At 35.3% G+C, this 72,089-nt stretch overlaps 1 protein-coding gene, 1 long non-coding RNA gene and 1 pseudogene across 2 annotated transcripts; 2 read left to right on the forward strand and 1 right to left on the reverse strand.

The window, feature by feature from the left end:
- Positions 1–16,727: 16,727 nt before the first annotated feature.
- Positions 16,728–17,491, reverse strand: LOC126266366 (uncharacterized). Its single transcript, XR_007548771.1, has 3 exons — positions 17,388–17,491; positions 16,885–17,099; positions 16,728–16,832 (listed from the first exon to the last, which is right to left on the reverse strand). It is a non-coding gene; the product is annotated as an uncharacterized LOC126266366 (long non-coding RNA).
- A 2,139-nt stretch (positions 17,492–19,630) lies between these two features.
- On the forward strand, positions 19,631–41,855 carry LOC126266420 (uncharacterized). Its single transcript, XM_049970318.1, has 11 exons — positions 19,631–19,725; positions 22,117–22,295; positions 23,403–23,489; positions 23,613–23,702; positions 23,781–23,891; positions 24,536–24,616; positions 24,675–24,776; positions 25,220–25,303; positions 25,385–25,492; positions 41,637–41,690; positions 41,745–41,855. The coding sequence occupies exons 6-11, from the start codon at positions 24,566–24,568 to the stop codon at positions 41,853–41,855; spliced, it is 510 nt and encodes a 169-aa protein (XP_049826275.1). The 5' UTR covers positions 19,631–19,725; positions 22,117–22,295; positions 23,403–23,489; positions 23,613–23,702; positions 23,781–23,891; positions 24,536–24,565.
- Positions 41,856–41,998: 143 nt separating this feature from the next.
- LOC126266342 (ATP-dependent RNA helicase vasa-like) lies at positions 41,999–48,323 on the forward strand (annotated as a pseudogene).
- Positions 48,324–72,089: the final 23,766 nt, after the last annotated feature.

The following is a 72,089-nucleotide window of genomic DNA, read 5'->3' on the forward strand; positions in this document are numbered from 1 at the left end:
CAAGTCGAGGAGGGCCAACTGCCTTGCGAAGATTGTGGCCGAAATTTTGTGTCGAGTAGGGCGCTCGCAACACACCAAAGACACGCTCACCCGGTTACTAGAAATAGGATCCGGGAGGCACAGTTAAGGGAAACAGAGAACCCGCGTCCACAACCGAATCCGAGACCAAATTCGGTGTGGACACAACAAGAGGTGGCTTTACTGAGACAGCTAGAGGTGCAGATGGCACACGAGAAATTTATTAATAAGGCGCTATAGCACGGGTTCTCACCACAAAAACCCGGGCTTGTCCGGGTTGATGAGTCCGGGGAACTGATTCCAGAACCAGCTCCTTGGCCGGCACCAATGCTGGAAGTAGAGATCCCAGCGGAGGTGTTGCGCGAACCGTTCAGGTGGGACGTGGACGGAATAGGAGCCCTGGGTGACTTCGTGAAACCTGGGACTCCCTACATTGCTCCTTAACTGCCCGCCACCAAGCATATGACCGGGAGCTCGACAGTGCGCTTAGTGAGTTCATTCCAATAAATGGGTAAGTTCTCCAGTCCAAAGTGGATGAATTGCACTCTGGCCTCCTTATACTGATAACAGCAAGAGACGGACGGTCGGAGCGCAAAGCTAGGCGCACTCGGAAGCATGGCGGGTCCACAAGCCGGGCACGTCGGCGATACGTATACGCCCGGACACGAGATCTCTACAACAAAAATCCAAGACTTTTGGCTAAATATATCCGCGAAGAGCAGAAATAAAGGATCTGTACGATAGATTATGGGGAACAAAGCCGATGGTACAGTTTCCAGATGCCCTCGACCAGGGTCCTCAATGGACTTCCCCCGGTGTCTGTTTTCCTCATTTTACGAAGAAAGAGGTTCATAGACAGGTCGCCTGCCAAAAAGCGGACGCGTCTGCGGGTATCGACGGCATTAAGAGTGGAGGTGTCAAGAACCCGCAGTGCAAGTACCTATTGTGCAAGTATTTCAACTTATATTACTAGGTGGAAAACAACCATCGACATGGAAACTCAACAGAACAACACTCATCTTAAAGGATGGGAAAGACCCGCAACAGGCTGAAAATTATAGGTCTATCTATCAAAGGCCTCTGATACTGTTCCCCACCAGATCATTGGTCATGGACTGTCAGGAAAAGGGGTTCCACCTGCAGTGGTGCGTATGATGGAAGAGAACTACAAAAATGTTCGCACACAGATTAATATGAGCGAAGATATGGTCAAAGTTGACCTTCAGCGAGGAGTGAAACAGGGCGATCCACTCTCGCCGTTTATATTCAATACACTTTTATAACCATTACTTATTAAGTTGGAGGCCGTGCCTGGATATCTTATAGACAGGACTCAGCACCTCAGGCACAGGATCTCTTAATAGAAACGGAATCCTACCTGCAGAAAATGGGAATGACTATATCGATCTCAAAGTGTGCTGCTTTTGTGATCGTATCGACGAAAGATTCATATTTTATAAGGGATCCTCAAATAAAGTGAAGGAAGATGGCTTGATTCCTTGTTTGCAGACGCGGGATCAAGTCTACGATATCTAGGAGCCAACATCTCTCCTTGGGACGAGATATACGGAGCGTTACAGCGGGCTACACGACTCCCATTGAAGCCCATGCAGAAGATCAACCTACTGTCTCAGTACCAAATCCCTCACTACCTTTATCGGTTAGTTATGACATGGCGAATTCAGAGACACGACGATATTGTCGACTTCGTTATGTCGGAAATTCCCAAGAGGGACCCTGCGGCGACAATCATCAAGGAGCCTACGCTGGACTTCGAGAATACGACGCTCAAACCGGACCTAATAGTTAAAACTGGGTATCGGGTTTTTGTGGTCGATGTAACAGTCCGCCACGAGGACTACCCAGGTCTACATTAGAGGCATTGCGCCACATAACAATATTCAGAGAGTCGTTAGGGTTGACCATTTCCCTAATGGCCCACCGAGCCTCGATTGAAATTTACCACAGCTTTATGAATTACGATGGAGCTGTGCCTCAACGTCGAGAATACCGTGACAGGTGACTAACGGACTGGCCGCAGCCGTCAACATTACGTCCCTGTAGTATGTATTATTTATTTATTATATGTGGGAGATTTTAGTTTTATTTTATTTTTACACCTCGTCGCCCGTATACAGCGACAAGGCTTTTATTTTTATTTTATATTTTCGTTCAGCTGTGGTCGGAATTTTTCCACTAAGCCGAGGGCCACCTCCGTGGTTTCTCGTGTCAACGGACGGACTTTGTCCGGACGGCTAAGTGCCAATGGAGCCCCCTCACATACCCAAATGACAGAGGAATTGTTAGATAGTGGGAACTCATAACACAAAAATCATTCAGTGCAAGTGTGGGATTCTAGTCAGCCGGGCCTGGTTGTGGGATAGACCGCGAGACCGTAGAAATGCGATCTGATGGTCTGTTCCACAGCCGGGTCCGGAAAGTAGTTTAAGCGTTGTTAAAAGGGAAGCCGTTGCATAGATACCGCGGGCGAGTGTAACAGGAGCACCGTCTGCGTTGCCGGACTCCCTCATTTGTTTTCCGTACATCCGATGAAGATGAAAGTACGCCGCAAGGCGTAAATCAATAGCCAAATGCCTCAATATTTAAAAAAAAATTGAGATGAAGGAGAGACACCATAAACAGAAGATGGAGGCTCTGGGAAATATTGTGGGTGCCATCAGCGTCAAAGCACAGGCCTTAACCCAAACGGCCCAGGCGTTGTCGCAGACTGCTGTGGCATTAGAATACATGGCGGAAGCCATAAACAAATTAACACAGTCTCGTTAACTATTTGTTTTTGTTATTATTTTTGTTAAAATTTATATTAGGAATTCTCTTTTTTTATTTTATTAATTAAATTTTGTTATATAAGCATATAGCATAGTAAACAACACATATAAAGAAAATTTTAATAACAGTTTTTCAAATCAAAACTATAAAAATGCACAAGATTTATATAATAAAAATAAAACATTTTTAATAGACTTAATAATTAACAATAAAAACCACATTTAAATAAATTTATAAAAATTCTTTTTACCAAATTTTAATTAATGACATAAAAATACAAAGTTAATTGGCATAAATCTGCCCCTGGTCAGGATATTTCAATTTCTAAAGACAAAGCTGTATCATCCTTACATTGTGTGATCATATTTAACACCATTTTATACAACAATGTTCACTCATCATCATGGCAAACTCTTCGAACCATTCTCGTCCCCAAAGATGTGATAGGTTCTCATATCTATATTAGTTTAAACAAAATTACTAGTAGGAAATTTCATATACACAGCGGTGTTAAGAAAGGTGACCCTTTAAGCCCTTTATTGTTTAAGTTGGTGATCGACGAAATTTTGTGTATTCTTACACAAATTCTTCTACAAATCATTGTAGTGTAATGGCTTTTGCTGATAATCTAGTCATATTAGAAAATAACCATCAATATTCCATTGATTTTAGATGACGTAATCACATATAACCAAAATTGCTCTATGCCTTCAGAATATTAAAATTGACAAGTAGAATCTGAAAAATTATGACATTAATTAGAATTTTCACCAAAAAAGCTCTACACCTCCCAAATTCATACTTCTAATTCTTTCCTAAATTCTAGTATATGTACCGATAGTCTTGGCTTATTTGATTATCCCTTGTCTATCCCCTTATTATTTAAAAAAACGCATCAATAACGTGTTTTCCAATTCCAACCAGTGACCCTGTTCTAAATTCTTTGTCTTCTAGTGTAACCTATACAAATTTTTTAAAAAAGTTTTCGCATGATCCTAATAATTTAACTCCCCGGGATCTATGAAGAAGCCGTCTTGATGATGGGCCAATGACTGCTGGAATTTCATCAGCCGCAGATGATAATTCCAGTAGATCTTGGATTTATAATAGCCCTAAAGGTTGGTCTAGAAGCGACTATGTTCATTCATTACATCTAAGAGCGAATATGCTACCCTGTAAAGGCTCTAATCCACCTAACATACGTTCATGTCGGGCAGATTGCTCTAGAGTTGAATCACTTTCTCACATTTTCCAAAAATGACCCATTGTCCATTACGATCGCATTAAATGCCATAACGAAATAGATAATACTATTGGAAAATAATGCAGAAGGAAATGGACAATAGAAATTGAACCTCATGTACGGCATAAAGACGGCCAATTATTTAAATCCGATCTATTTATCTATCTTGACGATAATAGATCCTTGATAATTGACATCCAGGTCTCCTAGAAGAATGGGACTAATTCTCTTGAGTATGCTTGGAAGAACAAATACAAAATTTACAATTGTTCAAAGTTTCAGTAAAATGGCTGGGAAAATCTTTTGTATTTTGCCCCTTTATAATTGGAGCTAGGGGCAGTTGGCCAAGGTGTAACGCTCCCCTTGAAGATGTGATTAACATTCCTACTAATATCAAAAGGAATTGTGTTAATTTTGTACTCAAGTGGGGCTCGTCTATCCTTAATTCATTTATAAAGTTTGTTTGGAGAGATAATCCACTTTTGAAATGATTATCTGTCTCCCGCCCCTAACTTAATGTTTCTTATAAAACATGTAATCACTAATGATGTGAAGTCTTAATAAAGATTATTACAAGCGAGGAGTCAAACGGTGAAATCGATTTCGAGCGATATAGGGCGAAAATAGGTGTCAAATTTATTGGACCTTTTCTTTTCAGAGCGATCCTCTTGCTTAATCCGCTTGAGGAGTTTGACTGCAGCCTGATCGGTTCTGTGTTTTATAACAGAGAGTCGGTAATGTGTAGACCACTTTTCTCTACACGGCTAAGAACCAGGTGTGCGATGGCGTCTTCGAACAGCAAAAGCGCCCTCTCAAGAGACACACGGTGTTGCGTAAGTGCGGGGATCGTACCAAATGCCAATTTTGTCCCGCATAATTCGGCAATTTCAAGAGGGTCCGTAATCACGATTGGTGAGCTCATACAAGAGAATTTACTGCCAGTATTCAATCTTTAAACCACAACGAGAAGCAGAGATCTTCGAAATACTGGCACGGATGGAGGCGTCTTGTCCTAAGGGCGCCAACGTAAAAGACATGGCAGCTGCTACCAGACTTACCGTAGACCAGGTAAAACGCCGGAGGAGGAAGACCGAATATGCTGGCGACCTGGCAATAGCCGTCGCCAGTGTTAGCAGCACCAACACAGGGTCAACCACCATCTCTTCCTCCTTCTACCGGTGCTAAGATCCGGATTCTCAGCGACATAGTGGTTACGTACGATTCTCGTACCGCAGCCTCACCGGCGTCCGCGTGCGACCAACGTAATTCCCTCTGCCCGGGATACGGCAAAAGGTGGAGAACGGGCGAGTCACCCACCATCACTGTTGAACTCAAAAAGGCACGCTCAGCCGTCGAACCGAGCGTGAACCTGGCTGATCCACGGTCAGGGGCATCAATTCCTGTTTGCTCAGGTAAGAGACGAAGATCTGTCCTTACCAGCGACGAGTCCGATTCTGAAAGTGAGACCGCTCAACGTCGAGCTAAAGTCACCCACACGACAACCATGTCTTTACCTCTGGCCGGACCTTCATGGCAGGACAGTCAAGAGACTGCTCCTCATCGGACCTCTCGACCCCTGGTACATGTACCAGAAACCGTCCTGGTCGCGAGACGGAGTCTATCCCTGATAGCCCTCTCGAAAATCGGGCCCTCGCCTATCCCCCGTACGACGGGCCTACGCCAGCATTCGAGGAGTATATGGTAGAGACCCGTACACTTTTGAACACCAAAGGCCAGACGGAGGTCCGCAAGATTGCTGACTTGGCTCTCTTCGGCTCCAGTCACGCCCTCACGGTCGCTATTGACCGTTGGCTGGAGTCGATTCGATCTAAGAAGACACGGAATAATAAGGGAAGAGAACCGTAGGGACCCGCCACTATAACCAGCATAAGGGCGGGCAAGGTCAGCGTGCCGCGGAATATAAAAAGGTCCAGGAAATGTTTTGCGACAGTCGAACTAGCCTGGCTGACACAATCCTCAGTGGGAAGGGGATTTGTGAGCCGGAGGATCTTCCCTCGCTTGATGCAGTGGAGGCACTTTCTGGCGAAATTCTAGAGACACCCTCGCCTGACGATAACGATGAAATTACAGATCAGCATGATGAACTGTACACCTTCCGGCCGATTACGGTCGACGACATCGGCCTGAAGACCTGGCACGTAACGGCACTCGGCCCTGACGGGATTACCGTACCCGATGTCAAAAAGGTACCCCCGCTGGTACTGAGCGTAATCTTCAACTCTGTCCTGGGCAGGAATATCCAGCCAGACAGCTGGAAATCTACCAGGACTGTTCTGGTGCCCAAGGACGGTGACAGGAGGCAGGCCACCAATTGGCGGCCCATTACCATCGGGTCCGCAGTGCAACGCCTGCTCCACAGAATTCTCCACACTAGGTTGCGCAGTGAGACTCAGCTGAACTTGAATCAGCGTGGTTTTGTGGAGACGGATGGTACACTGGCCAACACTATGTTGTTGGACCATTACCTCGGGGCCCAGGTCGAGCGCGGCTGCGCTTACAACGTGGTTTCGCTCGACCTGCGTAAGGCTTTCGACTCCGTCTCCCTCACCTCCATACAACGAGCAGTTAGACGCATCGGCATTGATCAACGGACATCTGTCTACGTTATGTCTAGCCTGTGCGGCGCCACCACATCCATCAAGGTGGGTCGTGCTATAACTAGGCAAATAGTTAACTTTAACTTAGTATTGGATGAGTTACTTTGTCACATAAACGCGAAGTATCGGGGAGGTACCGTAAATACACCGAGTAATACACGGGTAGCCCTTATGGGATTTGCTGATGATCTCGTTGTCCTGTCTGACAGGCAATTCGATGTTCCGCTGATGCTGGCGGACATCGAGGCATTCTTCAGAAGCCGGGGGATGGTTGTGAACCCCGCAGAGTGTGGCCCTGTCAGGGACCACTTTCGCGGGTGATAAGCGGCCCCTCCCGGTGGAGAAGTCTATATTTTCCATCTATGGCTCGAAAATTCCTGCCGTGAACGTGCTCTCTACGTTCAAATATCTTGGGCATCAGTTTGGTGCTACTGGCATCCAGAAGCCGTCCGTACCTAACCTGAGGGTATGGTTGTGTCGGGTCGAACGTACACCTCTTAAACCGGACCAGAAGATGTGCATTATGTGCACCTATCTGGTTCCAAAATTACTATATGGGCTCCAAAACACTCGAACCACAAGTGTAACCCTGAAAGAAGCGGACCGTCTTGTGCGGGGTTCGGTAAAACGGATCCTTCACCTGCCGGTTCACACCCCTAATTGCTTCATCCATTCCAAGCCTAGGGACGGGGGCCTGGGTATCCTCGAGCTGCGTCGGTCCATACCACACGTCCTGTGTGGACGTATCACGAAGCTATTAAACACCTCCGAGGACCCGGCAATTATATCGACTCTCCAGACCCTTCGTGTGTTGGGAATACTTCGACGGCTTCAAAAACTAGGTATAAACATCCCTCCAGACCAGGTTCATCGCCAACCGTTAATCTAGGCGTCTATAGATCGCATCTCGGAAACAGGGAGGCGTCTTCACAAAATCCCTTCGTGAACACACAGACGAATAGAAAAAGAGAAAATTCAGGGGGTGACGCCATAAGGACGCCGTAAAAAAAGGAGGAGACGGATACCACGGGAACAGAGTGGGAGAAAGATGACCATGACCGAAGAATGGACGTCATACATCGGGAAAAGAGGGAACTCGAAGCCATAGAGAAAAAGCTAACACCGAAGAGACCAAACATGGAGTAACAGATGTAACTGAGACAGACAAAACACCGCAAACATCAGAAGGGACGCAAATATAACGTAGAATAAGCTTAGGCGGGACCAGACTGGGGGGGGAGAAAGAAGGGTGGAAAACCTCAGGGACGAACTAATCGTAAAAATCGAGGAAGGCGACTGTCTGAAAATTAAAAAAATTATTTTCCATCTTTTGAGGTTCCGAGTACAGTCGTCGTGAATGTAGTTGACGCTTCGATGAATAGGGAGACGGTAAAAGATGGGGTGGTGTCTGATGTGGCACCCAAGATATGCGACATCCGGTTGGAAGGGGTTCGTCGGACGAAAACTGGGGTGGAAATCGAGACCGTCACGAAGGCGGAGATGTATAGGCTACGAGCTATCCCTGCGTTTAAGGAGGCCGGCCTCAATGTCGGAGTTCATATCGGAGTTACGTGTGAAGAATTTGGCTGGCATGAGTGAGGCGTGACTTTCGGAGGTGAGGATAGTAAAGAGGATTGTAAATAAGAATGATGCAAGTTTAGGGATGAAGATGATTGAACTCGACTCGGCGTCATCCAAGTCAAAAGAGTAATCATTCGATAAGGAGTAGAATGTGTCCATTGTATGATAGAGAAGTGTTGAGGTTGAGAAGCAGAACCTCAGGTGGAAAAATGGTTAACAAGATTTGAACTTTAAAGAGGCAATGGTCAGGTAGAAAGGTATATGAAAACGATAATGTACCTGATTTATACAGAAACAAATTTGATGTCAGAAGTAGCGAGTAATATTTGGAAAATTCAATAACGACTGAACAACACTATTCAAAAATCAGTTAGGAGGTCTACACTTCTAATTCAATGTCTGTAAAGAACCGTGAGTTAGACCGCCAAAGAATGGCAAAACTCCACAAAACAGAATTTAAGTATTAACGGAAATTGTAATAATGCTTCGAGACTCGAAGCTGCATATTAATAAGTCTGTGGGAATACCCACACAGCAAATGTTTTCTACATCTGGATTTCAAAGGCTCACTAGATGTTGACGGATTTTATTTGAAATGTCCGCGGATCAAATGTCATAGATTTAGGTTTCGAATACCGAGAAAGGCCCACCAGACGTGGGAATACCATCTGTGTAGATATACGTTTACAATATTAGGTGCATCTTCTGGGAAGGCTCACCAGAGGTAAATGTGCCAGGGCGCGGTGAGCTTTTGTTGTTGTGGTTTCAGATTTAGTAATTTTATTAGCGTTGACTGGTTCTCCTTTTGATCTTGGTTGGGTTGTTAAATATATGAAGTGAAGGTGGACAAAGTAAAGTTTCAAATTGTAAAGGAACTACTGCAACTTCAGTTAATGAAACACATCGATGACAATGATGACAAGAAAAATACAAAAAGTGAAAATTGCAATAACAACCAAACACCCTATAGCACAGAAGGAAGCACAGGAGTACAAATTGTAATACCTATAGTCACATACTAATATCAAGTCAATTTGAAATGATGAAATGATTTAAGAAACAACACAGCCAACAAACCACGTGGTTTTTAATAAATGCTTAAAATAATTGTCAAATTAACAAATCCAATGTTTGTAGAGAAGCAGGTTATAAACCTTATTTTTGACAATAATGAATACCTATAATATACTCCCTAATATCTAAATTTTAATATAATTTACATAACATAAATCGAAATTTATACTTGTTTCTTAAAATATTACCTATTTTAAGAAACATACATGATTACTTATTATTTTAATTTTTAAATTTAAGCGAGTAATTTTCAGTATCTGGTACACAGATACTAATAGTTCATTCACATAAACTTTGGTGCAGTTGAAGTGTATTTGTGTGTGTAGTACAGAAAGTTGGTGTTCGGGACCTAGCTTTTAACTTTTACCCTAAACGCTACCACGATCTTCCAACATCCAAATGCAACTGTTGTATTCTGCACAAGTACATTAGGCACTGTGTCCGTACATGTTTATTTAATGTTATTTATTTACTTACAATTTTCTTTATAATCTGTGTGTGACTTAAAAAAAATATGATGATTACACAAGCCTGTATAATACCAATGAAACATTTAGAAATTACCGCTACCACCGCAGTACAAATACACCACCACTGTTCCGATCTTATGTGAATGAAGTTTAATATATTCTTCCTGATACTGGCCGTACTTGGTTAATTCTTGTGATAATGGCTGTAGAAAATCCATACTGAACCCTTTATATTTTAGAGCAGCTTGTCATAACACCTAAAATATAAAAATTATAATAACGTGAATAATGAAATTGTCACATTGAACCATCTTTCTTTAACTGAAATATTTAAAATTGGAATAATAACAAAGTAATTACAAGTGATTTTGATAAATAAATAAAAATATATCTTAGTTAATTGTGCGTTGAATAAATAAGGATCAAGACAAAATATTTGTTTAACATATAGCTGAAATTATATAAACCTTAATTGGCAAGAGATTAAGAATGATATACAATGAATTTGTTCCATATACTTTGTATAATTTCTCAAATTTGATCTAAAAAATACCTTAGTATAATAGTATTTTTCTTTTTTTTTAAAGTACAAATATAAATATTTTTGTATAAAACTGTCCAACAAATATCTGTATTCTAGTACGTTCAAGTTAGAAAATTTTGATCAAACAATTATAATCAAAAGATGTTTTATTATTTCAGGATAAATTGTATTACGTTTATGAGTTTGAAAAAATCAAAATTTTCTAAATGTGTTTTGTCTATTAAAATTTTATTTCAAAACTGTATCTGAGAAATTATATTAAGTTATGATTCGTATGTAAATATGTGTAATAATTAAATTTTTAGTTAAATAAAACTTTTATATTTTTATGTATATTTTACACAGACTGTTTCAAAACTTAGGTGACTGCTGCTATAAATTTCCTCAGGTGAGTGCCAACCATAATATGAAAACTGAACTAAGCACAAATATTTTATTCACGAAATTTACACCTTCTAAGTGTATATAACATATTTATACCATTTTTTTCACCTCGTCATCGAAAATCATGAATTCCAAGGACAAACGATTGCGGGTCAATATTATTTGGGGGGTCCTGAACCGATTACTGAAGAAAATTATCTGTTTTACACCGAGAATATCGGGAGCCCCTATTGCATAACAGCGAATCAACTCATCCAGAATAGTGAAGGAGTTTTTGTATAAAAAGGGTCTTGTTGTTCCACAACATCCACCATATTTGCTAGATTTACCACCAGAAGACTTCTGACTATAGAATAAATTCGGTGACACGGATCCTAGAAAAGGCCCCAAAGAGTGACTTCAACTTGTTTTGAATCGTTTTACAGACGATTCCAATCTTGTATAAATGATGAAAAGTACTCTTGGAATAACATTAAATAAAAATTACGATTTGTTTACACGTTTCGCTTATCTGACTTCAGTCACCTGATTTTTGAGACCGACTGTGTTTACATTACATGTACTTTAGACTAATCAAACTCAAAAGTATCTATTCTACTGACCTTTGGTTTCACTTCTTTCACATCAGATTCTCTTTGATCACTCATATGTCATGGGAAAATTAAAACATTCTGGAACCCCCTTTGTTCCGTCGTCCATAACTAAAATAAAAAATAAGGTTGAATATATACGAAATATTAAAGTACAATAGAGTAAGTCTTTTTAATTTTAAAAATGTATGTTTTTCTGTAATTTTTTTCTTCAAATAACAATAACTATTAAGATCAGTATAAAATTTTGTCTAGTACATAATTTTTTGATTGTATTTTCACAAATAGTTAAATAGAAATCTCACTTTGGAATCTACATTTTACTTTATTATAAATAGAAAACGGTGACCAAATAATCTTCAATATATTTAATAATCATTTTAAATATTTTAAATAGTAAACGTTTATTAATATAATAAATTTTAAAGTAAAACACTTATTTAGTAAAAATTAAAAAAAAAAATAATTTACAAAAAATTCGTTACAATATTCACGTATGTCAATAAAAACGTTTTTCCAATATTTTCGAAAAGTTATTGAAGCTAATTTATTGTTATTCAAAACATTAGTGAATGGGTTAATTTAAAATAACTTATAAATATTTGACAAAAAGTACTGATTGCAAAATATTGTTTTTCATTTATTCTTCTAAAAGTAATTAGTTTTAAGAGGATATGTAACAAATGACAGAAATTTTAATTAAATTGTTTCCAGTAAATTATATTCGTGTTATCATGGTATGTAATTATCAAATTTTTAGTCACAAAATTATTTACTTTCAAGTAATCTTTGAAACTTTTGTACGTTTTTTATCAACATTAAAATATTTCTGGCAAAACCAATTTAACTTAAAGAAATTGTTCAGTTTTATAGTCCAAATTGGTTTCACTTTTCGTAAATTCCAATTTGATCAACAAAATAAAATCTAGTTATTATTTGTATTGCATTAAAATCTTTAATTAAGAATACAACAGGTCAATCGGTAAATCCCCAAAGGTCGTTTATATAAATTGTGTAGGCTCCTCTGTGTTCAACGTGCAATTTGAAATTACATTAACAAAATTAAGCATTAGAATGTCAAAATGAAAGTATATTAACAAAAGATATGGTCAAAAGTTCTATTAAAGAAGGCTAATCCAATTCCAATGTCATCTGTAATGTATATAATACAAATCTTAGTATTAATCACAAAAGAAAAAAGTCTGAAAAACATATTAAACATTTGAAAAGCCAAGCAGATTAGTAAACGTTTTATACATAGCAAGATGTTTCCCGTATCTCCACACCCTGTTCTCTGTATGTGTTATTACTTTAAAAGAATTTTGTGAATTTATTGACACCAACAAACCAAGATGTGATTTCCACAAGGGAATTGTAGTCATCGAATCGAGACCAACCAGTTGCTTTCGAGTAAAAGCCATTCAAATCCAATTTTTTGTAGCTCAAAGATGGGATGCGTACAATGGGAGTTGGATTTCAGAAACGAATTAAGCTGTTAGATGAGTCGGTAAAATCAAAGTCATTTTGAAAGACTCGTTAAAACAGGTAAAAGGGGGTAATTTATTTTATACAAGATACCGATGATATTGGACTACACAACTTTGGTTAAATGATTCATTTTAATATCACTAACTCGCCCTTCAACTAATGTGACGTATCACACACACCCTGTTTTACCGTTACTTAAATTTATGGTTCAGAACTAATTAAATCAACCTAATTATGTTCCTTATCTATCTTTCCCAACATTGTTGATAAACTAATCTAATAGTTTTTCTATGAGAAACCGTACTCTAAATAGAAGTGTATTTGGTCTAAAAAACCTTAAAGCAATTCAATATACATTAATTTAAATATGAATCAATTTCTAACATTATTAAACCTCTTATAAGTCATAAAATTTATCAATAATAAAATTTAAAAAATACATTACTTCAAACTATTCTGCGAGGAATATTCAAAGAATAATATATATTATTTATAATTTGATTAATTTAACTTTTACTTTAAACAAACCTTGACAATTATAACTTTTTATCAGCGTGCATTTTTAATTAATATTCTGAACCAAAGAATTAAATTACAATATATGGAGAGGTATAATGACAAATAAATCCAGTTTCACTACAATATAGAAAGAAAATATATTAGACTACATGTCCAACATTTATTTATCCATATATTAATAAAAAAAAATTTTTACGATAAAATAGTGAGCAGTCAATTACAACCATAAACTTCAACACACTCAGTATGATAATAAGTAAAATTAATTTATAGTAAATGTGAAACTAACCTTTTATATTTACGTTTCTAATTCATTTCATTTTCTTTCTTCATAAAACAAAATCCTGTTATCAAAATAATTGTATATAATAGGTAAGTTAACTCGTGCTAACGAAACGTCAGAAAATAATTCCAACAAATGTTGACCTAAAAACATGAACAAACATAGGTTGTAATTGCTCTTTTAAAACACACAGTCGATATGATAATATGCAAAATTAGTTTATAGTACATGTAAAACAAACCTTTATTAGTTACATTTCCGATTAATTTCATTTCCTTTCTTTGTAAAATGTCATGCCAGTTTAATTTTTTATTTGTTCTAAGAACTTACAACTTAATGAAGAAGCATCTTGGTTTCTTAGGCCAAGCAAAAAATCAGTATTGGTTATTTAATATATTAATATTGTTATGCCATTAAAAGCACTATTATAATCATATACATGGTTATTATGAATAACTGCAAAGAATAACGGAACAACTCAAAACGCCATTTTATCTCTACTGATGAACACACCACCACTATGACATCGAAGAGTTGCGCGTTGCAAACTGGATGGACCATAATATTGCTAACAATATAATGTTAACCACTATTTAAAATATTATTTAAATCTTGCAATTTTGTATTAAAAATAATTTGATTTTACCAAAAGATGAAAATGAAGATGATCATGTGGATGATGGTATATATCTTTTAAAATAACTTTTAACAAGTTTTAAACAATTAATTTTCAGGCTTATTTGACAATTTATCAGAAGTAGGAGCAATAAATCCTGAATTGGCAGCTGGTAAAGCAATCCGTAACCGTTTAATCACAGCTCGATTTCAAACTAGTTAAAGAGCATCGCTGAGTCAAGTGTTTTGAACTAAAAGGTAAAATAAAAATGTTTATAAGAAACTTGACTTTTGAGTTGCACCCCAAGGATTTCAAAAATATTAAATGTAAATAAAATAATAAACTATGCTTATATAATAAAATTTAATCAATAATATAAAAAATATGAAATTCCGAAAATAAATTTTAACAAAAATAGTAACAAAAACAAATGGTCATCGATACTGCGCTAATTTATTTATGGCTTCCGCCATGTGGTTCAGTACCACAGCAGTCTATGACAACGCCTGGGCCGTTTGGATTAAGGCCTGTGCATTTGACGCTGAGGATGCATTCAAGGCACCCACAATATTCCCCAAAGCCTCCATCTTTTGTTGATGATGTCTCTCCTTCATCTTTATTTTTTTTTAAATATTGAGCATGTTTTTCGTATGCATCATATGTGGAACTTTTTTGCTTTTTACTCCTTAAACGTTGTAAGGGCTGGCGCGGCACGTCCGGAGCTGACGAACGCCCCGACACGTCAGGAAAAAGCGGGGGGGTCCGACGTACCCGGAGGAAATTCTAATTTGACGACTGGGAGGGGGATATTTGCCACTCCTTCTACCGCAGAGGACTTAATCAGACCGGCAATGTCTGCCTCAAGCCGGTTAAGGCCGCAAATTTTCCCCTGCCCCCTCCCGTTTTTGAAAGTTCCTTTCTCTGTATGGTGAGTTTAGATTTAGTTCTTGCTGTTATGTCGGACCACGTCTGTCTTTTCGGGCCCCGTCATCCCGTTAAGAATAGCTGTGGCTTTTCCCTAAAATACAAACATTATTATAATTTGATATGTGATGGTAGGTTACGCTAGTCTCATACACAAATTCATTTTAGAGAAAAAATCGATATCAGTTTGAAGGTTCAATTTCGGTTCAATAGATGCAGTAATTTCAATTGAGACTTTACCAATACCGTATCAACTTTAAAAATTCCAGCTCTAAAAAATGTATTCCAAATGATCTTGCAACAACATATTTGCCTACAAATAGTTAAAGAATCATAAAGCATAATCAATAATAATTAATCTCATCTCACGTGATACGCATGCGTTTTCTCGGAAGCAGTTCCAGACCAAACGTGATCCATAAGTTCGCCTTGTCCGCTGAAGAAAACGAACGGTCTGAGCTGCGTTCCAAGAACTGAACATGAAACTGGAAAGACCGCCAGAAAATATACCAAGCTGTAGAAACACAAAACCCTCAAAGTAAGGAAGGGTAAAAAGTTAAATTGTTACTTGCGGTGAAAATTTCTTGAAAAAAGCCATCTTTGTCCATCATGACACCTTTGCGATTCCGTTTTTCAATTCTTGGTGCATTACACGAGGGTGTTTTCATGAAGTTTCTGGTTAGAGCAGTCGACATTCCTCTTGACGACAACGTAGAGTAGTTGTTCAGTTTGTTGTCGCTTCAGATGATTCTCATCAATTTCTCTTTAAGCTCAAGATTCTCATCGGCCAACAAGAGTTTGCAGTGCATATTGTTTGATTTAAAATTCAGGATGTTTAGAATATAAATATTCCAACAACTTTTTAATCATTTCATTTGAGGGATTGGACAAAAGAATAATATCAGTTGAAATTGTTCTGGAACTTGTTTCGTGTTTCTTGTCCAACCGAAAGGTTATTTTGCGGCTTTCAGAACAAATTTATTCCAAAAAGATTTGTCTAATGCTCTAATCGCTTTTCAACTTCCATATTTAATATAATTTAATAGAGTTGAGATGGTTCTTCCGGACCTTAAATTATTTAGAGCATGGAAGAATTAGAACGTCCATAATCTAAATTATTTAATAGTTTCTTCCACATCATGGAGAACCTAAAAATGACAATATATAATTGTATAATTTTATTTATATTACACATTTTTTTCTCACTTTAGATTTAGAAGCCAAAATGAGAATGAAGCGAACATTTGATGGTTCTCCTTAAAAGTCATCGATTTTATAATATTGTTCATAAGATCCAAATTATATTCCGTATATCCAAATGAATTTATCACTGGTTCTAAAATTGAGTCAGGATTGTAAATGTAGGATTAATCTAGAGATATACAGACTTGTTTGGTCAAATTTGAGATGTTGAGAAATATTTTGCAGTACATTCACCTGAAGCGTCAGTCTCACGCATTTCCACATCCAATATCTGAAACAAAGCAATATTTGTAACAAAATTTTCAATATAAAAAGAAAGAATTACATGGAACAAACCAGCAACTCCTTTTTTAAGATTGACTACTGACGTTGCCTCAGCATAGAGATAAGGTTTATTGGACAACTTCTCCAACTTGGAAGCGTGTGGTACAAAACCATCTGGTGCACGTACTTTCCTTTACTTAATATTAAGATTTGGATCTTTAATCTAAAAGTTAAATATTTGAAGAAACATATAAACATATTTAAGGAGTACATACTTATATCTGTAATGTCTTGATGTTGTCGTTGCTCCAGAGTGTCGTAACAACCACGTCACCATCTACGAAAAACCCAACATTCTTGCTATTACCATCCTTTTCGATCAGCAGAACCGAGGAGTGTGGTTTGTAGCTCAAAGCTTCCCTAGTTTCAACTTCGGAGTTATCGGCTTGATTGGTGAGGGAGAATCTTCATTGTGCAGCAAGTTACTAATCTATGACAAAAACAACAACGGATATCTGTACGTGAGAAAAACTATTTTACGAATCCTATTGTTTTTAAATAAACAAAAATAACAATAAAATGATTGCAAACTTCGATATGCTGAAAACAGAATCTGACAGTGAATTAAAATTAAACGTACACGTTTTACATATTTCACCGACAACGCTTGGAAAGACTTAAACTAAGCAAATATACTCCACATCTAAATAAGCAGAACAAACACAGATATTAGTATAAAATGAATCATTATTAACAAGAAATATGTAAAAATCCTTACCTAGATTTTGATTAAGTAATCGCACCACCTGAACGCTTGTACGGAGAGCGAAATACTACCATTCAGCAAACGGACTTTCTGTGAACTGATTATTTTCGTAAGACACGTTGAGCACCTTTGGACTCGGCAACTCGGAACGCAACTGCTGTGGATCCAGATGCTTATATCAACCGCCAAGTAAACAAGTGTGCTTATATCATTATATAAAACTGGAAATATGAAATACAATTTGAAATTAATATATAAATCACGAATTTCACATATTTCTTATTCACACATATTTTTATTATTGAAAATAATTTTAGAATGTAACATTTCTATTAATCAGACCTATTTTCAAAATCTGATTTTAAACCCAACCACTGCTGTCGCCAGGCTGTCTAATTAGAGCTTATCGATACCGTGACCAAGACTCCGGGTCAGGACTTCAAACCAATAGGGGACCGAAAATCTAGCGCCCAATCTTAGCTTAACCAAGTAAAATATTATAACAGTTTTCGAAGGTTCGGGCAGTGTGAAAATAAAACTGACACTAACTTAAACTAAAACTCTATTTACACTATATACAGTTTATATACACGGTACTAATATTTATTTTCAACCCTTGTAGTTATTTATGTCTAACGCTCATGGCTGTCAGTCTTAGTCAGACTGTCTGACCGACTCTTGTGGCTATTTATGTCTAACGCTCATGGCTGCCAGTCTGAGACAGACTGTCTGACTCATCTGGTTATTTATGTCTAACGCTCATGGCTACCAGTTTGAGTCAGACTGTCTGACTGACTGTTGTGGATATTTATGTCTAACGCTCATGGCTGTCAGTATGAGTCAGACTGTCTGACTGACCCTTGTGGTTATTTATGTCTAACGCTAATGGCTGTCAGTCTGAGTCAGACTGTCTGATTGACTCTTGTGGTTATTTATGTCTAACGCTCATGGCTGTCAATCTGAGTCAGACTGACTGACTCTTGTGGTTATTTATGTCTAACGCTCATGGCTGTCAGAAAAACTATTTTACGAAATCAAATTGTTTGTAAATAAACAAGAATAACAATAAAAATACCATTCAGCAAACTGACTTTCTGTGAACTGGTTATTTCGTTAAACACGTTCGGCACCTTTGGACTCGGCAATTCGGAACACAACTGTTCTTATAGCATTACATAAACTTGGAAATATGAAATTCAGTGCGAATCCCCAACAATGTTGTTGATATATAATTTGAAATCTATACATCTATACATATAAATAAAATTGGAGTGTCTGCTTGTAATATTGAAATAACCGTTTTTTACTACATGTATGTGAATATAAATACGGTACATACACCAAAATAACATTTTTTATAATTTTTGTCTCTCTGTCTGTCTGTCTCTTCCGGCTAATCTCTGAAATGGCTGGACCGATTTTGACGGGACTTTTATTGGCAGATAACTGATGTAATAAGGAGTAACTTAGGCTACTTTTATTTTAGAAAAATTCTTTTATTTTAGAAAAATAAAGTAATGTTGCAATGTCCAAGTACTGTCCAGTACCACGCGCAGCTCACGCGCATGCCACCACTGGCCCAGTGGCACTGGGCCGTCACGTCGGGCGCATCCCACCACTTCTCCCACCAACGATTGATTGATAGTTTGATTTGATTGATAGGTATCTTTTATAATTCCACCGATCCGTTCTTCTTATCTTATCTTAATTCAAACTATTTTGTTACATTTTTACTGCTTTCCTGAATCTGAACAAGATAGGGAAAGTCGTCTTACAAATTGTAGATTACGGATGTCCATGTCTAGGTCGAATGAAAGTAGTTCTGAGAGGAATGAACGATCACGATTAGATAGAACGCATCATTCATTGTTAAGGGCACAAGCATCTTTGGAATCTCGAGATCACCGTCTAGAAAACGATCGTATTCAACACTCTATCGGACGAAGTCGCGAGTACAGCTAGTAAACAATATATCAGTTTTACAATGTGTAACATTCTGTTGTTTCCATTTGGAACTATTCACTTGTCCTTCCATGATAGACCCTGTTGCCTAAGTAACATGGACAATCATATTTTGTTTGTAATCAAGTAACCAGTAAACAATACGTGTTAATCTAGGCATCGGGATAAATACAAATTAAGAAATGTATATAGGTGGCAGTTGTTATTTTAGGTAGTTAGGCAACAAAGATAATAATAATAAGCCGTATACAATTTTACGCATCGATTAGATCAGTGTTGAATAACAAGTTTTAGATCCCTTACTTTAGAGTAATTACTTTATGGTTGCACATTTTTTATACCTCCAACGTTGCGGCCCTTGACGTTTTAATGCGTTCCTGATTTCAAGGTACGTAATTACAAGTATTTTTTTAAATGGGGTAGAAGATATTTAGAATTTTAATATTATAAAAGAAAAAGGTATAGGTATATTATTTTGCGTATGAACCGAGTACCTAAATAGGGTAGATCTAATCTCAAGGTACTGAGTACCAGGACCACGATAAGCTGGATCAATCCTGATTTTTATTTTGGGACAAAGGGGAAAATCTTATAAAAGACTAAAATCCCTCTCCGGATACCGATCCAAAGATCATGATCAAATGTCAGACACAAGAAAACTCATGTAGGAAAGACAAGACGTATAAAGTACGATAAGTTTGATACATCTGAATCCTGAAAGACATCATGAACAATAGAGACAGTAAGTCTCAGACGGGTCAAAAGCTTTTCCTACTGTTTGCGAGGCATACATAGGTTAACTGAACCAGAAGACGCAAGTAAGGCAAAGACATCAGCTCCCTGTCAAATGGTTCAGAAAGAACAAGACCAATCGAGAAAGATCGGAGATCTTCCTGAGAATGGATTGGAATTGCGGTTAAATGCATTAGCTTCCCACTGCCACTGGTTTGTGGAGTGGTAGTGAGCCCCAGGACCACGACAAGGTGGATCCATCTTGGGGGAGACCGACGTTAAGGAATATAGATACCATTCTCAGAACAGTGGTGGGGTTATGGTGGAGTGATGTTGGTTCATAATTTATTTTTTTGAACGACAGAACACTTCCCCATCGAACAAGGCAGGTAAAGGATTTCCTAGACACATTTCCTGACCTTAATCCGGTTGAGTATGTTGGGGATATGTTGAAGAGGAAAATAGAGGCTCACCACCACCAATAAGAAATTCAGGTTAGCGGCGATTGATATGTGGGACTGATTAGACCAAAATTACGTTCATACACTAGTAGGAAGCGTGATATATTTGGGAATTGAGGCGTGCCTCTAAGCAATGAGATACTCCTAATATCAACACCAACGAAGTTCTTGGACATTGGAGTTTGTTTTATTTCTGATAATACGCAGAACACCTAATAATTATATTCAAATTAATTTGAATTTGAAATTATTCACGCCATTTTTGACAAATGTCAAATACACGAATATATAAAGCTGACTGAATAAATTAAACACTAAAAATCAATTTTTCATCCAGTGTTGTTCCATTTTTAGTAGGAGGTTGGTACTTCTTGGGTGTTCTCTGTGTCATACCATTTCAAACAACATATCAATTTTAGAAAACCAGTGTAACTTCGAGAACATTCGGCTGTTTCAATTTGGTTCTATTTAATTCTCTTCCCATGGGGCTACGTATCGAATGATGGAGCTACTATTCTGAAATCTAGTAATTTTCTCTAACTAAAAACAATAGAAACTCCCTGATCATCTCTGAAATTTGGAGAATTTCTATTACCAATTTATAAAATTAAAAAAAAAAATATTTGTCACCAGTCTGCACCCCAAGACAGGCAAAGGTCGTGCCTTTTCGACGATGCCGAACATCTATGATTGGCTGTTGCCCCTCCACATATCAATTTTAGAAAATGAATGTAACTTCGGGAACATTTGGTCCTGTTCACTAACTCCCTCCCCCCATGAGTACGATTCGTTCTTTTTGGTTTCAACTGTTGAACAGATTAGACGTGTCTACAACGGTAAATAAATTCTTGAAAATTTATATTTATTATATTTCTTGTTAAAATTTTGCCATTGGAATAATATCTGTATTTGTTTTATTTGTTAAATGTCGAGATTTTCTCTTTAATTATTAATCTTTCGGATCATTGTCCGCCATGTTGTTTCTTTTGTTAGAAACAATGTGAACTAAAACAATTTTTCTGTCTGTTGTGTTTTTAGTCATATAATTATTTTATTAATTTATTTATGGTATTGTGTCATAATTTTAGTTGACTATTTTTAAATTATTATGTGAAATCATCCTGTTGTTCAGACTTATATGGTTTCTTATTCGATGAACAATAATTAATTTTATTTAATTTGTTTAGTCAATATTAAGTCCTACTCAATCAGAATGATGTACTACTACATTTCGTAATTATTTTCGTATCACACACAACAACGTGGCCATTTCTTCATTCATTTGTAAATTCTAAAGATAGATAGGGTTGGTATCATTACATTAAGCCGTCCAGCTGCTACCCTTAACTCTCAGTATAGACTCCCCCGTTGCTCAAACAACGACCTGTCATATACCAAAATTTACATTAAATTCACCAACAAACCTCCGGTCGGAACGGGTCAACAAGTTCGGGCAAGCTGAACCTGCGATGCTCCTTAATTCATCCCTTGATTCATGTCACATTTACCAACAATTGAAAGGAAAGATGGGAGGGGCTTTTTTTGATTTCTCGAAGCCTGCTAATTTTATATCCCCGCAATTTCAGATTTGACTGAGTCAATATAAGCGAGGACTGGGTTGACGATCCGTCTTCAGAGTTTCATCCTGTTGAAGGTGGCACTAGGTTTACTGGACCAACTTACGGTAATAAGTCGAAGGATACTGATGTTTCCAATACAAGGAACGCCAGTACTACACGATCAGGAAAATCACACCAAACTTCAGGTATATCGAATTAATTCTCCACTATTAACTAGATTATGTTACTTGTTATAGGTTCCTATTGTTCAGATATTATTTATAAACTAGCTGAACTCGCGACTTCGTCCGATAGCTTGTTGAATACGATCGTTTCCTAGACTGTGATCTCGAGATTCCAAAGATTTTTGGGCCCTTAACAATGAATGACGCGTTCTATTTAATTGTAATCGTTCATTCCTCACAGAATTACTCTCATTCGACCTAGACATGGACATCCGTAATCTACAATTTGTAAGACGGCTTCATTTTCACGTCGCAATCTTTGGCTTTTGGCCTTTCTCATGTTTTTAGAGAGATTTCACTTTCGTTTAGGCATAACTAATTATTAGAAAAAAAAACAACTATCTACGTTACTAACTAAACAAAATAACCTATAAATAATTTATCAATTTCAATGTAAATCTGAATATTGAACACAAATGTACTTTCCACCCTTGGGCCATCTCGTCGGGCGCCTCCCACCACTTCTCCCACCAACAATTGATTGAAAGTTTGATTTGATTGATGGGTATCTTTTATAATTCCACCGATCTGTACTTCTTATCTTATCTTATCTTAATTCAAAATATTTTGTTACATTTTTAATGCTTTCCTTTTTTACTTTTAAGTAATAATTATAAATTAAGTACATTTGTGTTCAATATTCAGATTTACATTGAAATTGATAAATTATTTATAGGTTATTTTATCTAGTTAGTAACGTAGATAGTTGTTTTTTTTTCTAATATTTAGTTATGCCTAAAAAAAGTGAAATCTCTCTAAAAACATGAGAAAGTCCAGAAGCCAAAGATTGCGACGTGAAAATGAATCTGAACAAGATAGGGAAAGTCGTCTTACAAATTGTAGATTACGGATGTCCATGTCTAGGTCGAATGAGAGTAATTCTGTGAGGAATAAACGATTACAATTAAATAGAAAGCGTCATTCATTGTTAAGGGTTCAAGAATCTTTGGAATCTCCAAATCACCGTCTAGAAAACGTTCGTATTCAACACGCTATCGGACGAAGTCGCGAGTATAATAAAAAAATAAATACTAATATAAAATACTTTAATTAAATTGTAATTTGTAGATGACAAATGGGGAAGTGGTGACAATAATAATAATAATGGAAATAGAGGAAATGTTGAAAGTAATAGTAGCGGTAGAGACTTTAGAGGTAAACAAAATTATTACATTATTAAAATTAAAAACACTTTAATTAATGTAAAGTAACCTATAATAACATTGTACATTAATTGTTAATTTATGAAATAAACGTTAACTAAATTATAATTTTAAGATGTCAAATGGGAAAGTGGCGATAATAATTATGATAATAAAGGATATAGATGAAATGTTGAATGGGGTACGAGTGTCAAAAACAGAAGAGGTAAACAAAATGATTATGTTATTAAAATACCCCTGACATGGTTTAAAACGAATTCTATAAATTAATTTGTTTTCAAAGTTGGAAGAGGACGAGGATTTAGTCGAGATGTTGACAGTCATCACAAACCTAACAACATTAACAATAGATGGGGAGAAAATCACCAAGAAGGCGCAATAGGCGATAGAGGAGGTAAAATCGTTTTGATAATGTATTATGTTAACGTTTGTGGTGTTTTGCAATGAATAATTATTCGATTTTCATTGGTTTTAATGTCATGGAATAGTAGAAAAATAATAAATATAACTAATTGTTTTAGCATTAATACATAATTCACTTTGCTTCATCAATCAAGAAAAATATTTAAATTTAAACATAATAAAAATATAATATAATACAATAAAATCAATTGATTAATCATTTTGAATGTTGTTTATTACTAATAAATACACAATGAAACTACAGAAAAAATATATACATACATATTTAAGGACTCGTGAGATTAAATTGAAATTATTTATTACCTTTCGAACAAGTTTTACAAATATGAAAATAAATATAGTTATCCTTATATCTTCAATCATTCTTAAGAATCCTTAAATAAACTCGATACTGTAACAACGCTTTAAAAGGCAATTTTACTGTTGTTAATTAATTATTTAAATAATACGTATTGTACAACATTAAGTATAAAATCAAATTAATAATCATTACTAACATTTTTTTTGTGTATATGTAATATATATCTAATATATACCCAAGATGATTTTGAAATATATTTCATATTTGGTTTTAAAATAGCCTAAGTAGTACATTAACTAAATTGTAATTTCCAGATAACAAGTGGGAAACTGGCGACGGCAATAATGGAAACAAGGAAAACATTGAATGGGGAAACAGTGGCAATGGCAGAGGAAGTAAATAAAATTATTACATTATTTAAAACAAATTTTATAAATTAAGTTGTTTTTATAGACCGAAGAGGCCGTAGTTATAGTCGAGGTGGTGGCAACAGATTTAATAATGATGAAACGTGGGTTGAAAATGGCGAGGAAGGCTCAAAAGGCAGAAGAGGAGGTAAAAGTTTTTTTTCTGTTTGAAATGAATCAGTATTACTTTTTGCTCCTGTTCTATCTGTGTATTAGTATTAGGAAAAAATTTAACTACTTATTACACTGTCCATAAAGTCATTACTATAATTCTCTTACTTTCTATTAGTGAAAATAATTAATGAATGATTAAACATTACATGAATATACATTAATAAATCTATAAAAGTTATAGTATTTTTAAAGATAATTATTAGCATTAGTAGTTTAGTGAAATATTTCATGACCTGATATTTTAAGCTTCTAATGGTTCGATATTTTTAATATTTATTTATGTCATATTTTTTGATAATAAATTAATATATAAACGACATTTATATTAGTAAGATTAATAAAATGTTAAAAATAATGTAACTTATGTAATTGTATTGAAGAAAAAGTTGATGACTTATACTAAATTGTAATTTGTAGATGACATGTGGTAAAATGGCGACAATAATAATAAAGGAAATAGAGGAAATGTTGAAAGGAATGGCAGCGGTACAGACAGAAGAGGTAAACAAACATATTACATTATTAAAATACATCTGACATTAATTAAAACAAATTCTTTAAATTAACTTGTTTTCAAAGTAGGAAGAGGACGATGTTTTGGTCGAGATGTTGACAGTCGCCACAAATTTAATAACAGTAACAAAGGATGGGGAGAAAATGACCAAGAAGGCGAAAGAGGCGAAAGAGAAGGTAAAATAGTTTTGATAACGTATTAAGTTAACGTTTGTGGTGTTACTTTACAATGAATAATTATTCAATTTTCATTGGTTTTGGTGTTATGGAACCGAAGAAAAATAATAAATATAACTAATTATTTTAACATTAATGCATAAGGAACTTAAATAACTTTCACTTTGCATCAATCATGAAAAATATGAAATTTAAAAATTCATTCATCAATTAATTTATCATTTTTACTATTACTAATTACTAATTAAACACAATAAAACTACAGAGAAAGAATATACATAAATATTTAAGGCCTAATAAAAATTAAATTGAAGTCTTACACATATAAAAATAAATATAATTATCCTCACAGAACACCCAAGAAGTACCAACCTCTTACTAAAAATGGGAAAGAACACTGGACGATAAATTGATTTATAGTGTTTAAATTATTCAATAGATGTCGCCTTTATAGTTTTCTATATTTGACATTTGACAAAATTGGCGGGAATAGTTTTAAATTCAAAGTAATTGGTATATTATAAGGTGAATTGTGAGAAATAAAACAAGCTATGGAATTAAAACATTTTTATTACAAATTATTTATTGTACATTATAAAAATACATCAGTCTTATGTATACTACATACTATATATAAAAAAAATAAATAAATAAATACAAATACAACACAATAAATTTCTTCAACAACAATAACAAACAACATAAAAATAAATAATTCGAATTAGAATTCATTTTAGAATTCAAATTAGACAATAAATTTTCAAAAATATTAAAATTAAGATCCCTGAAAGTGGGAGGAATATGAGAATGAAAAAATAATGGTGGTGTCGGTGTTGTTGTGGGTTACGACAATTTACTCCGTAATAAATACTACACTGATTTTATAAATCATTTACTAGTATTAATTAATATGAACAAAAACTAAAATATACTTTTCTTACTACCTCGGTCGAAAATACGTATTTTGCTCCCCGGTTCCACGACAGAAAATAGTATTTTTCTGTCGTGGAACCGGGGAGCAAAATACGTACTTTCGACCGAGGTAGTAAGAAAAATAGTATACACTACACGGGAAAAAAGTTTGAGATTCCTGCCCTGCGCACCATATTGCCCGAGGCGTAGCCGAGGTAGTAAGAAAAATAGTATACACTACTCCCTTGTAGTATATAATACTATTATGTCACTGGAAAGTTGGCGCGCGAATTGCTAAGTGGTTAAATTCACCAAAATATGAAATGTTGAAATATTTCTTCTTCATAATCTAAATTTCACTTTTCTCGTAGATTTATGTGGATCATTGGTGTTTATTTGGTTTGCAACATAGTTATGTTCCGTAGATATGATGTCCTCTTTAAGTAAATAGGCGGGTTTTAGCCGATCTTTTGAGATATTGCACTTCTTCGATTTAATATCCACTGTATAGTATTTCTCTTGTCTTTTTAATACTTGGAATGGTCCATCAAAAGGTTGTTCTAATGGCTTCTGAACAGTATCTCTTCTAACAAAGACGTGTGTACAATTTTCTAAATCTTGTGGAACAAAAATTTTGGTTTGAGCACGTTCCGTTTGCATTGGACTTAACATACTCATATTTTCTTTAAGCTTTGTGACAAAGGTTTCAGGAGCTGCTGTGGTAGATGTTGGATTTAAAAATTCTCCTGGTAGCATTATTGTTGATCCATAAACTAGTTCTGCTGGTGATATTTGGTAGTCCTTTCGTATTAGGGCTCTCAAACCTAATAAAATGGTGGGCAAAACTTCTGTCCATTTTTGAGTATTGTGGCACTTAATAGAATTTTTTAGCGTTCTATGCCATCGTTCTATCTTACCGTTTGTTTGTGGATGATATGGACTTGTTCTAACTCTTTTCGATCCAATTAGACAAGATAAGGCTTGAAATAGCTGACTTTCAAATTGCCTATCTGTTATGATCTTTGAAGGGCAACCAAATCTGCTGATCCAGCCTGCATAAAATTTTTCAGCTACAGTTTCCGCAGTTATATCAACCATGGGAATTGCCTCGGTCCAACAAGTATATCTGTCTATGCATGTGAGACAATAACTGTAACCGTTTCAGTTTAAGTCCTGTTGAATCTGATTCTAGAAGTCTTTGTAATTCTTGATCTAGAGTTTGGTGATGACCGAATTTCTCTAATTGTACAGTATTTGTTAAATCTATCGAATTAATTCTGCTTAACGTATCAGCAACAATGTTTGATTTTCCTTTTATGTGTATTATTTCTGTGCTGAATTGTCCTATAAAATCAAGTTGACGTGCCTGTCTAGGTGATGCTTTATCCATTTTTTGTTGAAAAGCATATGTTAAGGGTTTATGATCTGTGCATATCGTGAAATTTCGGCCTTCAAGCATATGACGAAATTGTTTAATTGTAGCGAAAATAGCTAGCAGTTCACGATCGTACGTACTATATTTGGCTTCAGTAGTTGAAAGTTTGCGAGAAAAGAAACTTAATGGTTTCCAAACGCCTTCTTCATATTGTTCAATTACGGCTCCTATGGCATAGTCAGATGCGTCAGTAGTTAAGGAAACTGCAGCGTTAGTCTTTGGATGTACTAACTGCATAGCATTGGTTAGTTCTTGTTTAACTTTCTCAAATGCTTCAACTGTTCCATCTGTCCAATTTACCTTTGTTTTGTCGTTTTTAGGACTGTTTTTCAGGTAATTATTTAAGATTGCTTGTGTTTTTGCTGTATTTGGCATAAATCTCCTATAGAAATTTATGACGCCAAGAAATCTACGCAATTCATTTTTTGTGCTTGGTTTCTTAAAGTTTCTGATTATCGCTACTTTCTCTGGTAATGGAGAGGTTCCTTGTTTACTTATTTCATAGCCAAGATATTGCACTTTTTCTTCTCCAAAGCAGCATTTTGCCGGATTTATCTGTAATCCGTATTCTGTTAATCTTTTAAAGAGTGTATGTAGGTGTTTTATGTTCTTCAATACTGTTTGAAGCTATCAAAATATCATCGATATATGGAAAACAGAAAGGTAAATCTCTTAGAATATTGTTAATATACCTCTGGAAAGTCTGAGCAGCGTTGCTTAGTCTGAATGGCATTTTTAGAAATTCAAATAATCCATGGGAATTTGGTGATAAGCTCGTGTCAAGTCTATTGTTGAAAATATGACTGATCCATCTAACATACATGCAAAGTCATGAATCTGCGGTATAGGGTAACGATCTTGTTTGGTAACTGCATTTAGACGTCTATAATCACCAACTGGTCGCCATGAACCATCTTTCTTCTTCACCATGTGAAGTGGGCTTGACCAATCACTATTAGATAAGCGACATATACCTTGTTTGACCATATATTCAAATTCCTGTTTAACTGTTTTTAATCGGTCTGGTGCTAATCGTCTGCATTTTGCTTCGAGTGGTGTACGAACGGTCTCGATTTCGTGTTGTGTTCTGTTTGCTTTACTGTTTTTGCATCTGTTTGGGTTTGTGATTTCGGGGTACTCCTTAATTATATCACAAAACTTTTGCTCAGGATGCAATGTGAATATTGAAACTTGGTTAATATTGTTTGTCTGATCCTAAAATTGGTATATCGACATCTGCTATGCAGAAATTCCAATCAAAATCTCTGCGTAAGCCTAGACTCACTGTAAGTCTTTTATAACCATAAGTTTTTATTGTAGTACCGTTTGCGGCATACAAAACTAACGTTGTTGGTGGCGTGCGACAGTGACTCTTAGGTAGAATAGATATATCTAAACCAGAATCTATTAAAAACTTTTGTTTGGTTGTGGGATCTAATACTACAAGTCTGCGACTAATATTCGCCACGCCGTCCGTCGCGTTAATGGACGTGGACTTTAGTTTTCCGTATCTGGATTTTTATAATTGCATGGTGCAACGCAGCATAATTTACTATCCCTTTTTCTACTTCTAGAACGTGAACGTGGTCTATTGTCCAGTTGTATTTTTATTTCCTGTACTTCTTTTATAAGGTTTTGAAGGATTTCTTCAGTGGTGCTGTTTGTTGTGCCTGTTTGCTTTTGTATAGCATATGTACTAGGTCTTTCAATATCTACAATTTTATCAGCCATTATGTATAATTTTTCCATAGTATCGTCACTTGTCGTTAGTATTGATTGCACATGAATGGATAATCTTTGGAACCACAGCGTTTTGACGAGGTCGTGAGGTACAGCCGTTCCGGCTAAACTTTTCATTTGTGTTAAAAGTTCGGATGGTTTTCTTTCCCCTAACTCGATATCGGACAATAACTTTTTTGTCTTCTTTTCTTGTGATTCGCTAAAAACAGATATTAGTTTTTCTTTTAAATTTGTATATTTCTCACTAGGTGGTGGGTTGATAACTTCGTCAGTGATTTGTTGCAATATGTGTGTATCTATGGCGCTCAATACGTGATGATATTTAGTCGAGTCTGTTGTTATTCCAGCCAATGCGTATTGTGACTCGATTTGCAAGAACCATATTCTTGGATATTTCTTCCAAAAAGGTGGAGTTTTAATGCTGACTCGTTCAACTCGTGCTCCCGTTGTGGTAGCTGGGGTATCCCTTTGTTCGTTCTCCATGGTCCACGTGTTTGTACCAATGTTAATGTAAGCTTCTTGATAATTTGCGTGTTGGATGGGGTCACCAATTTGTCGGGATTGTTGTGGGTTACGACAATTTACTCCGTGATAAATACTACACTGATTTTATAAATCATTTACTAGTATTAATTAATATGAACAAAAACTAAAATATACTTTATGTCACTGGAAAGTTGGCGCGCGAATTGCTAAGTGGTTAAATTCGTTGAGCATTGTTACCAACCTTATTTATTCTTCATAGAAAACCTAAGAAGTACCAACCCAATATTATAAACAAGAAACATTACTGGACACGATCTCGGGATGCGGCGATGTTGCCATTTTGAAGGCGGTGTTGCCATTTCTTACAGACTACAGATATCTTTGTTGTCCTTCTGTCACTTTCTATTTAAAATTTATATTAAATGAGTATAGGTTAGGTTTTTCTGATATATATAAAAATAAAACAATTATATATTTTGTATAATTTTATTATATATTCATGATAAAAACAAACAAATTAAAAAATATATATATTATATAAATATAATATAATATAAATTTTATAATAATATAATATAATCATCATATCACTTCGACACTCATCCAAACTAAAACTGTAATATGATAAATATAACTAATGTAACTGCTGTAAAAGTAACTTTCTGTATTTTGCAATAACTAAGCAGGAAGCATGAAATGAATTAATACCAATGAATCTGTACTTCAAATTCAATTAATGAAAATAAACGAATATTTGACTTTACGGTTTATAAAATAGTGGTTATATTAAAAGTTTCTTGCCAGAAATATATTTTCTTAAAGCAAAATCATCATCTGACCGTCTTCTATAACCTAAAATCTATCAAGTTATAGCGTTCATGACTCACTATTCTGAAATCTAGTAAATTATTTTCTCTAACTAAAGACACTAGATATTCCCTGGTCATCCCGACAATTTTGGGGAATTTTTACTACCAATTTATAAAATCAAGTATTATAAATCCCTAACTCATCCCGAGACAAAAAGGTCGTGCCTTTCCGGCGATTCCGAACGTCCATGATCGGCTGTTGCCCCTCCGTCCCTATTCGCTTGGCCCCCCCCTGTTATTCTTTGCGTTGGCAACTTCTGAAAATTAAATTAACTAAAACTGTACAGTGGCAAAGGAACTGTTTTAGGTTTAAGGCGACGAATTTTTCTTGTTATAGTGAAATCTGATGGAGAGAAATGGTCTTCACAGACATGACATGTTTTGATAGAAAGATTAATATTTCAAAATAATAAAGTGAACGCTATACTAAATTTAATTTAGAACTGGAAGGTGGCTTAAAAAACAATTTATTTTTAAAATTAGGATTATGAACATCACTATATGTATTGAAACATAATATAATATATATTGAAATACATTTTGACACAGTAACCAGACAGAGATTGAGGTTGAGAACTCATGGCTGAATTTTATAAAATTATAAAATAAAATCTAATAAAAATTCTATAGTTTAATAAAACTACCTAATTCAAATTGATCGAACCCTTCCCAATCTAGCTGGAACCTAGAATATCCACTTTTAATAATATATATTGTTACGAAAACTTGACGGATCGGCGGTCCGTTACTAATTTGCGCCATCTCGACGTCGGAGGGGTTGATCAGGGAGACCGCACAGAATCCGTGAGGGAGCCGGAGGGTAGAACGGACAGTACCGTACGCGTAATCCGAGAGAGGGCGGAGGTACCACCCACACAAGAGGGCGCGTTGGCGTGGGACGCGGACCGGGAGGGACGCGCCACTTTTACCCTGACCGTTGCTTTGTTCGATTGACACCCTGTTCACAAATAAACCCTTGTTGACTTGTATCATTTTATCATTTCAACAAACCCTCGTTTTAACATATCAGAAGTGGGATACACCCGCAGAATTGTGAAACGTAGTTGTGAGTGAGTTGTGTGAAAAAGTTGTACCGAACCACCGAATACAAAATGGCGTCGAGGAAACAAACGAAAAGAACTAGTGAGCGTCAGGCTGCAAGCACCCCGTCTGAACTAACGAACGTGCCGAACGTCCACGTAGAAGGGGTCGGAGAGCTAGAAATGAGGCGAGAACTGTTGAACCAGGTCGAGGATCGGCGGATTCACCACCAAATCGAGCAGCGAGTCCGGGAAGAGACTCAACGTCAAGTCGGTCCCTTGGAGAGACGAATTGAAGAACTCGAAGAACGGATTCTAAATGCAATTCAAGGTACGAATCGAGTAGTATCGCATAGTGAAATGTCCAGTTCAAGCGCAGAAATGCGCCAAGAATCAAGGGACGCCAGTCCTCCACCCGTCACCAACAATGGCGGCCCAAGCCGGTTCAATGTCATGATTGCTGCGAAAGTTGTGCCGATCTTTGATCCGGACAGCGAAGATGGCGGCTCTTGTCGTGACGCCCGGGAATGGTTCTCATATGTAGACCAGGTAGGACGTATCCATGGCTGGAGTGATGAAGAGAAAGTGTTGCTAATACATATGCAGCTGCAAGGTGTGGCAAAAAGGTGGTTCCGTAACCAGGTGGATCGTGTCCTAAGTTGGCAGGACTGGAAAGCCGCCATATTGGATGCTTTTCCGAGGACGACGGAGTTCCATTCACAGTTGCTTGCTGTCTCTGCCCGTAAGAAGAAACCGGAAGAGACGTATATGGAATACTTCCGCGACGTGGTCAGCTTGTGTCAGTCCATAGGGATTGATAATAAACAAACGGTGTCGTGCCTAATTGGAGGACTGCCCGCACATCTCCAACCAAATGCGGACACCGTGGTCTGGAAAACCCCGACGAAACTTTACAACAGGTTCCTGTCAAAATTAGATGCCAGGACCACGGAAGGCAGTTCGACTTCTCACGAAAGGCCGTCGCCGCGCTCCCGTCCACACCCGTCGCCGCGACGCCATCAACAAAACCGGAGCCATCCCTTCCAGGGGCCGAGTACGCGTCTATCGTTCCATGAACAAGGCCGCCGCAGAGACAAGAGGACGACTGACGATGTTGAACCAAGGCGACTATCGGGGTCGGATCTCAAACGTTGTTTTAACTGCCAGGAAGTAGGTCACATAAGTCGCAACTGCCCACGATCCAGAACCAATGATGTCTGTCGCCTTTGCAAGGAACGGGGACATTACGCGGAGAGGTGTCCTAAGAGGAGAGACGTTAAACCGCGATTCGATTTACAGTGAATCAACGTCCTCCAAATGTCTGTGCCTGGCTATCGCAAATGGGGCGTTACACCAGAAGGGAACGGGTTATCCGTGTACTTGGACACTGGTAGCGAGTGTAACGTAATCTCGCCAGAATGCGTGAAGAGAATCGGACTTCAAACTAAACCTGTACAAGCGACACTGTCCGGTTTCGGGGGCGGCAGGACAGACGCCAACAGGCAGACCCAGCTAGTAGTAACTGTCGACCGATGCCAGTTGACGGTGGATGCAGTTATTGCGTCCATACATCTTCCGAACTTAGATTTGCTGATCGGTCAACCCGTGCTGAACGATGGGCATACCCATATGGAGGTGAAAGGCCAAGAAGTAACCTTGTCCTGTTCCACGGACCAGGAGGCGCAGGCAGAAATGGACGTCCAACTGGAGCGGGAACTTCACCTTGGACCAGGTGCCACCCGGATGGCATTGGTTCGCTTGCTTGGACGCCACCAAGGAGAGACCACGATTCCTGCCAGGATCTTGGATGATCACCGACAACCACTGGCCATGTCCAACGTTAGATTCCACTCGGACAGCGACCAGGCAACGGTGCGTTTGACTAACCTGTCACAGAGTGAGGTCACCATCCGCGAAGGAACCAGTCTGACTAAGGTACACCGGAGAGAGGCGCCCGAAAACAACGAAGTTGAGGTGAGAGATCGAGTAGTTGTAGAGGACGTAGATGAAGGGGGTGGGGTGATGGTAGTTTAGATAATGTCGACCGCAAAAAGCTGACCGACCTGCTCGTAGAATTCGCAGACTGTTTTGCAGAAGGTACCAGTGACGTTGGAGCCACTCCATTAGCGACCATGGAGATAACGGTGTCATATCATTCAAAGAAAGTATCATCCGAGTAAAGGCGAAGTGTACCCGTACGCGCCCGAAGTTCTCGTGTTCCCATTCAAAATTATCGCGCGAAAGGTAGAACGCCTCGTTATTTAAGGTTTATATTTCAGGAGTCCGGTTGCTAGTAATTAAGTGTTGCCAACTATTAAACATGTGTATTATAGTCAATAGTAGTTCTGAAATCATTCGTAATGCAACTTAACCTAAATTTAATAAACAAATATAAATAGAGATTAATTTCGATGGTATATATTTAAGGGATTGTAAGTACTACTTTGAACAAACTGTTTGACAATAGTTGTCAATGAATAATATGCGCAACTTAAAATGTTTTTAAGAGCGGCAGTTACTAGAAAAGGAATCGCACTTTGTGCGCTTCCGCCACAAAATCAAATAAACATTCAGTTCGTGCGCAAATTTTTTGTATGGAACAGGACCGCAATTTGAGATCTCATGTATATACGGTCGGCGTCAGATCTGCAGTTATCCTTCAAAGGCTATATTCGCTTGCGGCGAGTGTGTTATTGCAACAGATTCGCATCATGACATTGATGATTGACAAATTAAGAATATTGCTTGTTCACGTTATGTATTTTGAATCGAATATTAATGTCTAAAACTTTTTTATAGTTACAGTTCTTATTGTTTAATTCGTATAATAATTGTTGTCCTAATCCTAATATATTTATTCTAGGGGTATTTTACTTAATTATCATATTATATGTTGGTAATTAAGAATTATACACTATCATACGATAGTTTTTACCATATCGTATTCGTATTAAAAGTTAAATGTATAATTAAAATAAACAGATAAATTCAAAAATAAGAATATATTAAACAATACAAAATATTAATATTAAATGTCTCTTTGAACAAAATATATTGTAAAATATATATAATTAACAACTTAAATGTAACATAATACAAAATAATTCTATAAATAACAACTAAAATGAAACAAGATATATAAATACAAAATTATAAAATATAATTGCTATTGTATTAAAAAGGAGGAATCTTACATTTTAGTGAGGTTGGATGTTGGATTTACTAAATAAAATGTCCCATTAAGATAAGCTATTTTGAATTAAAAAACTACAGTCTCATAAGCCATAGATGTTTTGAAAATATTTTGGAATAAGTAATGTTGATTTTTCATTATTGGTTTAGTAATATTTTTTTATATTTTTTATTTTATATTGCTTATTTTTGTTCATCAAGATACATGAAATATATTGTAAATTAATTAATGTAATAAATAATTCAAATATACTATTTATTTAAAAGTTTAAATACCACCCAAAAATTCATAATACAGTAATATATTAAAAATACAATAATACATAGAGTTTAAACTTTTTATTTATTTATTTTTTGTCGTATGGTTAATTGTTAACCAATCATATTTTATCATATAAACAAATATAATAAATACGATAGACAATAGTAGTTTTGATTAATCATTAGTACACAATCAAATATAAATAGAAATTAATCTCGATGTCACAGATGTATGTGTTAGGTTAGGTTAGGTTAGGTTAAGCTAGGTTAGGTTAGAATTTGTTGTACAAACATGGTAGAAAATGACCTAAGTTTGACCATTATTGTTGTTATTAAAGAATATTATGACTTCAAAACTATGTCATGTATTAGATCAACCATATATTAATGCACGCCCAAAATGTGAAATAGATAGATTGCAAAGTTTTTGAGATTTGTTCCAAGTCGTCGATGGTGTTTGTATAGAGAATTTAACACAAGGAGACGCCGCTCTTAAAGTTTAAAATTTTATTTATTATAATCACGTGACATTCTATGAAGAAACATATGTGTTAATAGTTATTAATTGACAAAGATTTTTCATGTATATATAGTAAAACATTCATTACAATGCTAATAAGAATACTCAAAATAATTTTGTAAGGTTTAATGGTACAATCCATAAAATAAAGAATATGTTTCTATCCATAATTAAAAAGGTTAAACTGCTCCTATTTTCTGTTAAAAACAAAGAACATAATCCAAAATGTTCCACATTTTTGGATAATTTTAAAACAGATAACAAATATCAATTAATTTTTTAATTTAATATATCCTGAATATACGATAATAATAGTCATATATTTTAATTTTATATACGTTTGTTGTTTCACATATATTTACAAGCCCGTGTGTAATTTTTAATATTATATTTTAATGTTCGAATTTAAAATGTAGAGATAAATAATTGCAAAGTTTTTTAAAATGAATATAAATTTTGATTAATTTGATAGATTTGAAAATTGATAATATATGGATATAAATAAGATATTAACAAAATAACAGAGAAAAATTCATGAGATATTACCTACCTTAATAAATATATATATATATATATATATATATATATATATATATATATATATAATAAATAAAATTATTCAAAGAAATTGTGACATAAAATTACTTGGTTACGTTGTGTTGTTAATAACTAATTTGTTTCAAAATTTGAAAAATAAAACACTTGCTATTATAAAAACAAATTTAGACAAGTTTGTAGATAATGTTTTAAAAGTATTCAAGTTCAATATTTCTTTATTAAAATTATTTAAAAAACTTCATAAACCGTGTCATCAATTTAACGAAGATTCTTCCTTTGTTGACATAATACTTAATTTTTATTATGTACTCGAAGATGACTATAAGTTCTGTAACAAATGTAAAATCATATACATACAAATAAATTAATGAATCTAATTAAATTATAAAATTATCATATCTATTTTAGAAATTAATTTTAGGTTACCTAAATTAATAACCCTGTACCTACTCCAAAACAGATTTATATCTACTTCGCATATTACAAAATACCTACTCATTTCCACCAGAGTTACCAAGATAAATTTGTATATTCTACGGTTTGCTATACTGGAGACGTAGTTTTTAGTCGACAGCCCCGGTCCAAATCCCTCGAGCCGCTGAACGCCCGGAGGCATGGCGCGGTCGGCTTTCGGATGCCTTCGCATTTATTCGTTTGAAGTCGAGAGTTTAGCGAACGATATGGACCCGGAGATAACACTTACTACAAACAAGCCGGTCGTAAGAAGACCGTACCGCCTAGCACATTCTGAACGAGAAAAGGTTAAGGAAAAGATCAGTGAGCTGTTAAAGAATGGGATCATTCGGGAGAGTGAATCAGATTATGCCAGTCCTATCATAATAGTACCTGAGAAGGACGGAGACATCAGACTTTGTGTCGACTACAGAGAGCTGAATAAAATAACGGTGAAGGACCGCTACCCATTGCCACTTATTGAGGATCAGCTAGACAGACTGGCTGGAAGTAAATATTATACGACACTCGACTTAGTTGCAGGATTTCATCAGATTAAGATAGATGATGGTTCGATTCATAAAACTGCATTTGTGACACCTGACGGACACTATGAGTATCTAAGGATGCCTTTCGGATTAGCCAACAGTCCAGCTGTTTTCCAGAGGGCAGTCAACAAGATGTTACGAGAGTTGACGTCGGAAGGAGTCCTAGCCTACATGGATGACATACTAATCCCCGCAAAGACTGCAGGAGAAGGTATTGAAATGCTTAGACGAGTCCTTGAGAAGGTCAGGAATGCCAATTTTAAATTAAACACCACCAAATGCTTATTTTTGAAGACACACCTAAATTTCTTAGGTCATGAGATAGCGGCCGAAGGTCTGAAACTAGGAGAGAGGAAAATACGAGCAGTGGAGCAGTTTCCTGCGCCGACACAAGTACACCAGGTACGACAATTTATTGGGTTGGCTAGTTATCTTAGGAAATTCGTCAGAGACTTCGCTACAATTGCCAGACCGCTAACTGAACTGACAAAGAAGGACGTAGAATGGCAGTGGGGCACCAAACAACAGGAGGCTTTCGAACAACTGAAACAAGCGTTGTGCTGCAGACCAGTATTGGCTATCTACAAACACGGATTAGAGACAGAGGTGCACACGGATGCGAGCAAATCGGGACTAGGAGGAATATTAATGCAGACTCAGGACGATGGGACTAAAAAGCCTGTGATGGTACTACAGCCGAGTCACAACTTCTGCCGAACAGGTTTATCACAGTTACGACTTGGAGACACTAGCAGCCGTGGAGACGATCAAAAGGTTCCGAATATACCTAGTCGGAGTGCCATTCAAGTTGGTTACCGATTGTGTCGCTCTGAGAGCTACTTTTGAGAAAAAAGACATGGTACCCAGAGTCGCAAGATGGTGGCTGAGTATCCAAGATCTAGATTTCAAAGTCGAATACAGGCGAGGAATTAGCATGCGACACGTAGATGCATTAAGCCGGAATCCAGTGTCAGTAGGCGCCATTATTGGAGAAGAGGATTGGTTTTTGACTGTACAATTACAAGATGAGAATGTTCAACACATTTACAGATTGCTGGAGAACGGACAGGCTGATAAACAGATGAAGACCGATTTCAAAACGAAAAATGGACGGCTTTACCGGAAAATGTCAGACGGCGACCGACTTTATGTGCCCAAAATGTCGAGGTTCAGCTTACTGAGGAAGTGTCATGACGAAGTTGGCCACCCAGGTATGGAGCGGACTATGTCTTTGGTGAGAGAGAATTACTGGTTTCCGCAGATGAGGAGATTCATTAAAAAATACGTTGAGGCTTGTATACCATGCGCGTTCAGTAAAGGCACATACGGTAAACAACCTGGACGCCTGCACCCGATCGAGAAGATTGACAAACCGTATGATACTGCACACATCGATCACCTAGGCCCGTTTGTACGTAGCGTAAAAGGAAATGCATATCTGTTAGTTGTTGTAGATGCTTTCACCAAATTTGTTGTCTTACATCCAGTTAAAACAGTCGGATCAGCAGAAACCATCCGGAAGCTTAAGGAAACCTTCGGAGTATTTGGCTGTCCGCGGAGGATAATCAGTGACAGGGGTAAAGCGTTCACAAGCAAGGTGTTCACTGAACTCGTGAAAGAGCAAGGAATACGACATGTATTGAATGCCATCGACACACCCAGAGCGAATGGACAAGTTGAACGTTATAATCGGACCATAACAGAAGCTATTGTTGCCAGCATACAAGATGAAGCCTCATGGGACGAAGTAGTTCCTCAAGTTGCGTGGGGCATCAATAATACCGTCAACGCGACGACCAAGGAGCTGCCAGCGAAATTGATGTTCGCTTTCACTGGAGGAGCCGTCTACGGAGACTTATCAGAGCGGCGTGACGAATTGGATCACACTCGGGAGGACACGGACGGTGGAGATCTGGCGAATGACCAAAACGTTGAAATCCAGACATCACGTGGTACAGAGGAAGCGGTTAGCAAACCACCAGTAGAATCGCCACCACCAGAGTGTACCAAATGTCGAATGATGCTGCACGGCGAAAGGCGCTTACAAGGGGAGAGAGACAATAGGCGGCGCACCTATACAAGGGCGGCGGACCCAAAGGATTACCCGGCGGGGTACGGTCAGGCGGACAATGATCATGATACTGTGCGGCTCAGGAGGAGCGCACGCATTGGACAGCGGCAGGTGTCCCATCGCAATGGTGTGTCAAAGAACGAAGTGGCGGAAGCTATGCATAGACCGCAGGAGGCCAAAATCCGATTAGACAGACAGCGAGAAAAAATGAGAGAGAAGTATAATCGGAAGCATCGAGATGTTGACAGGTTCGTTAAGGGCAATTTAGTCCTCTGGAGAGAAGGAGTCACACACACCATTGCACGAGGCGTTAACAGCAAGCTTGCACGGAGATATCAAGGGCCTTACAAAATAGTAAAAGTATTGCAAAACGATCGTTATGAGATAACTGGCCTTCAAGGAGCCAGAGGTTACAGAAATCGGAGATTTGTGGCGGCGGCCGACTCTTTGAGGAGGTATAGTAGCTCGGTACCAGTGGACGCACTGTGTTCGACTACTCGAGGTGTCAATCATAGTAGATTAGACATGTTGCATGATTTCAGTAGGAGTAGAAGCGAGAGCGACTAATTGTTGGAGTAAAGGAGGGCGTTAGAGAGTAGAAGATCGTGGTAAGCTCGAATTAATGAGGACATTAATGTTTCAGGATGGCCGAATGTTACGAAAACTTGACGGATCGGCGGTCCGTTACTAATTTGCGCCATCTCGACGTCGGAGGGGTTGATCAGGGAGACCGCACAGAATCCGTGAGGGAGCCGGAGGGTAGAACGGACAGTACCGTACGCGTAATCCGAGAGAGGGCGGAGGTACCACCCACACAAGAGGGCGCGTTGGCGTGGGACGCGGACCGGGAGGGACGCGCCACTTTTACCCTGACCGTTGCTTTGTTCGATTGACACCCTGTTCACAAAATAAACCCTTGTTGACTTGTATCATTTTATCATTTCAACAAACCCTCGTTTTAACAATATATATATATATATATATATATATATATATATATACCGTATCAAAAATGATGAACATGTCTACTCGCATATTGAGACGGAACATCAATACCCCTTTGTAAACAAAAAGGAAAGATATACATGCAATTATGTGGGCGGACCGAACTGACTGGAGGGGATCATTTGGTTTTGCTGCGTTTAGCATGCGGTTTGTCTCCGCAGACAAGTCGGTGTCTTTGAACACATCATTTAATTAATTTTTTGAAAAAAGTAGTTTATTTTTAGAATACTTATTTTTGTTTTTGATATACCCTCAAAAAATATTTCATTTTACAGACTGAAAATTATACAAAGTTACGGAATTTAAATGGAGCATCCGAAGAACTCGAACTACATCCCTACGCATACGGAGAGTTACTAAATGCATTCGCAAAAATTAATTTACATTGTGCGCCGGCGCGCACCAGCACGGCGCATTGTCTCTGAGAGTGGGGATTCTTACTACCGGGCAAAACTTTACTCTCTTTGTCGTGCATCCATCTCTTACAACATCCAGACACGAAGAGCATTTTTCGTACTGTATATATATATATATATATATATATATATATATATATATATATATATATATAAGATTAACATACCTAAAAAGTGATAAGTATGTTCTGGTTAAATCAATGGTACGTCAGACTATTTAACCTACAATTTAACATTAATTTAGAAAAAGTATATTAATATATAAAACACCTTATTTAAATTTGAGGTTATTTTATTTCTAATATGATTGTAATGTAAAGTAAAGTAAACATCTTAAGTACTAAATTATTGAATTACAATTCAATTAGTTCCATTCCATCTTCCTGACATCTTCGGATAGAAGCCCGCGCCATATTTAAATGCTGCGATGCTATTGGTCAAAAAATTAACGAACATGTGTTGCCAATATAAAGGATAAAATTTTGTTTGTTTTCTATTGTTCAGGTATTAGTTATCATCATTGCTAAGTTTTACGGTCTAATTCATTTTTTTAAACCCAAAGTAGTTTTGAAATATATTTCATTTTTGGTTTCAAATTAACCTAAGTAATAGTACATTAACTAAATTGTAATTTCCAGATGACAACTGGGAAAGTGGAGACAACTATAAGAGAAATAGGGATACCACTGAATGTGGAAGCAGTTAATTGTTTAAAACAAATTTTATAAATAAAAATGTTTTTATAGACCGAAGGGGCCGTGGTTATAGTCGAGGCGGTGGCAACAGATTTAATAATGATGAAACGTGCGTTGAAAATGACGAGGAATGCGCAGGAGGCAGTACAGGAGATAAAATAGTTTTTTTTCTGTACTATTTTTGTCCATAAAGTCGATACTGTAATTCTCATACTTTCTGTTAGTGAAAATAATTAAAACTAAAAACAAACAAAAGAAAAATTAATTTAATAATGATTTTATTTTTCAAAAACTTTAATAGGTCGCAACAATCAAACCCGAAGTGGCAGCGGAGTGGACGACAGCTGGGGTGGAAGAAGCGACGGTGCTTGGGGTGAAGACGATAAGGGAAGGCGTTGTCGCAACATGGGCGACTCCAACAGAAGAGGTCGCACTGATATTGACACAAACGATACCGGTCCGGAGAAACCGCGGGAGATTTACGTGCCCCTGGAAGGGGTCGGAGAGGATGATATCTTCACAACCACCATTACTTCGGGTAAATAAAGTCAAATTTATTTTAATTACAATGTGGCATGAGACATTTTTCTAGGTGTGAATTTTATTAAACTGACTGACGTTGAAGTAAATGTGTCGGCACAGAACGTGCCCAGGCCGATTGCTTCATTTGAAGCATCCCAACTTAGACAACTGTTATGTGATAATGTGAAAAGGTCTGGTTACACCACACCAACGCCTATAAAAAAACATGCAATACCCATTATTGCAAACGGGAGAGACTTGTTGGGCTGTGCCCAAACTGGCTCAGGAAAAACCGCCGCGTTCCTACTTCCCATAAAAAACAAACGAATGGAAGATCAGTCTCCACCTATCACTGAAAATGGCACAGCACATCCCATTATGGTGATTATCTCTCCGACCAGAGAACTTGCCATACAAGCCCGAAAATTGCTTACCACACAATTGTTAAGGTCGTAATGTGTTATGGCGGCACATCAGTATTTCATCAGACTAGTCAAGTTTCCCGAGGTTGCCACATTTTGGTGACAACTCCTGGTCGTCTGATTGATTTTCTTTCGCGTAACACCGTCTCTTTTGCTTCTTGCAATTGTTTCGTTCTGAATGAGGCGGATCGCATGCTAGATATGGGATTTATATCAGCAGTTGAGCAGATGCTTGGCCACGAGACTATGCCAGCTACGGTAAAATACTGTCTGCTTTCTCCATCCTTGGTTTAATTGAAACTGATTCTAGGGTGTAAGACAGACGTTGATGTTTTCTGCTACTTTTCCCGAAGAGGTTCAAGTTTTGGCGGGCAAATTTTTATACAATTATATATTTGTGGCTGTTGACATCGTGGGCAGCGCCTCAAGTGATGTGGAACAGTACTTTCACATGGTATCAAAGTACAACAAGAGAGAAATGTTGATTGAAATGCTTCAGAAATGTGAGTTACGTACTTAATTTTCTTATCTTAGTCAACTTATTACTTATTTAGACAGAGTAATTAAAACTAAAAGTAATATATTTATTATACACTATTATTATACTTTTTTCATCAGAAATTAGTTACAGTTAAATAATTATTTTTAGTCAAAAGACCAAACCTTAACAAAATTATTTACTCTCATTAAAAGAAAACTTTATATAACAGCTAAAGAAAAATGTGTCCAAAAGAAAAAGATATTTGTCACCACTGTCTCTTAACTTACTATGTCCAGTCATTAAAATTCTTCTAGACAGTCCCGGTAGGTGAGTCGCTATAGGTTCCTTTTTCAAAGTTCCTTCTAACTTCTTCTTTACTTGCCAACAACCCCTTTACCTGTCTCCATGCTACAAAAATAATAAAAACATAAAATATAAGAATTTACCTTTCTTTTTAATTATATAATCCCTACATAGCTCATGATACATAATATAAAATCTGTTTAATCTGTTCCACGAACTGAAAATGGACTAATTATGAGAAATAACCATTTGTTACAGCCACAGAACACCCAAGAAGTACCAATCTCTAAAAATGAAAAACTCCACTGGACGATAAATTGATTGTAGTGTTTAAATTATTCAATAGATGTCGCCTTTATAGTTTTCTGTATTTAACATTTGACAAAATTGGCGGGAATAGTTTCAAATTCAAATTAATTGGTATATTATGGAATTAAAACATTTTTATTACAAATTATTTATTGTACATTATAAAAAATATATTAGTCGTCTGTATACTACATGTTACATATAACAAAAATAAATAAATAAATACAAATACAATACAATAAATTTCTTCAATAATAATATTCGAATTAAAATTCAAATTAGACAATAAACTTTCAAAAATATTAAAATTAAGATCTCTGGAAGTGGAAGGAATAGATTGGATAGAATTCAAATTAGACAACGAATTTTTAAAAACATTAAAATTAAGATCCCTGGAAGTGGAAGCAATACGAGAATGAAAAAGTAATGGAGGCAAAGGAACTGTTTTAGGTTTAAGGCGACGAATTTTTCTTGTTAAAGTAAAATCTGATGGAGAGAAATGGTCTTCACAGACATGACATGTTTTGATAGAAAAATTAATATTACAAATTAATAAATTGAACGTCATACTAAATTTAATTTAGAACTGGAAGTTGGCTTAAACAACGATTTATTTTTAAAATGAAGATTATGAACGTCACTATAATATGTATTAAAACATAATATAATATATATTGAAACACATTTTGACACAGTAACCAGACAGAGATTGAGGCTGAGAACTCATGGCTGAATTTTATAAAATTATAAAATAAAATCACAAAAAAATTCTATATTTTAATAAAACTACCTAATTCAAATTGATCGAACCTTCCCAATCTAGTGGGAACCTAGAATATCCCCTTTTAATATATATATATATATATATATATATATATATATATATATATATATATATATATATATATATATATATATATATATATATGTTCTGGTTAAATCAATGGTACGTCAGACTATTTAACCTACAATTTAACATTAATTTATTCAACAGGTAAGAAAAAGTGTATTAATATATATATATATATAATATATTAAATTTGAGGTTATTTTATTTCTAATATGATTGTAATCACAAAAATTATATAAAATATACTAAAAACAACGTCTGCGGAGACGAACCGCATGCTAAACGCAGCAAAACCAAATGATCCCCTCCAGTCAGTTCGGCCCGCCCACATAATTGCATGTATATCTTTCCTTTTTGTTTACAAAGGGGTATTGATGTTCCGTCTCAATATGCGAGTAGACACGTTCATCATTTTTGATACGGTATATAATAAGACTGACATACCTAAAAAGTGCCGAGCCTATTCTGGTTAAATCAATGGTCCGGCAGACTATTTAACCTACAAAATAACATTAATTTATTCAACAGATAAGAAAAAATATATTAATATATAAAGCATCTTATTCAAATTTGATGTTATTTTATTTCTAATATGATTAATAATGTAAACATTTTATTTATTAAGAAATATAAGAAATAACTTACCTAAAACAAAAATTTTAAACCATTTTATTCATAGCTCCATTCCATCCTCCCGGCACCACAGAACAACCAAGAAGTACCAACCTCTTACCAAAAATGAGAAAACACTGGACGATAAATTGATTTGTGATGTTTAAATTATTCAATTGATGTCGCCTTTATAGTTGTATGTATTTGACATTTGACAAAATTGGCGGGAATAGTTTTAAATTCAAATTGATTGGTATATTATAGGGTAATTTGTGAGAAATAAAACAAGCTACGGAATTAAAACATTTTTATTACAAATTACTTATTGTACATCATAAAAAATACGTCATTCTTCTATTTACTACATATAATAAATAAAAAAAATAAACAAATATTGTATTTGTATTATACAACACAGTAAATTTCTTCAACAACAATAACAAACGACATAAAAATAAATAATTCGAATTAGAATTCAAATTAGACAATAATCTTTCAAAAACATTAAAATTAAGATCCCTGGAAGTGGAAGGAATATGAGAATGAAAAAGTAATGGTGGCAAAGGAAACTGTTTTAGGTTTTAAAATTAGGATTATGAACGTCACTATAATATGTATTAAAATATAATATATATATATTGAACAAATTTTGACACAGTAACCAGACAGAGATTGAGGCTGAGAACTCATGGCAGAATTTTATAAAATTTTAAAATAAAATCACAGAAAAAATTCTATATTTTAATAAAACTATCTAATTCCCATTGATCGAACCTTCCCAATTTAATTGGAACCTGGAATACCCGCTTTTTATATAATATTAACATACCTAAAAAGTGCCTAGTCCATTCTGGTTAAATCAATGATCGGCAGACTAACCTACAAAATAACATTAATTTATTCAACAGATAAGAAAAAGTATATTAATATATAAAACATCTTATTCAAATTTATATGGTAATGTTGTGTTTGCGGTTGATAAGTATGGGTATATCCCCAACGTACGTCACCGACAACCGGCGTGAGCTTCATACGCTGTGTTGCCATTCACATTTCATTTCATTATTTTCTTATTAGTCTTTGCGCTTTTGTGTCTTGTGCCTCGTTTTGTGTATTTGTATTTTTACATAGTTTTATTTGTTAATGGTATTTTCATATGTCTATTCTATTAAAATGTACTTATTATTATTTGTTTATTTTCAGCATTGTTATTTCGTTCTTAAATTTTAAACAAGTTATCTTTTGAGGTAATTGGAGTCTCAAATGAAGTACCAAATTTTATATAAAATTCCTAACTAGTTTTTCTTTAATCACAGCATCTTTTAATAATACCTAAATAATTAAATACTTATTGTATATTTAATTATTATTTAGGTTAGTATACTTTTTTTTCAAATTGTAGATTATATGTAATGTTTAGCTTTACTTTTATGTTTCATATAAAACTTTTGTTAATTGTTTAGACTCGTAGCTCCTAATTTTGGCTGTAAAAAATAGAAAGAAAGACATTCTTCCTATTATTTTTTTCAAAATATTATACTCGCGCCGAAGAGTATCTTTTCAATAAGTAAAAAATTAAGATTTAGTTGAAAAATATTGACTAATGAGATTTTTCATTGAAATTTTTATGAACAATTTTTTTTATATTGTGTTCCTATTTTTCTCAATAAGTTCAACAGAAATAGAATATATTCAAAAAAACAAAAATAAATAAAAACCTAATATAACCTAACCTGACCTACATTTTTTCAGAAAGTTCATCAAAAAAAATTGTCAATATTAAATTTAATAAAAATTACAAAATTTTCAAAAATTCAACAAAAATTGACAAATTACATTATTGACAATTTTTTTATATTCTATTTTTGATGAACTGAAACTGATGAAAAATAGGTCAGGTTAGGTTACATTAGGTTTCCATTTCTTTTTTTTTTTTTTTTGAAAATATTTACAGCAAAATTTCGTTCATCTTGAAAATAATATGGTTCACACTCAAAATGTTGAGAACATGTGGATGCGATGCAAAAGGAAACTTCGTCACCAATTTGGAACTACAGAAGATTTATTTCTCTCATATATGCATGAATTTATTTGGAGAAATAAATTCCGAAACGGAGACCATTTCAATGCCATACTTAAGTGCATTAGACAACAATATCCTCTCTTACAATAAATTTTAATTCCGTATTTATTGTTTCGTTTCATTTCTTTCGTATTATTTGGCACAACAAAGGCATGATATAATGTCAAATAAAAATAAATTATAATTCCTCCAAATACGACTTATAACACAAATTGGCAACACCGCCCGCAAATTAGAAGTAAAGCGGTCAGATAGCGACGTACGTTCTGCATAGGTTCATACTTATCAACCGCAAACACAACATTACCATTTATATATATAACTTCGGGAACTTTCGGATGTTTCCATTCGGTCAAATTCACTTGTCCCCCCTTGGTTACAGCCAAAGGCAAAGAAAAAACCATTGTATTTGTGGAAACGAAGCGCAACACAGACTTCCTAGCCGCCTTGTTAAGCGAAAGCGACATACAATCGACCAGCATCCACGGCGACCGACTTCAACGAGAGCGCGAGCAGGCCCTGTGGGACAAGAAATATTTTAGTTGCGACCGCCGTTGCGGCTCGAGGTCACGACATCGAAGGTATCCAGCACGTGATAAATTACGACTTGCCGAAGAGCATAGACGAATATGTTCACCGCATCGGTAGGACGGGCCGTGTGGGGAACTGCGGCAAAGCCACCAGTTTCTACGATCCGGACGTCGATTCAGGCCTGGCCGGGCCACTGACGAAGATTCTGGAACAGGTCGGCATCACCGTTCCGGAGTTTCTGCGCAAGCCCGAATATGGCGGCAAATCTTCGGATGCCTTTAACGGCAGGGATGTCAGAGGTAACGATTATGGTACTGACGTTAAAGTTGTATTTGATCCATGTGCAGATGAATGGTAATGTTTTATTAATTTTTTACGTACCACCTTTGTGTAAGCGTTTTGCTATAAAAATAAAATTGTGTTAAGTATTGTAATTTTGTAACTAGATACTGAAAACTTTGTAAGACATGTATTTCCCTTTGTTCAAAATAAAAACTACTCTTTAATTTGAAATTTATTTTTGCCTTAATTTTATTATCCCTATGATTAGAATTTTAAGTGAAATTTAGAACAGATGTGAACATAAATTAAATCTTCCAGAAAATCCCTAATTACGATACTGTTCTGGACCTAAACATTAAAATAATTTATTCAATTAATAAAGACAATTATTATTATTACATTTCTAATTTATTTTGATCAACATTTTCGGTTTTTATTGAGTCATCAACTTTGTTATTTTTAGTGCCTGTAAATTTTTTTAATTTTTAAATTGTATATGTAATTGTAAATAAAATATCTAAAAGAAAAAAAGTTTTTACTAATATATTTATTTTCAAAAAATTTTGACACATCGATGGTGTAACTAAAATGTTTGTACCACTAATTTTGATGCTGAGTTATTTTTCAAAGTGTAACGGGTTACCGATGATAATTCAATCGGTATAACCAAAGTCCTTTTGAAAGACTCGTTACAACAGGTTAAAGGGAGAGATTTAACATTTACACCAGATAATGATGAGGTTAGACTATACAATTCTTACTCTATAATTAATTTCAATATCACTAACCTTTGTTTTTATTGAACAGATCTTCTTCAACTAAGGTGATGTATTACACTCAATACTCACACCTTTCACCAAACCGAAATATTAGATAATTTCTACTCACTGTTTTATTGTTCTTTAATTTATAGTTCGGAATTAATTAAAACTCAATTTTAAACAACCTAACTATATTAACAAATAAATATAAGAAAAATTAATTAATTAATTACAGACATGACAATCATTTAAACATCAATCCGACTGTGCGACAACACCCTGACACTCGATAAGGGTTCGAAAAGAAAACACACATGTTAAAAATCAACTAACGTAGACATTAAGATAGGAATATTTTAAAACAAATTTTGTATGATTTTACGACTATTTTATGATTACCAAATGTAAGATTAATTTTAATAAAACCCTTAAAAATCTGAAAAAAATTCGTGAGAATCTAAACAAAGTGTTGGTCTAAAAATTCTCCCACGAAGTCATTTAATACCGGTTTTCTTGCTCTTATTACAAAAGTTATAGGGAGCCATTAGTACTTCCAGCATTCGTTATTACAACTCCTATATATAATTGATTTATTCAGTGACATATTTTTTTAAACAGAAAACGGACAGGAAATACCGTCATGAAAGTTTCGAACCCTTATCGAGTGTCAGGGTGTGGTCGCAGAGTGGGATCGAAGTTTTAATGATTGTGTCATGTCTTTAATTAATTTACAGAATATTCAGAAATTAAATTAAATTAATTAATGAAAGTTTAATAAATTACCCCTACGTGAAATTTTAGAGAATTGTAATTTTTTATTTATGTTTTTACAATATTGGCAAATAAGATCAGAATTGTAATTGTAATTGTATTGAAATAATTTATTGTACATTACATTATTATTATTTAGATTAGTTTGGCAAGAATGTTGAGAAAAGGAACATTTATTTAGTTCATCTGATTGGTTGAAGTAGGATCGTTGTTGGAGACATTCAGATTCTTAAGGGTCTTAAGTCACCACCTACTTCACCCCTTTCCTAGATTCCGAGTTTATAAAACTCTGAGATTCATTTATTTCGGAAGATTTTACCCGAATTTTTCAAGTGTCTAGATCGAAGTTCTTTTAGTTAATTTTACTTACTGTAAATCAATGGTTTTAATTTTCGTTAAGTTCAACCTTGTTGCCAAGTATTTAAGTAAATTTAAATCATTCAATTTTTATATTTATATATCTTTTGTTTTTTTTTTTGTTTTTCTTATATTTATTTGTTAATATAGTTAGGTTGTTTAAAATTGTGTTTTAATTAATTCCGAACTATAATTTAAGTTCTGAGTAGAAATTATCTAATATTTCGGTTTGATTAAAGGTGTGAGTATTGAGTGTAATACATCAGAAGATTTGTTGAAAAAAAACAAAGGTTAGTGATATTGAAATTAATTATAGAGTAAGAATTATATAGTCTAACCTCATCAATATCTTGTGTAAAATTTAAATCGCTCCCTTTAACCTGTTGTGACGAGTCTTTCAAAAAGACTTTGGTTATACCGATTGAATTAACATCAGAAACAATCCTGTTTGTTAAAAACATACTTTTCAGCACTGACCAACATTATTGTAAATTGATCAACATGTTTCCTTGTTATGTGACGCTACTCTAAATTTTCCGTACTTGGTCTAAAAAACCTTAATGCAATTAAATATACAATGCAAGGAAAAACAATTATACTTACAAATATTTTCAATAATGTAAAAATCAATTGATTAACTAAATTTACTAATATTGAAAAAAACACAATTCTTTAAAATTTCAATTTAATTTCCTAAAATTTTTATTAAATATTTCTACATCAAGATACGTAAAAACCCAAGGAAAAGAAATCACATATGCAAAATTAGTTTTAAGGAAACCCATGAAAAATCTGAAAAAATTTGAGAATCTAAACAAAGTGATGGTCTAAAAATTCTCCCACGAAGCCATTAAATAACGGTTTTTTAGCTCTTATTACAATCCACCTAATCGGCCAAAGTTATTTTTTCTTCGTACTCTTGTAACGGGTTGTCGATGGTAATTCGATTAAATAGATGTTAAATCGGTAAAACCGAAGTCTTTTTGAAAGACTCGTTACAAGAGTTTAAAGGGGGCGATTTAATTTACACAAGATATCAATAATATTAGACTATACAATTTTTATTCAATGATTAATTTCAATTTCATTTCACTAACCTTTGTTTTCGTTGAACAGATCTTCGAGTGATGTATCATACTCAATACATCTTACACCAAACCGAAATATTACTTAATTTTTTTTCACTGTTTTACTGTCTATAAATTTATAATACGGGACTAATTAAAACTCGGGTTAAAACAACCTAACTATATTAACAAATAAATATAATAAAAAAATAAAAGAAATAAAAATATGAATTTAAAATTAACTAAAACACATAGCAAAAAGGTTGAACTTAACGAATATTATAACAATTGATTCGACAAACAGTAAGTAAAAAACACTAAAAGAACCTTGTCTAGACACTAGAAAAATTTTGGTAAAAATCTACCGAAATAATGAATCCCAGAGTTTTTAAACACCTGGATTCTAGGAAGGGGGTGAAGTAGGTGGTGACTTAAGACCCTTAAGAAACAGAATGTCTCCGACAACGATCCTACTTCAACCAATCAGATGAACTAAACAAATGTGGCCAAACTAAAAAATCTGAAAAAATTCGTGAAATGTGGTGGTCTAATTCTGCCACGAAGCCATTAAATAAAGGTTTTCTAGCACTATTACGCTCTAGGCATCAGTGTAAATTAAAAAAACAACAAATTGGGGCAAAAACTAAGTACTATCGCGTGCGTAAGTGGTCCGCCTACTCCACACTACATCGTAAGATGAGATTCCCAAATGTGTTGTCGATTCAATGTGAACTGTTATAAGAAACGCGTATGCGAATAATTTTCCTTGTAGCGAAGGAATAAAATAAATACAATTTTGTGATTATAAAATGAATTGGAAAACACTATGGTCATTGTGCAAACCGACTTTCTGAGATCTAAGATTTAGATTTAAGAATCGAATCCAAACACGACGTGAATTTTGTGATATATTAATTTTAAATTATGTATCAACTACAATGTTGGAGATTCGCAGTCAGTTTTTTTATATTCAATTTTAATAAACTAAAAAGACAAAAAGAAACACTTCGCGGCTAATATAAACAGCAGTAACGTTCCGAATACAAAATACACACATACACAGAATTAATTATAAAATTGATTAGTATAAATAATTTTTAAAAAATCCATTGTTGATAAAAATACGCCAAAATAGTGAAAGTATAAAATAATTTTAAAAATCAGGTAATTCGTATAATTTAGTCATTCTATTTATTCATTTATTTTTTCTTAAATTTCTAAATATTTGTATAATATTACGTACAGAATCTCATAAACAATTTAAATAAATAAAAAAGTACAAAATATGTGTAACTGAGAGAATCTGAAAACGATAGAATGGATAAACATTATTATAACTAATATATTATATATGTTTACTCAATAAATATCTTATATTTTAATCTTATAATTTTTTTATTTTCATTTACAATATTGATATTTAATTTATTTGTTTAAAATAAATATCGATAATAAAGAAATTAAATAATAATAATTACAAAATTATATAACATGAAAACTTAATGTATACATTTTTTTAATATCTTACACACCAGGCTATTTAAACTGTATTCAAGAACATATAAAGAATAACATATAAAGAATAACATTTATAGAAACAGATTACAAATGATGAATGAGTTATAAGATACAATAACAAATAATATTGAAAGAAACAATAAATGAAAAACAAGAGTGAGGATCTTTTTTGAACAAACAAAAGTACTATTTTTGAATTCATAGATCCAAATTTTGTTTTCGTCGCTTTTTACAACAAAATGTATGATATATTGTTAATAATTATTGTTAATTTATTGTTTTAATTTTAATCTACATAAAGAAATTAATAGCAAAATTGACCATAAAATAAAGTTTTAAAAAAGTACCTGGGTGTTGTGAATCATGACCGTTAACTTTTTATTTAACAGCATAAGAGTAAATACAATTAACAATTTGCCATTATTATTAAATAGAATATTATATACTAATAACATTTAAGTAATTGTCGTATATCGTGAAATTTCAACTCATAGGTACGAACAATTTCTAATCACTCGATCTTTTTTATTATATTTGTTCATACCATTTAAAATGTTTTAATATGCACTATTTTACGTTTCACAAATACTTGGTTTTATTATGAAAATAGTTTATTTTATTTCTTGTATGTAATATTTTAAATATTAATACAAATTACAATATTACAAAACACAAAAATATTCTCTCAGTTCACAAAATTAGTTAATAATTTAGTGTGTTTCAATCCTTGCAGTCCTGTTTATAGTATAAAATGTTATTCTGTAATTTCGATACACTTTAGGCAGTGTCAAAACTAATATAGATTAATTCAGTTTTTGAACCAAAACGATGCACGGTAACAGAATGTGACGGTCGAGGTAAAGCGCTTCGGAAAGTGGCAGACCACTTATGCATCCGATAGTACACACATGACATACCTTAAATATATGAAGAAAAAGAACAAAAATATTAAAAATTGTTCGATTGATATATGCATTCCCTACTTAAAATAATATTAAGAGATTTTGTATTTAAAAGTTATATTCGATACCCTAATTATTTATTTATATGCGTATTAGTATTAGAATTTATATTCTATATTTTTATATTTTACTTCCATTTTAATTATTTTATAATATTATATTCCTCCGTAGTTGCAATTTTAATAATGTTGCCATGCTATAGATTTTATACCTTAGAATTATATTTTATCTTAAGTTCATTGCATTTTATAACGACATTCGATTAGATCATTCGTTTAGCATTTCTAACAGTATTCTATTCTAACAACGTAATTCATTCACTTAAATCCATTAGAAACATTTAATATATTAATTGTATTTGTTTAAACTTAAATAAATAATTTTAAAAAAAAACAAGTATTGTGATTCCCAACATATATTTCACATACGCTATTATTACATATTTAAAACAGAAAATTTAAAATATATTCCCTATATACAAATAATCTGTAGATCTATACATATAAATGAAATTGGAGTGTCTGTTTGTAACATTGAAATCGTTTTTTACTACATGCATATGAATATAAATATGGTACATATACCAAAATAACATTTTTTTGCAATTTTTGTCTCTCTGTCTGTCTGTTTGTTTCGGCTAATCTCCAAAATGGCTGGTCCGATTTTGATGGGACTTTTATTGGCAGGTAACTGATGTAATAAGGAGTAACTTAGGCTACTTATATTTTAGAAAAATTTTTTTATTTTAGAAAAATAAAGTAATGTTGCAATGTCCAAGTACTGTCCAGTACCACGCGTAGCTAACGCGCATGCCTACACTGGGCTGTCACATCGGACGCCTCCCACCACTTCTTCCACCAACGATTGATTGATAGTTTGATTTGATTGATAGGTATCTTTTATAATTCCACCGATCTCTTCTTCTTATCTTATCTTAATTCAAAATATTTTGTTACATTTCTACTGCTTTTTTACCTTTAAGTAATAATTATAAATAATCATAAATTAAGTACATTTGTGTTCAATATTCAGATTTACATTGAAATTGATAAACTATTTATAGGTTATTTTATTTAGTTAGTAACGTAAGTGTCTAAAAGAAAGTCAAGTTTCTCTAAAAACATGAGAAAGGCCAAAAGCCAAAGAATTGCGACGTGAAAATGAACAAACCGTAATTCGTGGATTTTTGCAGTGGCAACTGAGACAGGATTCTCTTTTTCTGCAAAAGTGGCCGTTGTTCTGAAATTTCTACCTTCAGCTTGTCAAGTAATGATGCGTAGCATGCGTAATGTTTTTTTCAGGTCGAAATCTTTATGCAACTAATTCATCAGCACATTTAAATTATATATTAATCAATCTTTGACATGACATAGTTTTGAGTCGTAATATTCTTTAATATTAATGGCCAATTTTTTGGGCAATTTTCTACCATGTTTTACAACAAAAAACTCAAAAGATAAAGCATATTTGGTAAATGAAATATGTCATGTCAAAGCTTAGATATTTAAAAAGACTATACAGTGACAATTTTCCAATAAAAATATTGCGTTTTTCATATTTGCTCCAAATTAGCAAATTAATAAAACTTCATACGTAAACTGAATAATCATAGAAATCTGTAAGTATAAGTGATTGTGATGTAGAATTACAAAGGCCACATGTAAGAAAGCCATTGACATATGAGTCCTTATCACATGTGGAATTCATAAATAATTAATATAATTTTTTTTAAAAATGTATAAAATTTGATAATTATGATTATACATCGTTAATCAAATTTATATGATGTCTAAATCTAAAAAGAAATCCTATATCTGTAATACCACATTCAAGTAATATGGTAGCTCCTATTTCTGTAATACCACAAGTAGAACATTAAATTAGGAGGGCAGTTTTCACCGGATATTGAAAAATCCATGATTTTCAAGCCAGTTAAATCCTGAAGAATTATTTCCAAACACTGGACTGAATAGAGAACAAATAAAAAGAAAGAGGAACATGTTATCTTTCAGGTCAGGAAGATCAATATATAAATATGGAAACATTTTAGGATTTTACCTCTAATCTAACAACATCTAATGACAGTTGTACAGATAACATTGAAGCCCTTATTTCAGAAATACCCCAATTAGAATTTGTTAAGCCAAAAGGAATGTTTTCACCTTATATTGAAGAATCCACGATTGACAAACCTGAAGGTGGATTCGTATCGGCTCCGGAAATACCGGAACAATATTATTTTCCAAAAATGTTTTCTCCTGATGTATATCGGCCTTCACCAACTCTTCCAGATACAATTTTTTCAATCCCTAATGATTTTCATAGACTCTGGTAGAGCAACTTGCCAAGAAACAAGTATAAGCATACCACTGACTAAAATTGACATAAATCTCATATTGATATATTTCAGGAACCCCAAAGAGAGAATTTAATCAAGCAACTGGAGGACAATACTGAAATGGATTATGACAGTGATATGGATATTGCGTTTTAAATACAAATAATTTAATTGGTTAGTAAATAAATTATTGTTATGTTGTATGTGGATAATACATTTATGGTATTAATTATTTCATTTAAGAGAAAATTGCTATGTACTAATTACCCTATGGAAATAAAAGGCAGCTCCAGAAAAATAATTTATTTATTATCATATAGGCAATCAAATTTAGTGTTTCGTATCGGTTAAAGTATTCACATTACAAATGGGAAGTTTAATTTTTTAAGAACATACATTTTATCATAATAATTTAAACTGGAAATAATACATTTATTTATTACATAAAAATCATAAAAAAGAGAACTAAAAGAAAAAACTTTTCCTCAACTAAACACACCAAAGGATCAGGAACTTTGTTTGTGTCAGTATTTGAAGTTATCTCGTTGGCTAGAGGCATGTCTCAGTCATAGAAAAGCCATGATTTCAAGATTTTTTTTTTATCAAAGAGAGGCAAAGTACTAGATGCCTCCTACATGGAGTTCGGAGGCAAGTGCCACATTTACACAGACTAAAAACCCTTGTCCGGGCACCGATCCGAAGATCATAGCCAGAGAGAATAGAACCAAAGGGTTGAGGAAAATAGGGAGAAATTAAAAACTAAAGAATATTTGAAGTGGTACTAATTAATACATACTATTAGTTTAAGGTATTAAACTTAGATACTCAGTCACATTCACTTAAATTTAAATGGCTTAATAAAAATTATTATATTAAACATTTACTAATAATGCCATTTCCAACTCTAACCCAAATAACATATATTCTTTGAAGAAAATTGGTATGTACCAGTTTTGAAGATTATTAAATTCAAAAGGAAACTTCTTTTAGTTTATGTTGAAAATTACATTATTTTAATCCAACTACAAAATATAGTGTCAAAAATATCTGAGAATATCCCTGTTAAAATATTTTTAAAAGCGGATAACTGAATATTATCAATAGTACATTAATTATGTCATTAATTGATATTCTTTGGTAATTTTGACACCTTATTTCATGTATTGGTTACTCAGAAGAAATAAATTTAAAAGAATAATGAGATTTTCAACTCTGGTTCAAATAATATTTCTCTGTGAAAATTGGTAAGTATCAATTTTGGAGGTTATTAAATTCAACGGAAAACATGTTTTTATTTAAACTGAATATTACATCTAATTCAGCTAAATTACGGAATAAAGTGTCAAAATTATCTAAAAATATCACATTTAAAATGTTTTTAAAAGTGTATAACTGAGTGGTATTAACAGTAAATTAACGTACCAGACAAAATTGAATTTGTGGCCTTGTTGATTCTAAAAATGTATATTTTATGAGCAAAACGGATATGTTAAATCACCAAGTGATATTGTCAGGTAATTTGGACACCTAATATAGTAGAATAGTAGAATACCATGTTTGGTTACAGAGAAGAATAAAATTCAGAAAAATAATGCAATTTTCAACTCTAGTATAATATCCATTATTTCTCTATGAAAGGAAGACTTACTGTTTTTACTGTTCATGCTATCTCTTTCAGGATTCAGATAGATCAAACTCTTTTCATATTATATATATATATATATATATACCGTATCAAAAATGATGAGCGTGTCTACTCGCATATTGAGACGGAACATCAATACCCCTTTGTAAACAAAAAGGAAAGATATACATGCAATTATGTGGGCGGGCCGAACTGACTGGAGGGGATCATTTGGTTTTGCTGCGTTTAGCATGCGGTTCGTCTCCGCAGACGTTGTTTTTAGTATATTTTATTTAATTTTTGGGATACATTTTTATTTTCAAAAAAGTAGTTTATTTTTAGAATACTTATTTTTGTTTTTGATATACCCTCAAAAAATATTTCATTTTACAGATTGAAAATTATACAAAGTTACGGAATTTAAATGGAGCATCCGAAGAACTCGAACTACATCCCTACGCATACGGAGAGTTACTAAATGCATTCGCAAAGATTAATTTACATTGTGCGCCGGCGCGCACCAGCACGGCGCATTGTCTCTGAGAGTAGGGATTCTTACTACCGGGCAAAACTTTTCTCTCTTTGTCGTGCATCCATCTCTTACAACATCCAGACACGAAGAGCATTTTTCGTACGGTATATATATATAGCCGTCACAAATTTATCATGATCATGCCGTTCTCCTTTCTGTGTTCGTCGTTCGTACCGCCCAGGGTGATCTCCCTCAAATTCAGATGACACTAAAACTACAGACAATGTTCCACTATGTCGAGTTCGGGCTCCAACTTCGTCTCAAAGTCCATGTTGTTGACGACATCACTGTAGCCATTGAGCTGCTGCAGCTCGTGGTGCTGATGTACCAAAGCATTGCCGTTCGATAGGGATTTAATGCCGTTCTTCTGGATTACGGTAGCTATGTTAAATGCACCCGGTTCACAATAGTCGCCAAACCTAAAAGATCAACATATACTAACACTGGTCCCCAGGGAGTTTGAGGTTACATTTTAAGGCATTTTCAATCGGATTGATTTAATGTGAGGCCACGTTCTGTGGTGGTACCTTAACTGGAAAAACAACTCAAGAACACGAGTTTTTCGACTTAATGTCTTTTTATACATTCACAGGAAGTATACAAATAACAACCAGGTGCAGCCCCTCAATAGAATGGCGCACAATTCGGCGACTATCCCAGACTGGGATTCCGAGTAATGTTTAAAGATTATGGACAATTTCATGAGGAGGGGGTCAAGTGAATAGGATCGAATGAAAACACCCGAATGTTCCCGAAGTTACACTCCTTTTCTAAAATTGATATGTTATAATATTGGTATGACAATTGGTAATGGGTATTTAATTAGATTTGTTCATTAATTTTTTGGTCAATAGCAACGCAATATTTAAATATGGCACGGGCTTCTATCCGAAGGTGCCGGGAGGATGGAATGGAGCTAATGAATAAAATAGTTTAAAATTTTTGTATTAGGTAAGTTATTTCTTATATTTTTTAATAAATAAAATCATTCTTGGATACTATGCTTTGTAATTCAATAATTTACACGTCACACCCGTGACTTATTGGGGGTTGGGGAGTAGCTCAGATAAACACCAGTACAAAATAAATACAATTTTATTCATAGATTATATAGAAAAAACACATTACAAATTGTCTAACTTACAGTAATAAGTAAGGGACCATCTTCAGGGCTGCTCTTGGGGTTCACTGGTATCCCCCGGGCGACTCGTGACCTCTGTTGTAGTTCACACACTTCTGTTCTGTTTATCTTCGTCGCGCTTTTATTTATAGTCTGACATTACAAAACATTACAATAGTTTATTGACACCAGTAAAGCGTGACCCAGATATACCGCTGAGTCTTGGCAAGTCAGCGGAATGTATTGGTGCTGACAATGCCAATCAAGACATGATGCGAAAGCAATAATCGCACTAGGGGCAATGTTCGTATGTTGATGATTAAGGATTATTTATGTGTCCTATCGTCTCTATGTGACATGTCCCCCCGGCATCCTAAAGTTGGCCCCCAACTTTAAATTTCTATTCTACGTTCACAAGTTCCATATCACGTGATCACAAGATTATAAGTCCTTCCACACTAATTCTTCCTGTGGGTTACCACCTGGCTTCCCGGATTGCCCGGGCAAACAATTGTTCTTCTACACTTTCACACCAAGTCACTCTATCCTGGCCTGTCTCGGTCTGTCCACCTCGATTTGTCCTTTCAACTAGCTGTGGTACTGTGGTGAGTGTATTAGATTAGCTTGGTTCCGCTTCCGTGTTATAGCCATACGATGGTGAACCCTAGGATTAGTGTGGATTGCTTACTAGAACAAAATATTTTTCACGCAGTATGTTGTTTATGATTGACTTTACTTTGCTGTTTATTATACACTATTATTAAAACAAAACCTATTTAATTAATTAATACTAATACTAATACTCTTTACGATCTTTACATTAATTTATATTTATCCGACACGTTCTTTGGTATTAGAACGTACAGAGTATTTAACTCGCGATATTCCATTATTGTTTTCTACTTACTCTTTTCCGTTATCCTCTTCCCCTTCTTTCGGTTTCGCCGGTCGAAGTGAAAACACATTTTCCTGGCCTGTTGACATGGGGTTGATTTTGTATAGTACGTTGTCCACTAACCGAAAGTTTTTTGCTCTTTTTGCTGTTCCTATAGGGCTGTTTGACGGGTCCTCTATTGCTGATATGATCTCTTTCAGTCCAACATCCTTCCGTTGTTCTTGTGCCAGGTCCGTAGGCATTAGTAAAAACGTTGGGATGTCGTCGATGTTTTCCTCTGCTTCTTCTGGTGTTAGGACCGGGTTTCTAGATAGGCAATCCGCATCTTGATGTTTAGCGCCACTTTTGTGTACGATGGTGTAATCGTACTCGGAAAGTTTTAGTGACCATCTCGCTAATCTTCCTGTGGGATCCTTCAATGACCTTATCCAACATAGCGCGTGGTGATCACTAACTATCTTTACTGGTCTTCCGTATATCAGATGTCACAGGTATCCTAGTGCCCATATCGCTGCTAGCCCTTCCAGTTCCGTGATTGTAATTCTTTTCCGCCTTGGACAGACTTCTGCTGATGTATGCTATTGGATGTTGGTTCTGATCTTCTCCTTTTTGTAGTAGAACAGCACCTATTCCTAGCTTGCTAGCATCCACATGTAGTTCCGTACCTTCGTTTGGGTTGAAGTGTTGTAGGACTGGTGCAGACAAGAGTTTCTTTTTTAGGGTTTGAAAAGCATCCTCATGCTCCTCCAACCAGTAGAATTTGCCATCCTTTTTCGTTAACTCGTGTAGCGGTCTTGCGGTCGTGGCGAAGTTATGGATGAATTTTCGATAAAAGTTGCAAAGTCCAAGGAAGCTCTGGATCCCCTTGACATTATTCGGCCTAGGAAACTCTCGTATTGCTTGCAGCTTTGCGGGGTCTGGCAGTATTCCTTCTCTGCTCACTATGTATCCTAATAGTTCCACCTCTTCTTTAGCATAAGAACATTTACTGGGCTTAAGGGTGAGTCCTGCTTTTCTTAGACGCTGAAAAACTTTTTCCAATTTCTGTAGGTGTTCCTCCAATGTTCTACTAAACACTACGATATCGTCCAGGTATATTAATACGTCCTTCCACTTCATGCCCTCGAATACTTTGTCGGCTAATTGTTGGAATGTTGCCGGTGCGTTGCACAGTCCAAAGCTTAGGACATTGAACTCGTACGAACCATGTCCTTGCGCTACGAATGCTGTATACTGCTTTGACTCTTCTTCCAGCTTTACCTGCCAGTAACCACTAAACATGTCCAAGGTAGTAAAATATCGCGCGTCTCCGAGGTATGTGAGTATATCATCGATGACTGGGATTGGGTATGATGATTTTTTGGTGACGTTGTTCAATTTCCTGTAATCCACGCAAAATCTTGTGGAACCGTCTTTCTTCTTTACTACTACTACTGGGCTGGCCCACGGGGGATGGCACGGACGGATTATATTGTGATCCAACATCTCCTTGATTTGTTCGTCTATGGTCTGTCTCTCCTTTGGGGATACTCTATATGGGCGACTTTTTATGGGCTCCGAGTTTTCTACTTCTATTCGATGCTTCGTTAAATTTGTCATTCCCATGTGTTTTGTGGCTTTTGAAAGCACATCATTGTATGCCGCCAGTAAGTCCTTTAATTTATGTTTGAATTCTTCCTCCTGCAAATGATACAAGTTGTGATCTTCTGACGTCACCCTGTCGTCCGTGTCCCTGCTGAGCAGTACTATGCCATCCTCGGGTTCTACTTTTCCTCTTGTATGTAAAAAGCCTACTGTCATTCCTTTCAGGATTTTTTCTCGCTGATGTCCTATGCACTCCACGCGCATCCAGTAGTCGCCTCGACGGTGGTGGATCTTATATTTTCTTCGAAGTCGTCTCTTTGTGAAGAATTTATCGTTTTCCTGGAAGTTGTACTTTTTCATATTTACCCTTCTTCTGCCCTCCAGGTTTAGTTTAATGCGTTTCGTCTTGCCAGCGTTCAAGTACATATCCTCCTTAACCGTTACTCTAATACTATAACGGTCTGTATATTGTTTACTTGAATCTTCCTTTGTTTTTGTATCCAGTTTTTCCATTTGCGTAATATCTTCTTTGACGGTCTCTTTTTTCTGTGCTCCTATACTCATAGTTAAGCCTAGTGTTCCTATGTTTATAGTACCTTGCTTCAGATTGATGGCGACATTGTTTTCAACCAGGAACTCCATTCCTAAAAGAAGCGGGTATGGCAGCTGTTTAATTACGTTGGCTACACAGGTCATGTATCTTCCTCCAATTTGTATCTTGATTTCTGCTTTTCCTAAAACTGGGATTCTCTTACCGCCTGCTACCAACAATGCTCCTTTTCCGCTACTGTCGAAACTTTTGACTACCTCTGCCGATACCACGTTCCTTTCTGCTCCTGTATCCACGATTGCTGATATTTTTTCATTGTTTATTATGCAAGGTATTGTTAAGATGTTGTATTGTTTTCTGTCGCCACACCCTCTATTTGCGAGGACGACGGAGGGTTCTAGTTTTGTCGTCCGCTTCCATTTGAGTGTTGATTTCTTTTGTGCGTGTTATAGTTTTCTGGACACGAGACGGCATAGTGCCCCACCCTGTTGCATCTGAAACAGCGTGGTCTTCCATCGATGTTCCGTGTTCTTGGCGTTGGTACATAGTGTCTGTCTTGTAGTCTTGTCTGTTCTTGATTATAACTTCTGCTTGCATGGTACCCTTGCCGCGGTGGTCCATATGAGCCCCTTTGGTTATAACGAGGTGGTGCGTAATGTGGTTCACTGTGATGTTGGCAATGGTTACATCCAAACTGTTGCGGTTCAGTGTTTCTAGTCGGACGGGCTTCTCTTGTTGGTTCGCATTGTACCACATCGTCTAACTTGTTGACTATCACTTTAAGTCTTTCCCAGCTCATATCGTCGTCCATGATTAGTCTATAGCTGTTGTGGAATTCCCTGGCCATTCCGTTTTCAAAGAATTTCCTGAATTCTTCTACTCTGAACTGTTGGTCGTATTCGGCGAATAGCTCTTGTAGTCCAAAGTAGTAGGATTTAATAGACTGAGTTGGTCGCTGTTTTTTCTCATATAGTTGTCTTTCCTGGGATCGTTTCGACTCATGGTTGCCATATTCTTTCAAGAAGTCCATTTTTACATCTTCCCATGTTTTATTCTGGTTGTCCTCGTCTATCTTGTACCGTTGGTACCAGTGGTCAGCCGCTCCTTCCAGAAATGTTCCAAAATAAGTCATTTTTAGACTGTTCGTCCACCCATTTGCCGTCGCCGTTCTTTCATAGCTTCTTATATATACTGTTGCGTTCCCCGTACATGGGTTAAATGTTGGTGGGCAGAGGAATTTTGGCAGCGCCGGGATTTTGTCCACTTTCAGATTCTCGGCGATTGTTTCGTCCATATTGCTTCGTCTACTTTCTTCTCCTGCTTTTGATAACTCCTTCTGGACTATTTCCTCCGCTGATTCGTCACAAGTTTCGAGAATCCGCTCCCGCGTTGTTGGAGTATTTACGGTTTCCCTACTAGGTGATCGGGACAGCCTTGAACTTCTTTCAAAGGGGTTTTGCGGTACGCCAATTTCTGTGCTGCGATATTTCGGTGAGAACTTTTCTTTGTCTGTTTCCATTTGCACTGTTATTTTCAAAGCTGCTGAGGTGGCTCAGGTTACTACTTTATTTGCCATAAAAAAAAATGTTAAGTACAGACCAGGAAAGGGAGGTTAGATTGTGCGAGTTGGCATTGTTTGTGAAGCGCTGCTGCTCCTAAATTACTATTTTCTCTATAAGAAAAACACACAACCACAATTTTCCTACGAGTGTGCCGGCCGGGAACTAATTATGAGGAATTAGCCCTAACCGAAACCTTAGGCGCCTCCACCACATGTCACACCCGTGACTTATTGGGGGTTGGGGAGTAGCTCAGATAAACACCAGTACAAAATAAATACAATTTTATTCATAGATTATATAGAAAAAACACATTACAAATTGTCTAACTTACAGTAATAAGTAAGGGACCATCTTCAGGGCTGCTCTTGGGGTTCACTGGTATCCTCCGGGCGACTCGTGACCTCTGTTGTAGTTCACACACTTCTGTTCTGTTTATCTTCGTCGCGCTTTTATTTATAGTCTGACATTACAAAACATTACAATAGTTTATTGACACCAGTAAAGCGTGACCCAGATATACCGCTGAGTCTTGGCAAGTCAGCGGAATGTATTGGTGCTGACAATGCCAATCAAGACATTATGCGAAAGCAATAATCGCTCTAGGGGCAATGTTCGTATGTTGATGATTAAGGATTATTTATGTGTCCTATCGTCCCTATGTGACAGTACCTAAGATGTTTTCTTTACATTACAATCATATTAGAAATAAAATAACCTCAAATTTGAATAAGATGCTTCATATATTAATACACTTTTTATTATCTGTTGAATAAATTAATGTTATTTTGTAGGTTAAATAGTCTGCCGCATCATTGATTTAACCAGAATAGACTCGGCACTTTTTAGATAGATTAGGTAGTTTTATCAAAATATAGAATTTTTTTCTGTGATTTTATTTTAAAATTTTATGAAATTCAGCCATGAGTTCTCAGCCTCAATCTCTGTCTTGTTACTGTCTCAAAATGTGTTTCAATATATATTATGTTTCAATACATATTATAATGATGTTGGTAACCCTAACTTCAAAAATAAATCGCTTTCTAAGCTACCTTCCGATTCTAAATTAAATTTAGTATGGCGTACAATTTGTCAATTTGTAATATTAATCCTTCTATCAAAACATGTCATGTTTGTGAAGACCATTTCTCTCCACCAGATTTCACAAGAAAAATTTGTTTCATTCTCATATTCTTTCCACTTCCAGGGATCTTAATTTCAATGTTTTTGAAAATTTATTGTCTAATTTGAATTCTAGTCAATCTATCCCTTCCACTTCCAGAGATCTTAATTTTAATGTTTTTGAAAGTTTATTGTCTAATTTGAATTATTTATTTTTATGTTGTTTGTTATTGTTGTTGAAGAAATTTATTGTGTTGTATTTGTAATTATTTATATATTTTTGTTATATATAATATGTGGTATACAGAAGACTGATATATCTTTTATAATGTACAATAAATAATCTATAATATAAAAATGAATCGCAAAATGTGTTGGTAAGCGCATAACTCAACAACGCATGGACCAATTTGGCCAATTCTTTTTTTAAAATGTTCGTTGTAGTCCAAGGATGGTTCTTACGGCGAGAAAAAATCGGATAATTGCCGGGAAAACCCTAAAAACAGCCCTTTTCTTTTTCACATACAAAAGTTTTCTAACTAAAACGTAGAATCAATTTAAGCTTTATTGCTATTATATAAAGTTCATATTAAATTACAAGCACTCACAGTTATCTAAGAAATGTAGGTGTGTTCCTAACGTCAAAAAGTAAATTTGCACTTTCTTACCGCTATACAAAGTTCAAATTCAATCATATCTATCAAAACAGTGTGCGTGTGTGCGTTGGAGCCCAGAATACGTCGTTGGAGGATTTAATGTCGTGTTCCGAAACTAAAAAAAAGTGATCGCGGACCCGACCAAATTGAATAGTCACAAAATATAATAATAACAACTCGATCGGTTTCGCGATATTATTTCTTTTGTTTTACTTTCGGCAGGCGACAAAGAAAAAATAAAACATTGGTATGGCTTTAAAGAATTTCAAGTCATATCAGATTAAAAAAAAAAAAACAAATTAAAAAAACAACTGTCAATGTCGATTTGCCGCCTTTGCCGGTGTTGTTTTTCTTGGATTTTCTGTTATACTCTACTGAGTGTGCTTTTGTTTTGTTTGCAGTGTTTTGTTATCTACCTAAGAAAAAAAAGTTATTGCATGTGACACAATATTTTAATAATGCCTCCTATAAGACGAGGCAATTTAAGTAGAAGAACACGAAATGCTACAAACCAAGCTAATTACCGATCTAATCCTACTGCACAAGAACGTGACGACCGAAATGAACATGAAAGAATTAGGATATCACAAACACGTGAAGCGCGAGCACGACTTTCAACTAATAATCGCGCAAATTTGAATCGAGCTGCTTTCAGTTACGATGTGTCAATTGACTACAATAACTACCAATGTGTTGTTATTGGTTCTATGAACTCGGTTTGCTCACATTGTAAAGCATTAAAATACAAAAACGAAGCCAATGGATTGTGTTGCGCAAATGGTAAAGTAAAATTAATACCATTGAATCCACCATGAGTTATTGTACTCATTGGTTTCAGGAATAGGAACAGATTCCATACACTTTTTGAAAAATATCCAACAATATAACAATTGCTTTCAAATGACTTCATTTGGGGCAACAAATGTGGTTCGGGAAAATTTTATGCCAACTTTCAAGGTATGTATTAAAGCAGTTAATCATAATTATTTTAGCGAACAATGTCTTCTGATATATAATTTATAATAACAAATATTATTTAAGTTTGATCACTGACAATACATAAATTTATTCTACACATTGCTTATTTATTTTATTTTATAGTGTTTTTGGTACAAATATAATATATATATTTTTTAATTTACAGATACAAGGCCAAATATATCACAGAGCAGGTTCATTGTTACCAGTGCCAGCTAGCAACTATGAATTCCTGCAAATTTATTTTATGGGCAATTCACAATAAGAAATAGATCAGCGTTGTGCATATAACAATTTAGTAAAGAGACCTATTGCAGAAAAATTACAAACTTTTTTTCATGAACACAATCAATTGATTATATTGTTTAAAAGTGCACTTGATCTGATGCCATCTGATAATCACAAAATTGTAATTAGAGCTGATAAAACACCTACGGGTCAACATGCAAGACGTTTTAATGCACCAACTATTGATGAAGTTGCTATCATTGTAGTTGGAGAAAACTTTGAATCCCGTGATATTGTTTTACATCGTTGGAATGATCAATTACAACGTATAAAGGAAACACACCGCTCATATGATGCACTGCAATATCCCATTATATTTTGGCAAGGTGAAGATGGTTATGATTTCTCAATAAAAATGATCAATCCCATTACAGGTAATTAAAATATTAGTTTAGCTATGGCGATAATATCTCAGTCAATATATTATGTATTTTAATTTTATATTTCAATGTTATTAAAACAAAATATATTTACAGGTTCTGAAATCAACAAAAAAGTAAGTTCAATGAAATATTATTCATACCGCCTAATGATTCGGGAAAATGAAGACAATCACATATTGAAATGTCGGCGATTATATCACCAATATGTTGTTGGCATGTATGTTAAAATTGAAACGGAGAGATTAACATTTATCAGGTTGAATCAAACTAAACTCCGATCTGAAGAGTATATTCACCTTCCAGATGCGATTAATACAGATGGCAATGCACAGAATGTGGGACGGATGACAATTCTTCCAGCAACATACATCGGAAGCCCTAGACATATGCACGAATATGCTCAAGATGCCATGTCGTATGTTCGTCATTATGCGTTATTATACAGCAGATTTGTTCATCACATTTACATGCAATCCACACTGGATAGAAACCAAGCAGGAGTTATTCCCTGGGCAATCACCCATTGATCGTCATGATATTACAGCCAGAGTCTTTAGACAAAAGTTGAAATCTTTGATGGATTTCATCGTAAAACATCATGTGTTTGGTGAGACACGCTGCTGGATGTATTCTGTGGAGTGGCAGAAACGAGGATTGCTACATGCACACATTTTGATTTGGTTGGTTGAAAAGATAAGGCCTAATGAAGTTGATGCAGTGATATCAGCTGGAATCCCTAATGTACAAGTAGATCCTGGATTGCATGAGGTAGTTATCCAAAACATGATACATGGTCCCTGTGGAACTCTTAATCAAAATTCACCGTGTATGATGGATGGTAAATGTTTGAAACGATATCCACGGACATTAATATCGGAAACAATTACTGGTAATGACGGTTATCCACAGTATCGTCGCAGATCGACAGCAGACAATGGAAGATCAACAATTGTAAAAATAAATCAACAAGATTGTTCCATATTCACCCATTTTATCAAAGACCTTCAAAGCACTCATCAATGTTGAATCTTGCCATTCAGTGAAATCTATTAAATACATTTGCAAGTATGTATCCAAAGGGAGTGATATGGCTGTGATTGGAATTGGTGCAGAGAATTCCAATGATGAAGCTACTCAATACCAAATGGGCCACTATGTTAGTAGTAATGAAGCAATTTGGCGAATATTTTCTTTTCCAATTCATGAGAGACACCCTTCTGTAATTCACTTAGCTGTGCATTTAGAAAATTGACAAAGTGTATATTTTGCAGCATAGAACGCAGGTCAAAGAGCTGCTCAGCCACCATCTACTACATTAACAATTTTTTTGAGACATGTTAAAACGATAATTTCGCACAAACATTGCTATATTCTGAAATGCCAAAATATTATACTTGGAATCAATCCTCAAGGAGATTTATACGACGGAAACAAGGAAAACCAGTACCAGGATACCCAGATGTATATTCCACCGATGCGATTGGTCGAATTTATTCAGTACATCCAAGCAATGGTGAATGTTTTTATTTACGACTGCTATTAGTCAATGTACGTGGCCCAACATCATTCCAACATTTACGAACTGTTGATGGTGAATTGTGTGGATCCTACAGAGAAGCCTGTCAACGTTTACAATTGCTAGAAAATGACGCTCATTGGGATCAAACTCTCAGTGATGCTGTAATATCTTCACACGCTCATCAAATACGAACATTGTTTTCTATAATCATATCTACATGCTTCCCATCAAACACAATTGATTTGTGGATCAAGTACAAAGATTATATGTGTGATGATATTTTATATCAAATACGGAATAGAATGGGAAATCCAAATATGCAAATCAGTGAAGAAATTTACAACGAAGCATTGATTTCAATTGAAGACATGTGCTTGATGATGTCAAACAAACTATTAATTCAATTAGGCCTGGCCGCGCCCAATCGTCCAATGCATGACGCTTTTAACCAAGAGTTGCACCGAGAAAAACTGTATGATCTCAACACTTTGAAAGAATTAATTCAAACAAATCTTCCACTGTAGAATGAACAACAGAGGTATGTATTTGATACTCTTATGAAAGTAACAAATGATGAAACTGGGGGGATTTACTTCTTAGATGCACCTGGTGGTACAGGAAAAACTTTTTTGATTTCATTAATATTAGCAACAATTCGCTCACAAAATAAAATTGCACTTGCACTCGCTTCGTCGGGAATCGCAGCAACTTTGCTTGAAGGTGGTCGAACAGCCCATTCAGCACTAAAATTGCCATTAAATGTGCATAGCAATGAAACTCCAACCTGCAACATTTCGAAGAACTCTGCAATGGCAAAGGTTTTGCAGCAATGCCAATTGATCGTTTGGGATGAATGCACGATGGCACATAAAAAATCTTTGGAGGCTTTAGACAGAACCTTAAAAGATCTACGAAGCAATCAGAACCGATTTGGTGGTGCAATGATTTTATTAGCAGGAGATTTTCGTCAAACATTGCCAGTGATTCCACGATCAACGCCAGCTGATGAACTCAACGCATGTCTAAAGTCATCCAATTTGTGGAAATATGTCAAAGTACTTCATTTAAGCAAGAATATGCGTGTTGAGTTGCAAAATGACCAATCTGGAAACATATTCTCTAAACAACTCATTGACATTGGTAATGGCAATTTTCCTATTGACATGTTGACTGAATGCATTAACTTTCCTCAAAGTTTTTGTCATTTAACTCAATCAAAAGAAGAACTCATTCAAAAGGTATTTCCAGATGTTGCTCAAAATTACAGAAACCATGATTGGTTAAGCGAACGAGCTATATTGGCAGCCAAAAACATTGATGTAAATGAATTAAATTTCAAAATTCAAGAACAAATTACAGGCGAATCGAGGATATATAAATCAGTTGATTCGGCAACTAACCAAGACAATGTAGTTAACTATCCACCGGAATTTTTAAACTCGCTGGATTTGCCAGGATTGCCACCTCACAATCTTCAATTAAAGGTTGGATCGGTAATTATAATGTTGCGAAATATCAACCAACCGCGCCTTTGCAACGGCACACGGTTAGCGATAAAAAAACTACTAAACAACGTGATAGAAGCAACTATATTGAAAGGAAAGTATAAAGGAGAAGATGTTCTCATACCGCGCATCCCAGTGATTCCGACTGATGTGCCATTTGAGTTTAAACGACTACAGTTTCCAGTGCGGCTTGCTTTTGCTATGACCATAAACAAGTCCCAGGGGCAATCATTAAGTGTTTGTGGTATTAATTTGGAAAACCCATGTTTCTCACATGGTCAATTGTATGTTGCCTGTTCCCGTATTGGAAAACCATCAGATTTGTTTGTCTATGCGCCAGGTAATCAAACAAAAAACATCGTTCATCACAAAGCACTACAATGAAAATAGAACTGATTTTTTTTTTGTTAATAATTATGATTTACATGATTAAAATTACTTACTTTTAAATGCTTATAGTGTTTTATTTAATTATTTTTAATTCACACCGAATTATTACCAGGGTGACGGTTCTGTTCAGGATAATTTTTTGCAAAGAATATAAAAAGGTAGGAACAAAACACTGCCAGATTACAAATTTTTTTGACAGGACGAAGTCTGTCGGGTCAGCTAGTATATATATATATATATATATATATATATATATATATATATATATATATATATATATATTGTTTTTTCTAATACGGTGCGTCATTTTACCTAATCTAGAGTTTAACCGATCAGAAATAGAAATTTTCAGACATTTTACATGGAACAAAGTAAAAGACAATAATTTTGACGCACGGATACTATATTAAAATAAATAAATAAAAATGAAAATTAAATGCTCTGAATAATTATGTATACTGAGCAATTATTTTTAGTTATTTAAATAATATCAGTTATCACAAGTTACTTTCAAGTCGTCTTTTTTGTATTGAATGTCGTCTTAATTGAGAATATAAAATATTTTCCACACACAATAGGTTACTATTGTTCCGAAAACTTGACGGATCGGCGGTCCGTTACTAATTTGCGCCATCTCGACGTCGGAGGGGTTGATCAGGGAGACCGCACAGAATCCGTGAAGGAGCCGGGGGGTAGAACGGACAGTACCGTACGCGTAATCCGAGAGAGGGCGGAGGTACCACCCACACAAGAGGGCGCGTTGGCGTGGGACGCGGACCGGGAGGGACGCGCCACTTTTACCCTGACCGTTGCTTTGTTCGAGTGACACCCTGTTCACAAATAAACCCTTGTTGACTTGTATCACTTTATCATTTCAACAAACCCTCGTTTTAACATATCAGAAGTGGGATACACCCGCAGAATTGTGAAACGTAGTTGTGAGTGAGTTGTGTGAAAAAGTTGTACCGAACCACCGAATACAAAATGGCGTCGAGGAAACAAACGAAAAGAACTAGTGAGCGTCAGGCTGCAAGGACCCCGTCTGAACTAACGAACGTGCCGAACGTCCACGTAGAAGGGGTCGGAGAGCTAGAAATGAGGCGAGAACTGTTGAACCAGGTCGAGGATCGGCGGATTCACCACCAAATCGAGCAGCGAGTCCGGGAAGAGACTCAACGTCAAGTCGGTCCCTTGGAGAGACGAATTGAAGAACTCGAAGAACGGATTCTAAATGCAATTCAAGGTACGAATCGAGTAGTATCGCATAGTGAAATGTCCAGTTCAAGCGCAGAAATGCGCCAAGAATCAAGGGACGCCAGTCCTCCACCCGTCACCAACAATGGCGGCCCAATCCGGTTCAATGTCATGATTGCTGCGAAAGTTGTGCCGATCTTTGATCCGGACAGCGAAGATGGCGGCTCTTGTCGTGACGCCCGGGAATGGTTCTCATATGTAGACCAGGTAGGACGTATCCATGGCTGGAGTGATGAAGAGAAAGTGTTGCTAATACATATGCAGCTGC

This window comes from Aethina tumida, chromosome 8, assembly GCF_024364675.1.
Source record: "Aethina tumida isolate Nest 87 chromosome 8, icAetTumi1.1, whole genome shotgun sequence".
In the NCBI taxonomy this organism is placed as follows: domain Eukaryota; kingdom Metazoa; phylum Arthropoda; class Insecta; order Coleoptera; family Nitidulidae; genus Aethina; species Aethina tumida.

Excerpts from the sequence above, each read along its gene's own strand:
- LOC126266420 (XM_049970318.1), top strand. The coding sequence starts at position 24,566 with ATGGAAACAAGGAAAACATTGAATGGGGAAACAGTGGCAATGGCAGAG. Across the intron at positions 24,617-24,674 it reads CAGTGGCAATGGCAGAGGAA|ACCGAAGAGGCCGTAGTTAT; the intron begins GTAAATAAAATT and ends TTGTTTTTATAG. Across the intron at positions 25,493-41,636 it reads CGAAAGAGGCGAAAGAGAAG|ATGACAACTGGGAAAGTGGA; the intron begins GTAAAATAGTTT and ends TGTAATTTCCAG.